Consider the following 53,414-nt stretch of genomic DNA (forward strand, 5'->3'; position numbering starts at 1 on the left):
TGTGATAAATATCGTGAATGCTCGATCATTCTTGAAAGTGAATGTGTCAAGAAATGATGAAAATTATGAATAATGATATGCTCATTGAATAAATGTCACAACTCACCTATACGGAGGTTTGAAAAAATATTTGATATAAATGGTCATTGTCAAGTACTTTAAGTACATCACAAATATTGTAGTATATTTTATTATGAAATACCAAAAGAACAAAAGGAAGAAATACTTCTTGCCAATAAGGTTGTGGGCATGTTTTACTTGAAATGATTTTGACCATAACAATGATGATATAAATCTCTCCTTGAAGAGATGTTCACCACATTAACAATATTATAAAATATGTGGTAGTATCCAAAGTTAATTGTGGGCTTTGGTGAGCTAATGTGCTACTACTCAAGAAAATAAAATTGTTCATGATATTGAAATTATAGTAAGTCTCGAAAGAAACGATTTAAGTTTCAAAGAAATTGTCTAAAAGAAAAAACAATTATTGAGACTATAAAATATGAGAAGATTTAAGATCTTCATATTACTACAATCAAAAGTGGGTTATAAATATTTATATGAAATTCATTTTTTATGTTGTCTGTAGTACATAAATATGGATATGATGATAAAATCACTTGCAAAAGTAAACTAGAAGTTTACTGAAATAAATATCAGTTGGCATGATCGGTTGACCGTCCTGATTCAAATATGATGCGAAAATAATTGAGAATTCATCTAGTTATATATATTGAAGAAATGACAAATTTTTTAAAGAATTCTCTAACGTTGTTTGTTCTCGTGGTAAAATTATAAGTGTACAAGCTAAGATTGAGACTGTATCCATTGAATTGTGAAATCTCTAAAAAGGTGAATATGTGCCCATTCACCTGCCATGTAGACCGCTTACTATTATATGATTTTAATAGATGCATCTATATCATGGTCACACGTGCTTTGTTATTAACTTGCAATTTAATTTTTGCAAGGTTGTTGCTCGCCTTATTAAATCAAGAGCACATTTTAAATTATAAATTATATTGACGATGTTGATTTATATCAAAGTGGATTTAAGTAAAAATTATATTTCTCAAATTATAGCTAAATCATTGATTATGAGAACAAAACTTCAAAAAAAATTGGTATGAGATATTAAAATGTAGTAACACTTGTATGTATCAAGCCAACAAGGTTCTCCTATCATAATTGGTTAAGGGTCAGGAATCAAATAATTCTTATCTAAAAAATAATAATTTACATATGCAATATAAGATTCAAATGATCCATCACTACGTAATGCCCAAATATGAGTCTCTAATTAAAGTAAGATGAATGTTAGGGGGAGATATAATAAGCAACTGGAAGATAAGTTATATATATGAAAAATTATTGTTATGATCCTCGTTCAAAAGATAATATAAGTCAATTGTGAGACGCATTTGCTGACCATATGTTATAATCCAGTTATAAATACTCCAATGAAAAGTCATTGAAGGACATAATTTATGGCACGCTTGAAGCGTGATATAAAAATCGATTCAAAAGATAAAACTTCTTGAAGAAGAAGAGGAGCAAATGATTAAGATGGTCATAATAATGAGGCAAGTGCTTTAATTAGAGCACCATGACATAACACTTTATAAACCTTGGCAAAGATTCAGATCTGAAAATGATGAAAAATAAAGAGAGCTCAACAAGTTATGTTATATCCGAATCGATATCAAATAACCATCGACAATATCTTTAATATAATATAGCGCTCAAACTTATAAATGATGATGAGGATCTTGAATTCAAATTTGTCAAATAGTATGGCCAAAGATAATACGCAATTCAAGTATATTATATTTCACTTGAAAAAGTGATGTTCTGGACCTATAGTCCATATACCAAGATATAATGTTAGTGGGGTACAAAGGGACGATTTTGAAAAAAAAAACTATATGAAAATCGTAAAATATAAAGTACGGCTTGTGCCTTGGGGCATAAAGATTTAATGCTAAAGTCCTGACATTATTGTATGGAGATGTGTTCTCCTATGGTGAATGCAATGAAATTTCTTTCAGTGACAATATATGAAAAACTTGAATACGTATAATAAATAATTATCATGTCTAGCTAGACAGCAAATATTATATGACAATCCTTGAAAGATTTAAAAGATTTTAAAGTGATTCTATTGAATATCCCAATAATTGTGAGATCAATTAACAGAAATAAATATCACTTTCGATCTTATTAAAAATAGTTAGAAAGTACATGACATATTGTAATTTGGTGCACTTTTATATTCTGCTATTGTTATTCATGGTATACTAATTTATTAATGTGCATGCAAATATAACACTACTCCTATTGATAGAGTTATCAAAGTGAATCAAATATTAATTTATAAATTCTTTATTCTAACCAATCATGTCAAGGTGTATTGGTTATGAACCTACAGAAAATCATTTGATTTATATGAAGTTTGATCTCAAGAAAGCTATCTGTTTATATGTGGAGATATTGTCATATCATATTATTCTACAAGACAAACATTTTTATTATCATAAAAGTCTCTGTCACTTGGCTATTGCTACAAATAAGTTGAATGAGCAATTTTTCTACCCCGACAAGGTCACAAACTAAGTGATTGTCAAGGATGTATTTGGCTGAACTAAACATATTCAAGAGACGAGAAAATAATATATCAGGATAAACTCAAGAATGCAACATTGTAATGACCCGTTTGGTCATTTTGAGAACGAGTCATCTCTCTTCCTTAAAACAATCTCTCCGTAAATTTAAATTAGAAATTTGGACTTTTCGGTAACTACAATTAATTAATTGACTGGTAATTTTTGATAATTAATTTAATTGATGGGCTAAACTGTTAACTTATTTAAATACCATTATGACTTAGCCTATATATTAAAATAGGTTAGTGGGAGTTTGTCATTTTTAATACTTAATTAAATTAGAAAAGTAGAGCAGCGACTTACCTTGTGGAGACGTGGGAGCCGACGAGACACATTGCAGGTGAGGGTTATCTCTAAGTTTTCATATTTCTGGTGTTAGGCTGTAATTCCTAGGATATAAGGTGAAATAGTGAGGTTAAGAGGATATGCTGTTGTAGTAATTCTTTTCTAGGAAATTGGGAAAACATATTTTAGGTTATAAATTGGGAGTAATGCTGATTTCAACATTGGCAATAGTGATAAACATTATGTAATTATTATTGGCTACTGCTGCTAAGGATTTCATAGTGCAACCAAATGAGATATTGATTGGATAATTGTTTGATGATGATGGAAAAATAATTGTATAACAATGGCAAGTCGATCAGATTTTTCCAAATCGCTTTTGCAAGTGTCGTCATCGGTTCAGTTAATTAGCTGGGTTGTTTTAATTTGTTAGCTATTATATATTATTCAAGTTTTGATATAATGAGATAGATAATTAAATATTAGGTGTATTATCTTATATGAATTCCACTAGATTTATGATATTTGAAAAATAAAAATTGAGACCTAACCCTAGATTTGGTATTTAGGACTTGACTATAGAATTTGGGAGAGTTAATTTTTGGTCTAAGCTAGACATACAATAATATGTGTGTTGTTCTTTTTGAAATCTTATTGTGGTTATTTATTTGATTAGATTATACTTATTTGGAAGCCCAACGAAAAGGGAAGGCTCAAGTCTCAGAGTGATTTCTTGATTAATTAAGGCAAGTGAATTTCTAAATCTCAGTTTAAGCTTATAGATGCTTGTATTTCCGTGTCATATATACTAGGAAGTAATGAGAATTGGACTGGATTATTGACTGTATGATTGACCTTAAAAAAATGGAGATGAGGGGTATAAAATGGTGATCTAATGACATGTATTGGTGGAATTGATATGTTGTGATTTTGGGCATGTGAAATGACTATGTTGATGTGAGATAGGAAATTTTATTGTTGTTGTCATGTTATTATCGTGAATTATATGAACATGAATTGATTGCATTGGTTCTGACATATTGTGTTGAGACTGAAAATGATATGAAACAAAAGGGGTCGGACCACACGCTCCGTGGCAGGCATATGAAACAAAGGGGTCGGGCCACACGCTCCGTGGCAAGTATTATGAAATAAAGGGGTCGGGCCACACGCTCCGTGGCAAGATATATATGTTGAGGGGACGGGCCACCCGTTCCGTGGCAGGTTACATGGACAGAAATGTCCCTCATGGGTTCCAGACTGTGATTCAGCGGATGTGTACCGATAGGACAGACATGCATCATTTCATTGCATTGCATTGCACCTTTCTGACATTTGTGAATTTGTGTTTACCCCTATATTGCACCGTGTATGTTGAACTTGACTTGGTATGATTCATTGATGAGAATTTGTGGACTGTATTACTGTTGTTATCGCACAAGTGTAGAGTTAGGCTGATTTTATGCAGGTTGTAGTTAAGGAGATTCGGTTGGGAGGACAGGAGTACTTGTATCTATTAAGCTTTGCTTAGTTTTAGTTATCCACTTGCTGAGTACCGTGTTGTTTGGTACTCACCCCTTGCTTTCACACTTGTGTAGGTTGTGAGGCCGGACTTGTTTGATCTCCTAGTGTTTCCACCACATCTGAGGCTATCATTTCGAGTGTTGAGGTAGCTGTTACATCCATCTAGCGGACACCTCTTACTCTTTTATTATGTTTTAGTCCTACTCTAGTGACAAAGACATTGTGACTGTATTTTCTTTCGTACTTCGGTAATTTATTAGTGGCTTGTATACGTGACAACCAGTCTTGGGGGATTTTGGAGATTATTTATTTGTTTTTGACTAATTTAAACCTTATTTTATCTCAATTACTTCCGCATTTACTTTTCGTTGAGTTTTAGGCTGACTTGTCTCGGTGGGTTGAGATGAGTGCCATCACACCCGAATTTGGGTCGTGACAAACATCTTCATGAATGTGATTTGGTCACAAAGACACAACCAATATCAACTTTTGAAAAGCTAAGTATATGATTGGGAGACATCCTTTACAAGAATTAAGTGATGTTTTCATCAGAGGGAGTAAATACGCACTGCACTCTTTTTTTCTCAACTAAGGTTTTATCCCATTGAATTTTCTTGGTAAGATTTTTAATAATGCAATTATCAAAGTGTATTACAAGATATGTGTACTCTTTTTCCTTCACTAGGACTTTTTTCCACAATGTTTTTCCTAGTAAGGTTTTATCTATTGATGGACTCCACTCAAGAAGGCAACTTGCAAGTAGCTCAAGCAAAGATGTTTCAAATAACTCAAGCAATGTGTATTACGAATAATTATGCATATTTTTTCTTTCACTAAATTTTTATACATGAACATTTAAAGGAGAATGTTGTAAATAATGTGTGGATGCCATGTAATAGCCCGTAGAAATTATACTATGCCTATAAATTAGGCATTTCAATTCATACTATGCCTATAAATTAGGCATTTCACAGATCCAATAATTGAGAAAAAAAAATGTTTTCCTCTTCCTCTTTCTTTGCTACTTTCTTGCTGTTTTCTTTCCTTTTTTTTTCTTTGATATTAATATTCTATCTTTATTTTATAACACTTTCAAAATATTGCTATAAAAACAATTATTCCTAACTTCTAGGAGCTCCGAAAGAAAAATAAAAGAAAAAAGAAGTAACTTGACAGATAATGTTGTTTAATTAACACTGTTAAAGTATTGTTCTGAAGAGTGATCATGATTAGCAAAAAATGTAATATTATTTTCTTTTGACTATTTGGCTCCCTAAAATATAGAAAGTTTGTGGCTACAATTATTCCTGGTCACTACTCACATAGACTTTTTTTTATGGATTTGGTGTTTGATACTTGTAGTTAGTTTGATTAATTTAAAATTGTGTTGCGTAGCTCTTCATTCGAGGAAATCATATTTCTTAAGCTTCTTAGAAGTTATTATATAGGCCGGATAATCTAAGACACTATCAAATAACCCTACGGAAGAGATAATGGCTTTTTACCAATTTTCTTTTTTATATTAAGAATTTAAAATTGATATTTTTTATTAAATAAAAATCTCATCTATTCCACCGTATCCTTTGGTGGTCACATAAATTGACATTGCATTACATAAAAGTCCTTTCTTTTGGGTCCATACAAATAAAATAAAGTTGATTGGAATTAAAGTTAGATGCCTTTTGTGTGAATGGAGGGCATGATTGCAGAAGAAACCGTTGTTAATTCTAAAATTTATGACTTATTTTAGATTAAAATTTTTTTTTTAAAATTTCTTATCAAATCAAATAACATTATATAAATTAAATTAAAATGGAGGAAATAGTAATATCAAAATGTTTGTTGAAGAGTAATATGAGATTAATGTCCAAGATAATTATATATAAAAAAAATTGGCAAAGAAATAAGGAAAGTTATTTTTCCTATTTGATAGGAAATGATATAATGAGTGGCAAGAAAATGTTGGATAACCTAAGTAATGGGGTGAATGGACAATTATGGAGAACAAAAGAGACAGAGGCCTTAAAGAAACCAAATTCGCCGGATTGTGGTAGAATAACAAGTATTTTTTTTTAATGGAAGGTTTCAAATTTTGATTCTAAATATTAAATCATCTATATTAGATAACGTTTTATTTTATCGCCTTTTAAAGTGGATCTCTTGAGCATAAATTCATAGTTAATCGAATTCTAATACGACTATGAGAAAACTAAGGTCAAAAGGTGACAATCTGACAATGAAGAAACGTGAAACAGATGGATTTTCTTTAACAATAATATCATCTGGAAAGAGAAGAAGTAAACCATCCTTTGTGTTTCTCCGAATTCATTTGGGTATGGGTGGTCATAATTAAATTAAATTATCTGCTGGGCCAGAGGTCGGTGATAATATGACGATAATAATATGAAGTGTATATTTAATGTCTTACAATATATATATATATATATATATATATATATATATATATATATATATATATATATATATATAATAAAATTAAATCTGTTGATAGACTGGCAGGGACTTAAACATAAAAAGAATAATTAGCGGTGAAATAAAAAGTTTGTTAACTTTTTTTTTTCCTAATTTATTTATAGTTCTATTAAAAAAGAGAGACTTTCCAGGCTCTAAATATGATGATAGATTGGGACTTGGGAGGCTAGATTTGCCACTAAACTTTTAGGCGTACCATCTCTATTATGTTTTGGATTAGTTGAAAAGATTAGGTGAATTTGGAAAACCACAAAATTATTATAAAAATTTATGGAAGAATTTTCACATATGATCACTCAAAAATATATTAATTATGCTCTATAGTTATAGTTTGTTAATTACAATTTGTAGCTATAGTTATAACAACGTTTGTATAATTCGCGTAGCGTTTGTATATGTTTGTATAATTCACTATACAATTCACAATTTTTGTATAGCGTTTGTATATTTCACTATACAATTCATGCATAATGTTTGTATAATTTGCTATACAGTTTCTAGTGTTTGTGTATTTCACTATACAATTCGATTCGTGCACAATGTTTGTATAAATTGCGTGAATTATACAAAATTCAAACTGTATTAACGCACAACGTTTGTATAGTCGCACACAACATCTGTATAATCGTGCGAATTATATAAAACTCAAACTGTAATTACATCTAGATGCTTGTCGCGAGCTGTAATTAATTCAAATTATAGCTATGTTAGCTAATTAACTAGTATATATTTGCTTATCTTCGTAATTTTTCTCAATTTATAACACTCAAAGAAAGAGAGAGTCAAATTAACATATACTTCCTCAATTTCAATTTGTTTGTTTGTTTTTTGATTTGATAGAAATTTTAAAAAGTAGAAAAAATAAATTAAATCTTGTGGTTTAAAACTAGAAATATATAAATTAATATAGTCTTTTAATCTTGCAGTTTTGAACATGCCGCGTAGAATATTGAAATTAAAAAGTTACAAAAAAAGAAGAAGCAACATTCTATTTAAAATGGAATAAAAAGAAAAACAAGAGAAACAAAGTGAGACAAATAAAATATTACTATCCAAAATTCCAAACCATAACAACGATTATTCAACTCTGTATTTTTGTCTCCCTTATTAATTGTATTGAATACGAAGATGTATATATTCTTGTCTTTTGTGATAATATATAGTTGAAATCGATCATTTTATCAATATTTTTTCGTTGCAGTTTGTTGAATACGAGTACCATTATTTTAATTAAGATCGAATAGCTTATTAGACCTTTATATTTATTTTGATTTATCATCCTGATCTTTATACACTATAAAATTTCATTCTGATGGAAAAATAATTTAATATCTTAAAAAAATATATTATATTTTACTATCTACAATTACTATTATAACATACTCTCTATTCTTCGTAATTACCTATCAATTTAATTTTAGTCTCTTTATGACCATTAACTCGATATAATCCATTAGGGCCACTTGTGCCCTTTTTTTTTTTTTCTGAAGTCAATTCATATCAAATTCTTGAAATGAATTGACTTAAATGCCTTTTATTGTCTGAGTGATTATATTGATCAAATATGATTATTGTCCACTTGGTTACATATATATTTTCCATTAAGTCAGTTCGATGAGGAATAGACACGCATCTCTATATATGTTATAAGTCCTTTTATTTGGTTGGTGAAAGTGTAGATATCAAAATAATTTCCTTCCTGTTAGGTTCTATTGGTGTGCTGAATTTTCTTCTTAACAAAATCTTTCTTAGTTTTTGAGCTCCTAATTTAACACTAAAAGATCCTTAGAGTTTCAATGTATTATTAATATAGTCAATTTACTTCTATTTAATTTATTTTTTTAGGTATGTATCAGGTCAACATAACCAAGCTAAGTAATATAAAATTAAAAAAGTTATATAATATGAGACTTTGTGGTACGTACAAATTTTAATTTAATGAAATATCAACGAAAATATCTAATATCACGTGAGGAAAAAAAGAAAGACTTTAAGCGCCGTAACCACCTATATCCGAAGAGTCTCACTTTTTCAATAATGTAGTATTTGGTATGTTTTAATATCATACCATATAATATAATTTTAAAATAAAATAAAACTTCAAGTGCACTCAAAAGGCACGAGCTATTTTACTTGACCTTTTTTTTTTTTGTATGTGTGTGTTGAGCGGCTACCCGTACGTTATTTGGTGGGGAAACAATTTTTTTTAATCTAAATCAGAAATTTAAAATCTCTACATTATACTTTTTTGTTACAATTTTTATAAATTTTCTATTCTTTTAAATTATTGTTTCTAATTATACATATATTTTATTTTTTGTTCCCTAGTTCTTTTTCTATTACTAAAATTCGCGTTTTAATTACGGTGAAATTTTCATGCTTTAGACTACACTCAAAACGCTTTATAAAAACATAAACAATATGCACGTGGTTTATTAAATATGAACGTTTTCAAAGGTAATGCAAGCCATGAGAATAAATATGGAGCTCTTTCACCAAAATGAAACTCTTTAATACAAATTCGAATCAGTCGATAAAATGAAGTTCTTCAATATAATTTTAGACTAGTCAAGCAAAAATCTGGCTGAGAAACAAAACAAAACAAAAAAAAAAAGAATGTAGTTTGTACTTTGTAGAATCAACACCAGTGCTACTTTGGCATTTTTTTTTTGGTTTTCCACCCGGTGTTCGGAGCCTATGGAATTTCAATTAAATTCGGATTGTGCATTGCAGGGCCCATTCGAGGGTGACGCTCCCAATAAATTTTTTTCTAAACTCAAGACTCAAATTCGAGACCTCTGATTAAGGATGGAGTAGTTTCATTACTACACCACCATCGTGCTACTTTGGCATTATGTATAGATTATTCTTGTTCTTATATATATATATATATATATATATATATATATATATATATTTGTTGCTTTGAATTATTCTTTTTCTGTCACGAGCCAAAGTTGGAAAACTAGTAGCAGCAGCAAAGTGGGACTTGTATTAAACTGAGATAATGACAACAACAACAAAAAAAAAAAGATTGTTGATGAGTTATTATTTCCCTTTTTTATGTGTCATAAATCTCAAAACTAGAGAAAAAAACAAAAAAAAAAGTACTCTGTATACAACACGCTGAACATAGATAAATGTATTACTACTACTACCATTTATACTTTCATGTAATTAACTTTTATACTATTAAATTAAACCACTTATAACATACTAGTAGTATTTTTCTTACAATTGATTAATTTACCGAATTAAGCTTTACTAAAAGTAAAATGGTTACAATTGTTAGCGCAAATCATCTTAACTTGATAATGAAAAAAATGGACAGATTCTGTGCATGATAGTTAAATTCAAATTCCTATAATATTAATTCGTAAACGTGTTTTTTTTTGTCATTTCTTAATCAGCTTCTTAATCAACAGTCTAACACTTCTAAAATACTTTGAATATTTTGTTAATATCGGTTGCTGATAAGTTCTTATTATCAAAATAAATTATATTAAGAGGCCCTTAATAAGCTCATTCAGAATTTACTTTTATACTATTAAATTAAACATCATATAACATATTATTACAATTTAATTTACTGGATTAAACTTATTAACATAGATACATCATACATGTGATCACATATCATCTTAACTCGATGATGAAAGAATTGTATATATTCAGTGAATTAAATTTAAATCATAAGTAATACCACGTTTAGTAATTGGTTAGAAAATTATTTAGGTTTATTTGACCATGTGAGATGAAATCATGATATGAAATTATATGAGACGAAATTGAAGTTAAAGTTTTGTTTAGATATGCAATTTGAATTTTTAAATTGTATTTTTTGCTCGTAAACATAAAAAACTCATAGGTTGTAAAAGCTTTCAAAATTACCTCAAAAGTCCATAACAAAAATGTAATACACTATCACACAAGTATTCCTAAAAAAAATTCATTTATTGATCGTACTTTAACTCAATTAAAAAGTAAAACTGAACTTGAGTTGTAGTATCCAACTCTTTAATAAAATTGAACATGGTTAATATCATCTAGTAACTATATCATCATATTCATATTCCGTGGATATTTTATCACACCTTTGATATTCTCGCAAAAAAATATGTCGATATAAAATAGTAATTTTTTTTTACAAAATATAAACTTGTGGGACAATTATTGTATTTGAAAAATGTTAAATCATGATATGAAATTTTCAAATCAATTTTTTTGAAGAATTTGAGATTTTATCTCATGATTGCAAATCACAAGATGAAATTGCATGTCTAAACGCCTATTTAGTGTCAATAGATTTTCCTTTTACCGATAATATTTATTGTCCCAAAAATATTTAGCAGTAGTTAAGTTAATGTTATTGCATTCAAAATTGCTATAAGTGTCCATATTTATTATTATCGCTAAACATAATATAACACCAATTATATTATTACCGATAAATAATTTTGGCAAAATCCTTTATTTGTTGATATTTTAACATCTTAAAAGCATACAAAAATAGATGATTTTTTCATATTTTAATATCTTATTATCTTTTTTGGTCCTTGTTTAATTAACTTGTTAATTAATAGCCTAATACATCCAAAAATACTTCTACTTTTTCGTTAATCCACTTCTTTGGAACACAATCTTGTCTGGTCCTACAACTATTGAGGTACACTATGTTTTTTTTATTAATTTCCAATGTCCACTTTACGTGAGATTAAGCTAACCTTAAATACTTTTCTGACAATATGGTATAAAATACTAGATTCGTTTTCCACTATGGAAATCAAAGGTGTCTATATATCCTGTTTCTTCCGTCCATTATTACGTATTCATGTTTTTTTTTTTTGACATATCCTTTGTAAAAATAATAATAATAATAATAATTTTATTATATTATTCTTATTAATTATAAATTATTTAAATATTTAGAAGTGAATAATAGTATTTAATAACAATAATAAAATAAATACAAAGAGCTCATTTGCTACGAGGGATAATGAAATAACTGATTCTGAAATTAATTTCAGAATGAACTTATTTTTTGTTTGATTGACATAAAATTAAGGGATAACTTATTTCAAAATTAATCATCTGATTATTTTTATTCCATATTGAAGATGAGATAACAATGTTTGGAAAAGACACTTGTGATCGAGTTCTTCCCCTCAAACCCTGTGCATAGCGGGAGCTTAAGTACATCAGACTGCTCCTTAATTGAAGATGAGATAATAATGATTGGAAAAAATAATTTCAAGACAATTTCTTCTCCAATCAAACGAATCTAAAAATACTAAATTATATAGATTTTTTGAATTAGACAAGTAAAATTATACAATTATTTTTAGCATAATGAATGTGAGGATGGACGGCGGGAGTAAAAAAAAATGGAAAAAAAGTTTGAACTTTCAAAAAATAAGATTTATCTCTAATCTTAAATCTAAAAAAAAATATTAAGACCACTAAATCGAACATTTATTGTTCAATCCGCGTAGAAAAAAAAGGTAAAAAATAAAAAAAAGAATGGAAATCCAATTCCAATTGACGTATATAGATGTAAAAAGTTAACTGTTGACAGAATCATCACCATTCACGTAATTCCCGCTATTTTCTCTGTTTCTGCACCCTTACATAATTACATTATATAAAAAAAAAAACTGGAAAGTTTAAAGATTAGTCTTTTTCTTGAAAGTGGGGTTTTGTATAGATTCATGTACAGTAATATATAGGAAAAAGAAGAAATTTTGAGAGGTGGGTAATGATGGAAGATCAAGAAAATGAAGGAGTTGGGGTGATGATAATGGAAGATGGGAAAGATTTAGAGAGGAATATTTCAACGGCTTCTGAGAGAGGTTTTAGAGAGCCATTGCTTAATTCCAAGAGTAGAGTGAATAATACCTCACAAATTGCAATTATTGGAGCCAATGTTTGCCCTATTGAGAGTCTTGATTATGAGTATGTGTAAATCTGATTTCTCTTTCTTTTATTTATCTTCTATATGGTTAATTTGTTTCCACTGTAAAAAAAAGTGATGGGGTTGCTTTTTTCTGTTTTTTCTTTGATTGTTGAATCTTCTTGCACATATTTTGTTGAATGTTGTTTTTGGTGAGTCAAAGGTAATTGCTTTGCATGGTGTTGATATCTTTATTGAATATCTGATCATCTGGTTCAAAATCATGGCTTTTTCATTCCCTCTCTCTTTTGCTATATAGTTCTCCCAAGTTTTGTTCTTTTTGTTTAGCTAGATGATTGAATCAACAGCAAAAACAACATACCGAGCATAATCGTGATTCGTGGGGTCTATAGGGAGGGTAGTGTGTACGTAGATCTTACCCGTACCTTGGAAGGTAGATAGGTTGTTTCCGATAGACCTTCGGCTCAAGGAAGAAAAATGATAATAAAATTCAAAGCAGGTCGAAAAAGAAGCTAGATGTGTGAATCAGATGATGATAAAAGAACAGTCCTTTTAGCTGGGTGATGGCAGAGAAGAAAAAAGGAAAAAAAAAAATCAAGAACCGTTAATGCCTAAATCTTATAGTCTCTATTGTTAATAGAAACTGGAGGGTCTGTATATAATTGGAATCATCCTCATTGACCTAACAACAAGGTAGTAGGTATTGGTCCCTGTCTGTGAATTTTGAGGGCTGAAATTCTCGGTGAAGTGTGGGTAATGGACATAATCTCTACGTTGCTTTAAAACTTTTGCGTTTAGTTCGGATTCTCAAATCTCAGACCTTCTGTTCTGGTCATTGTTTATCGGTCTACTTCATGGTATTATCCCTGTGATACTGATTATAGTTAAATAAGATGCTGATTTAGAGAAGTAAAACATCCACTTTGTAATAGCTCCATCCTTTTTAACTAGGAAAAATGAAATGCATGAAGCCTCATGCTAAGTACTGTCACTCAAATTGCTTGCTTCTGTTATTGGTCAAAGAAGATACAAAGTTTCCGGCTTTGATGTTTCATATATCATATATTTAATACTGCCCTAATATATTCTTTGCCCATATCTGGTGAACAGGTTTTAAGTAAATCTTTTCGTCTGTCCGGAATCACTGGAAATATCTATGGGTTGTCTGATTTGGCATTGCTAATTCATTTTTTGCAGCATTGTTGAAAATGACCTATTCAAGCAAGATTGGAGGTCAAGGAAAAAGGTCCAGATATATCAATATATCTTCCTAAAGTGGACACTTGTGCTTCTTATTGGATTGAGTACAGGACTTGTTGGTTTCTTTTTAAACATAGCGGTGGAAAATATTGCTGGCTTCAAGCTTCTGCTTGCTAGTGACTTAATGCTTGAGGATAAGTAAGTACAACTTCCATCCAGGATAATAGCTTCTCAATATATGTGGTAAATTTGAACTGGTTTATCTTGTATAAAGCGCCAAATACAAATGTGGAATTTAATGAATTTTCAAACTAGGAAAACTTGCAACTGACACTGTTCAAATTACTTCAAAATGGTGAAAGATGCAATTGAAGCTTTTTCAAGACTGAGTAGCAACTATTATGTGCTGTGATGCTGTCATAGTTAAGATGCCTTAGGAGTCTCGACCATCTTACAGGTTAATTGTTTCTGATGCATGACAGTTTTATAGCATGCAAACTTCACAACAGAATAGCAAAGCAGTTCTGCACACTTTTCTTACTACTCCCTCTGTCCCATTTTAAGTGGCACCCTTTCCTTTTTAGTCTGTCCCCAAAAAGAATGTCATCTTATTATATTAGAAATATTTTAACTTTTAAAAATGATTTACAACAACACAAACATCTAAGGATATTGTTTTAGACCACAAGTTTCAAAAGTCTTTTTTCTCTTAAACACCGTGCCAAGTCAAACGGTGCCACATAAAATGGGATGGAGGGAGTACTTTTAAAAAATAGTTGTTGTGCATTAGGAATAGGAATATGAGATAGATGAAAAAGCGTGCAAAGAAAGCAAACATAGTTACCAATTGTTCCAGGCTTCCAGCATATTTAAGTTTTCAAATTTTTCTTCATCTTACTTTTGGTTTGAATCTTTAGGTGTTTGGGAGTCTTTTAGACTGGTAGTTTATTTCTTAAAATTCGTGTCTGGATGGGAACTGGGGTAACTTTATCTCAGTTTTCCTTTTAAGTTAGAAGGAAAATTTGAGTTAATGTAGATATCAGGGATACTTTCTCATTGTTGCGTGGGTGGTGATAGTCCAAGCAATTTTTGATATCCTTTCTAGTTAGAAGGATAGTCACTGGTTTGTTCCCTGTACTTCTTCAAGTAGCTTTTGTTTGATCGCTAACTTCTTTGAAGTAACTATAAAGTGATTTTATTTCCACTGCAGGTATTTCCGTGCATTTGCTGCTTTTGCAGGTTGCAATTTGATTCTTGCAACTTGTGCTGCGATCCTTTGTGCATTTATTGCACCTGCAGCTGCAGGGTCAGGAATTCCTGAAGTTAAAGCATATCTGAATGGTGTGGATGCTCATTCCATTTTAGCTCCAAGTACATTATTTGTGAAGGTGGGTCTTTCTCTCTCCCGTCATGTTCCCATATTTGGATGCCCACATGGGTGAAAGGGCATTCTTATCAAACTGATGTAGGGATTTTGACCTTACTTGTCACAGTTCAAATATCAATGCTTAGTTTTCCAGGCATGAAAGATGAAGATGTAACACAATTAAAATTGGATGTTTGAAATGGAGGATGCTGCAGATTATTATGCGATATACGATATCTCACCGAGGAAAAACATGTTCGGTAGAATGGTTCCAAAACGAAAACCTTTCCTAGCTATGAGACTCAGAATCAGGGCCTTCAATTAGTTGTTTATTCATCATCAATAGAAGTATATGTTTAAGGATTATATTTTAATACTCTATAAACATGCATGTTTCATATGTTACACTCCAGTCTAGTCTGTGTTGTTTTTTTCCTTACCACAACACTAGATAAGTAATAATAGAATGAACTTCCGAAGAGGAAATTGATTGACTCAGTTATATGACTTGTTTTATATTCATTAATCAAACTGTTCCGTTGAATCGATAATTCGTCCATGCTTGCGTTTCATTTTTCATCCTTTTGTTTGATTTCTCTGTCTGCAGTATTATATTGAACTATCAAAATTTAGATGTGGATGCTTTAATACCTTTGCTGTATATAAATCCAACTGTCATTTCTCTAGCAGACTCAAATGATACTTCTGCTTGTGGTTCTGTGGTTGGGAAGTCTTTGAACCTGTAATGCTTTATTTTAGCATTTGATATTCTCATTTGCTGAAAGCCATTCATGGAAACACTAATTCATATGTATTTTAAACTGACAGATAATTGGTTCTGTTTTGGGTGTTTCTGCTGGATTTGTTGTTGGTAAGGAAGGACCCATGGTCCACACTGGCGCTTGTATAGCGAACCTACTTGGGCAGGGAGGCTCCCGCAAATATCATCTGACGTGGAAGTGGCTGAAGTATTTCAAAAATGACCGTGACCGCAGAGACTTGATCACTTGTGGTGCTGCAGGTGGTGTTGCAGCCGCTTTCCGAGCCCCAGTTGGTGGTGTTCTTTTTGCACTTGAAGAAGTAGCCTCATGGTCTGTCTCCCTCCCTTCCTCCACCCCCACCCTCTTTCTCTCTCTCTCTCTCTCTGTATTTGATTTCTTAATGAGGCTAAAGTGAAAAAATCTTCGTACTAGTTCCTTGTTGTATTAAATGGATGATCTATGAATTGGTAAATTGGGTAGGAAGAACATCTGAGTAGTTCTATGGGCTGATATGTGAAGGGTATTCCTAACACGTGTTTTGATGAATAAATGCTCACTTGCAGTGTGACTGTAAATCAGAACCTTTTTCAGTTTTCAATTCTGCATATTAATTAGACGATTGATTGCCTTCTGTGTAGTGCTGTGGACTGATATGTGAATGTTATTCCTAACACGTGTTTTGGTGAATGCATGCTCAATTGCATTTTGACTGTAAATTACAACTTTTTTCAGTTTTTCATCTCTGCATATTAATTCAGACGATTGATGCCATTCAATGAACAATGCTGGAGAAGAACTTCTCTCCGTCTCCTGTGGTTTCAGGAGGGAATTTGACATGTTAGAGATTTTGAACTATTAAGTCTGAATAGAAGGGGTTTCTCTGTGAATAATCTAAATTTATTGTCTCTCAACCCACTCATGGAGAGTGGGAGTTACTGCATCGATAAGCTGTGAACTTAAGGTTTGCAGGTATAGTTTGTCTCCACCCCATTCCCAAAGATACTGTCTTTGTTTGATTTAGATGAGAAAACTTAGATTGATGGATGTTAGATGTGCTGTGTCCACAAGGTTGTCAAAGATTCAACATCATGTGGTTCTGTGGCTTTCGTGAACCTTCTAAGGAAAACATACCAATAATCCATTTGAAGATGCTATCCTTTTCCAGTTCTTTTCTTGTTGATTACTGGCTTATAATCATCATAAGAAGGCTGCAGTCTTAAATATCAACTACTCTATTTATTGTTTTAGGTGGCGAAGTGCTCTACTTTGGAGGACTTTCTTCACAACTGCTGTAGTAGCTATGGTGCTTAGATCTTGCATTCAATTCTGTCGGAGTGGGAAATGTGGACTATTTGGTCAAGGAGGTTTAATAATGTTTGATGTGAATTCAGGAGCTCCTAATTATAACACCGTAGATGTACTGGCAGTATTGTCAATTGGGATTCTTGGAGGCCTTTTGGGAAGCCTTTATAATTATCTTGTGGACAAGGTCCTGCGGACTTACAGCATCATTAATGAGTAAGTCTCTTAGTTCAGCTGGCGCAATGTGTTTAGTTACCTCACTTATCAGTGTGCATGTCCTAACCTTAGGAAATTAACTGCAATTTAAAGAAGTATGCAAAGTTTTACTTAAGCATGTCTTGCGCTTCTTGTTTTATGATGCTGTGTTTTTATCCCTTTGTGCCTTTCTTTTTGAGATGGGATTTGGAGTAGATAAATACAATTGTTCCATAATGCGGGTTATGGTGTGTACAAAGGCGGATCAAGGATTTTAACTATATGAGTTTTTCGGAATTCTACCAGTCCATTTTATATAATGGGTTCCAAATCTATTTTTTGTATTACTTTAGTCGATATTTTAACACATACAGGGTCTGAGCCACTTGACTGGTTGGAGAGGAGCGGCTGTGAAACGGCGATTCCCCCCTTTCCATTGAAGTAGGGAGGGCCTCCTTCCCCACAAAGCTACTGGGTTTGGTAGAACCCCGTCGCTAAAGCACTAGGTCCGCTTGGGTGGGTAAAAGCATAATTTGTGAGGATATATTATCAAATCTCACTAACATTAGATGTCCTTCCTTTCCCAAGTTATTTGATGCTTGTCAAATATTATCCTTTATTTGTGTCTTACCTTTATATTTTATATATGGTATTACTTTTACCACTGGTTATCACATCACGTGTGCTTTTCATTTTCCCATAAGGAATTTAAGAATTTGAATATTCTTTGTGCTTGAGCTTTGACTGCTGCTTTTGATTTTTCCATTTAGCTGATATTTTGCAATGGATTGCAGGAGAGGTCCTGCTTTCAAAGTCATGCTCGTAATGACCATTTCAATCCTGACTTCTCTTTGCTCGTATGGTCTTCCATGGTTTGCAAGTTGCACACCGTGCCCTGTAGGCTTGGAGGAAAAATGCCCTACTGTTGGTCGCTCTGGAAACTATAAGAATTTCCAGTGTCCAGCTGGGCATTATAATGATCTGGCCTCCCTGTTTATGAATACCAATGATGACGCCATCCGCAATTTGTTTAGTGCAGAAAATTCAAGCGAATTCCACCTTTCTACACTTTTTGTCTTCTTCGCTGGGGTATATTGCCTTGGCATTATTACCTATGGAATTGCTATTCCCTCTGGGCTGTTCATTCCTGTCATACTTGCTGGAGCCTCATATGGACGTTTTGTTGGGACTGTCTTGGGTTCGGTCTCTAATCTTAATAATGGCCTGTTTGCTCTCCTTGGGGCTGCCTCCTTCCTTGGTGGTACTATGAGGATGACAGTATCACTCTGTGTCATATTACTTGAGCTCACCAATAGTCTGCTTATGCTTCCATTGGTGATGCTTGTTCTCCTTATATCAAAAACTGTGGCCGATAGTTTTAACAATGGTGTCTACGACCAGATTGTGAAAATGAAAGGCTTGCCCTACTTGGAAGCACATGCCGAGCCTTACATGAGGCAATTGGCTGCAGCAGACGTTTGTTCTGGGCCTTTAGTAACATTTTCAGGTGTTGAGAAGGTAGGGAACATAATACACGCTTTGAAGTTTACTAGGCACAATGGGTTTCCTGTGATTGATGCACCGCCATTCTCAGATGCGCCAGAGTTTTGTGGACTTGTTTTAAGGTCACATTTAGTTGTTTTGCTCAAAGGGAAGACATTCACGAAACAAAGTGTACTGAGTGGCTCCAGTATTTTGAAGAGGTTTCATGCATTTGATTTCGCAAAACCAGGATCAGGGAAGGGGCTTAAGTTTGAGGATTTGTCCTTCTCCGCTGAGGAGATGGAAATGTATGTTGATCTCCATCCTATCACAAATACATCTCCATACACAGTAGTGGAAACCATGTCTCTGGCGAAAGCTGCAATCCTTTTCCGACAACTCGGTCTCAGACACTTGTGTGTCGTCCCAAAGACTACCAACGTAAGTCTATCTTCGCCCTTCTCATCCCCGGCTCCCTCTAGGATAATTACACATAAGACAAGTTACCTGATTCAACTGGTTAAAATACACAGATAGTTTAAAATGAGATACTTGCATGACATAACAAAATCACCATATGAATGTCTTGACATATAATTTGATCTTTCTGATGTTTGTTTCTGCATCCAACTCTACAATACTATCGGAAACAACCTCTCTACCTCTCAAGGTAGAGGTAAGGTTTGCATATACTTTACCCTCCCCAGACCTCACTTGTGGAATCGCACTATGACTATTTCTCAAGATTTGTTTCTTTTAAATTTGCAGAGGAATCCAATTGTAGGAATCTTGACAAGGCATGACTTCATGGCAGAGCATATAAAGGGACTGTATCCACATTTAGTCCATCACAAGTAAACTAACTCTTTCAACAGGCAATTGGTCAACCATTATTTAGAGAAGTGTTATGCACACTCCACCATTGAGCTCTCTTTGTACAATCTTACTAAATTTTCATTTCATTGTTAAATAAATAGAAGAAAGATGATCTTAACAGCACATGAATCAATTACAATTTTTATTTTATTTTTTGAATTGGTAATTAACAAAAAAATGTGTTTAACTAGATGCATCATTATTAGTTTCATAAAATTCGTCAGATAATAAAATTGGGAAAATTGTGTTGGAAATGATCAAAGAATAATCCGCCGAGTTATCTGGTATGTTTTGTGGGCAATATAACATCTCCTTTTGTAATTTTTGATGTAAAAGAACAAAGGGGCTCAAATTATTTGTTGTGATATCTAAAAATAGTTGTGTCCAATTATTTGTCATTTTATAAAAATCAAGAAAAGGCTAATTGTGTTTTTTCATTTATCGTTGTAGTAATAGTCAAAAGAATTTTTAATCTTTTCTTAAAGAGCGTGTAATATATAAACATTGAGAGAGCACAATTTTATTTGAAATATTAATCTCATCAATAGAAATGATTGGATCTATTATCTAGTGTACATCACAAATAAAAACAAAATTCAATAAAATTAAACTATATATAAAGAAAATAAGCGGTATTACGTAATTTTTAAAAAATTCATTTCAATGATCTTCTACGTGATAACACCATAAGAAAATGAGCATATTAATAAAATAAAAAGTACATATTTTACAAAATACATAGGATAATTGGATGATGTTCATCTATAATTAACGAATTTCTGTGGAAAAATACTGAAGCTACTAAATTTAAATATATTATATTTAAACTTCAAAAAAAGGTATATTAACCTCTAAGTCTAAATATAAAGTAAAACGAGCATAGATTTTACAAAATAAATTTATAAAATTTCACAAATACAATCATTAAAAAATACGCATGCGTATTAGTTGAAGATATTTAATTTAAGGGACTAAAAATGTAAATTTCCCCTGATTTAATATATCAAAGAAAATATTAATTTGCAGGTGGTGTCCCCTGTCACGTACAGGCGCATATTAGTCGGTTCAGATATACTAATTTGTAGTAACTGCCGAGATGACAGTCCAACGATCAAAATTCTAAGGATTTATTTTTTTATCTTTCACAGAAAATAATAAAAACCTAATACCAAATCAGAAAAAGCATTTCCATTATCGCCATTTTCGGTATCTGTTAAATCTCCAACAACTGTCTATCCCTTCTTCGCCGTGAAGCTCCATTTTTCGCAATTTGCAACTGCATTGTTCCCTGCAATTTCAGTGAAGGTTATAGAATGCATGTAATGTATGAGTGATCTGATTGTGGTATTTTATTGTGCGGGCTGGAGATTGTTTGATTTGGTGGTGAAGCGGATCAATGGAGGCGATCGAGGAATTGGAGCAGCTCGGCGACGCGATGAGGCAAGCCGCTGCGTTGTTAGCCGACGAGGATGGCAATGAAGCTGCCGCATCGACTAAACGGCCTTCAACGTTTCTCAATGTAGTGGCGCTTGGAAATACTGTAAGTTTCCTGTGCCATTACTACATGATTTGTGTATTGTTTCGGTATATTCTCTGATCTGTCTGTGTTAGTGTTGAGTTATCTTCCATAGATGCAATGCCGCATTGTGTGTGAATTTTGGAAGTATAACGTACCTATTTTTCTACAAATGAATATTTGTTAACTTGATGCAAATATGCGCTTATAGTATATGCAATCAGCAGTTGCATAGTTAGCCGACAAGAACAAGCATATGATTGTCGAATAATCAAGTTAATTCTTCATTCACTCCTTGTTACTGTGTGGTTAATATATATATATATATATATCTAATCTTTAACAATATCTCAGGGTGCTGGTAAATCAGCTGTATTGAACAGTCTTTTAGGACATCCTGCTTTGGTTAGTTTCTTCTACTTAAAATTTCATTTAAATTGATAATTTCTACAGATAGATTCATATGATAATATATTGCTGCAACTCTCTGTTCATGCTTCTATATATTGTTTTACCTTGATTTGGACAGCCAACTGGTGAAGGAGGTGCTACTCGTGCTCCTATATGCATTGAACTTAAAAAGGATAGTTCCTTAAGCAGCAAGTCAATTATTTTGCAAATCGACAGTAAATCCCAACAAGTCTCTGCAAGTGAGGCCTACTTCCAAGCTGCAATATCCTATATACATATTATAGTACAGTTCTCTATGAATCTGTTTTCACTAAAGGCTTATAAATAGGTCATACTCTGATCATACTTGTTCACTCTTTGGCCCAACAAAAGGTGCTCTTCGCCATTCTTTACAGGATAGACTAAGCAAGATCTCATACAAGAGCCGAGATGAGATATATTTGAAGCTTCGAACTAGTACAGGTGTGTCTACTTTAGAAGTGGTATCGTTGTTTTCGCTTTGTTTTTTGCCTTGTTAATCTGGTAGTAGTATTCTACACTTATAAGGGTACTTACTCCATTATTGGTTGACGTTATTTTTCTTATTAGAGTTTTCAATCCTAGGATTCTTCTGCTGATACTTGTTATTTGCTTTAGTTGAACTTCGGTAGTACATGGTCCATAAACTAGTTTTGTGGTGCACCTTAATTGTAATGGATTTTTTTTTGTTTTTCCTGTGTTGTTTATTTAGTTGATGTTGGATCTCATAAATTTGGATCGTCTTCTACTGATGTCTCTCTGTCCAAATTGCATGAGCAGATAGTTTTCTACTTATCTTTGTTGTTTTGTGGCAAAATTTTGTGTTAAATGCCTTTTGTTTTACCTTGCTGTACAGCTCCTCCATTGAAGTTGGTTGATCTACCTGGAGTGGATAAGGGACATATTGACGATGCATTGGTTAGTGCGAGATTGCGCATCATGGATTCTATTTAAAATTCACTTTCTTATAGGAGTTTAAAGGCTGTTCTTTTTTCCTTACAGAGTACATATGTTGCACGCAGTGATGCCATATTACTAGTTGTTATTCCGGCTGTTCTAGCACCGGAAATTTCCTCGTATAAAGCACTTCGACTTGTGAAGGAGCATGATGGAGAATGTGAGTTGTACTATCAATGTTTCAATTATTAGTTTCAAGGAAATAAAATTTTCCAAATAAATATGTATTTCACAAAAAAAATTCATCACTTCTCCATATCTTATAATCGCTGAGAGAATATTTTGCTAATGCTTCAGGTACAAGAACTATAGGTATTATTAGCAAGGTAGATCAAGCAGCTTCAGATCCAAAAGTTCTTGCAGCTATCCATGCGCTTTTGCTAAACCAGGGACCACCAAGCACATCCGATATCCCATGGGTTGCTTTGATCGGTCAATCTGTTTCTATAGCCTCAGCCCAGTCAGGAAATGTAGGCAATGATAATTCACTAGAAACAGCATGGTGTGCTGAGAGTGAAAGTCTTAAATCAATATTAACAAAGGCCCCTCAGAACAAGCTTGGCAGGGTAGCATTAGTGGAGGCCCTTGCTCAACAGATCCGTAATCGAATGAAAGTCAGACTTCCAAATCTCCTCTCAGGGTGATGGCCTATCCCATTGCTTTAATTTCACTTTCTTGATTTATATTTGGTAAAATTAGTTTCAGAAACAATTTTTTCAGTTTTTCTCAATTTAGTTTGCAAAGCAACATGTATTGGTAATTTCTTTTTCCCGTTCTTTGGGCAACACAAATTATGTAAAAGTTGCAACAGGTTGTTCAGTGTCATATGACATATTTTAGTTTCTAGTCTTAGTCTTCCTTTTATCTTTTTTTTTTCATTGGCTTCTTGTAAGGACACACGATTTAATCCTTGCTTTATAACTCCTGCAGACTGCAGGGAAAATCTCAATCAATAAAGGATGAACTGGTAAAGTTTGGCGATCAAATGATTAATAGTGCTGAAGGTACAAAAGCTTTAGCCCTTGAGCTTTGTCGTGAATTCGAGGATAAGTTTCTGGAACATCTTACTACTGGAGAGGTGAGTCTTGAAGTTGGAAAAAGAAGAAAGCGTAATGACTCTTTTAAAGTTTATAGTCATGATATTGCTAACATGTTGCTAGAAGTTTCTGTCAAAACAATTAGTCCAATTTAAAAGTTAATTCAGAATTGTCCTTTGAAAAATCAAGTGCTACTGGAAATGAGTGCTACCTTTATTAGTTTTTACCTTTTTGTTGGTATATGTTTATTGACAAGCAGGTGGGAAACCTTTTTTTTTTTTGCAACAAGTCAAAAATATTTTTTGATGGCACACTAAGAGGGTGTCAAAATATGTCTGTTTTGAGTGTGTGGTGCATCCACATCAATCTATCAAGTTTTCTCAACTACCTATACAAAAGAGAATACATCTGTCAAGTCTCCTTTTCAGTTTTTTGTTTATTATGTTAACCTTGAGGCCCCTCTGGCAATTAGGATCTATGATTGGTATACAGAACCATGTTCTATGTTAGTTATTTTCTTGGTTTAGAAGTGTAATCTCTTTGGGTATATACTTACTGCATGTAAGCTAATTCTGTAGGGTGGTGGTTGGAAAGTAATTGCAAGTTTTGAAGGCAAATTCCCTGATAGGATTAAGCAGCTTCCTATGGATAGACACTTTGAGTTAAAAAATGTGAAGAGGGTATACTTCTTACTCCATCATGGCTTCAGTCAATTGCATCTTTATTGAATGATTCCTTATTCTTCATTTTCTCAAGTGACTCTTCCATGTTGATTGAAGGTTGTGCTAGAAGCAGATGGCTACCAACCTTACCTTATTTCTCCCGAGAAAGGGTTAAGGTCTTTAATAAAGGGTGTATTGGAGCTGGCGAAAGAACCTTCAACACTTTGTGTCGAAGAGGTGATCCCTATCCGATATTATTCTGCTTTATCAAGGCAGTTTTTAGTTTTTGCTTGACATATTCAGTAGTTTTAATTGTATCTCACTATCCCCTCTTCCCTAACTAGTTTCTGATTGAGGCATAATAGTTGTCACTTCCCCTGTTCTTGACAACCACCAAAAGGGAAAAGATGTAGAGAATCTTTTTGCAACTTTTATATCTTTTTCCTGGCCTCATGCCACCACCTCATATCCTTTCCCCTTCCCCTTACGATCTTTTAGATTCTTTGCTCACAAATTTCAATTATTTGGTTAACTAGAAAAAATGAAAAATTCTAATATGATGATGGAATTGTAGCTCCTATAAACATGATTCTATCAAGACAACGGTTGTGGTTAGTAGGACTTGTGACAGTCTCTGCCTCCAGCCTTTTGATACCCTTCAATTGTTTCATTAAGTGATTTCCTTGGGTAGTACTAATTTACTCTTATCATCTATGTTAATCATAAATTATGCAATTTTGGCAGTATATAATTGTCTTGCAGAAGCATTTTGTTTTTGTTCTTCTCCTTTCAATACCTTGGCTGGCCTTTGGCAATACTCTCATGAAAAATGAACCCAAGTTAATCAGAAATTTTGCATTTTTGGCACTATACAATTGTCTAGCAGAAGTATTTGGTTTTGTTCTTCAACTTTCAATAGCTTGGATGGCCTTTGGAAATACTCTCATGCAAATTGAATCCATGTTGATTGCAACTTTATCTGTGCCTGAGACAGTTAATGAGAAATTGTGCTTCCTTGAACATTTGTCCAAGGACCTGTGCAAGTTACTTCTGTATGTTCCTCTTTCTACATTCTAAATCGCTTTAGAAATTTTGGTAGGTACACCGAGTACTTGTCGATATTGTCTCAAAAGCTGCTAATTCAACACCAGGTCTGGGAAAGTATCCTCCTTTTAAGCAAGAGGTGACCATCATGCAAATTTGTAATTTTACAAGTTGAATCTTGTGATATTCATGGCTTCTTATGGAAATAATTCATCTTAGGTAATTGCAATTGCGACTACTGCTCTGGATGGTTTTAGAACTGAAGCAAAGAATATGGTTATTTCCCTTGTTGACATGGAGCGGGTTTATGTCCCCCCGCAACACTTTATCCGTTTGGTGCAAAGGCGGTATGCTCATAATCTGGCTCCTTCCGTTGGTCTCTTTCCAATATTGTTATCATATTTTTGCATTCATTTAACTCTGTTACCTCAATAGGTAACATTTTTCCAGAAATAATCAGTTTTATGTCAAAATGTCTAATAATCATATTTTCAATATTATTACAATGTGAGACAAATCAAGCATAGACTCATCTATGGGTTTTACTAGTTGTAACCTGTTATTGTCTGTCGATTTTGTTCTAGTGTATTTGTAAAGTAAGTGGACTTTGAGTCTAACTCAACCTTAAAAGGAGGAACTGAAATTCTCTTGGAAGCTGAAATTCAATTGTGCTTCCAAGAGAATTTAATCTCAAGATGCAGTTGAACTTTTTGTTTTTATTATCATCATCAAGGTACCGTAACTTTTACCTGATAAAAAAGAAAATCATCATCAAGGGGTGTTTCACATTGATGTTATCTCATCTATAAAAGTTGATTTGAGACACAAACTGAATATGGGAGAAAAAAAGAGTAAGAACCCTCATATTTCCACTCGGAGCTCCCAGTTAATAACCAAAAGAAGAACAAAAAAGAGATATCAAGAACTACTCTTTTGGAAAATACTGGGAGTGAGATGTATGTACTTTTATGGTGCATTTTCATGTTTCTTTCCTTAATGTTATTGCTCCCAATTATCTGTTGTTTAGTGAACGCTAAATCCTTGGTTTCTCCAGGATGGATAGGCAGCGGCGTGACGACGGCCTGAAGAACCAATCCTCCAAGAAGGCAGCAGAGGCAGAGCAATCCATGTTGAATAGGGTAGGCCAGTCTTTCCAATGAGTACTGATTGCTTGAGTTCTTTACCTTCTGCTGTCCTGAAGGTTTGGAACTACTTGAATTTTCTCTTCTTTTGTTTTATGAAGTAAGTAGTATTATAAATGACATCAAGAAGATGCATATAGCAAAATAGTTACAAAAGAGTGAGATTGTTAGGTCTGTTACAAAGAGTCATATACTAAGGATAAAGAGCTAAAGTCCAACAACTTCAAATGAGAATCTGGAGATAGACTATCCCAGCTACACAAATCTAAAAGAGATCTAGCCTTAAGTGATTGGTTTAGAGTTGATATACCATCAAAACATCTTCGATTCCTCTCATTCCGAACACGCCAAAAAATACAGGCAGAAATCATTTTCCAGACTTGTCTGATGGATTTATCAACTTTCCATGAAATCCAACTAATGTAGACCTCCTTGATACTGTCAGGCATGACCCATCTTAAGCCAAAAATTGTAATGAACATGTTCCAAATATCAGCAGCCACTGTGCAATGTAGTAGGAGATGTCTGTTGATTTCACAGTTCTGTTGATCATTTTCCTTCTACTGAGATTGTCTCATTTCTTTTTCTTATTCCTTCCATGGTTATTATGAGTAGAAAAATCTCTCCTAATTGAAACTAATTTTCATATAGGCAACCAGCTCACAGACTGGAGGTGAACAAACTAGTGGAAGCTCAAAGTCAGGGAAGGATAAATCAGCTCAGCAAGATAAGGATTCACAAGAAGGACCAGTCTTGAAGACTGCAGGACCCGATGGGGAGATAACAGCAGGTTTAAATTACTGCGCTTAACTCCAATAATTGTTGATCTAGCACTAGATAAATTCTTGGTTCTCTCCTTTTGAATCCAATAGGTATATGAGCATGATTGATAAACAATTAAACACATAAAAGACATGATAAGTATTTTGTTGACCTTGATACAAAATGTCATTTAGCTTTTTTATTTTGCCTGTTTTAGGGGATGCTTCTTTATCCTTCTGAACACTGTAGCCTGAAGTGAAGGAATTTTTATATTGATTTATCTATTTTGTTTAGTCTTGTCGGAGTATGTTGTGCAAGTGTTTCTCATAGTTTGTTGCATTTGACAAGTGTTTGCGCTGCCAGAAGAGCGTAAGATAAGTTCTTCTTAGTCTTTCAGAGTCGGGTAAACCAATAGTAATCATGGTTTACGTAAAGTTTTCAGTAATATATATATCAGTCTTACTTGCTACTTATAAATGTAGCCTTTAGTTGGTCCTCTAGTACTAGCACCGGGCCTTATGCCAATGTTAGGTGAACAAAGAAACAAGAAAAGCAAAGTTAGTATTCTTAATAATGTCTGTAGTTGGTGTAAGATTTTCGATAGAATTATTTTTAACTTTTTCCATAGATATTCTCTACATTTGTAATGCAAAATCACTTTTATCATGGCCAGAGAGCTGAAAATGAGATGAAGTAGAGAATGAGTGACCATTGTGGAAACACTTAGAGGTTACCCATCTTATATAAAATAAAACTTGATATTACATTGTAGAAAATGAAGTTTTAACAAAACCCCATTTACAAGCATACTTGCATTTCCATATTCACTATAGATCATTATTGGAGTCACCAAGAATGCTGTATTGTTCTTGTTTTGTGATTTTGAATATGCTCCTTGTGAAGCGAGGCTCCTTTATAGGAACCTTGAACTACATGAGTTAAGACAAGTATTCTAATTTATGGAATTCATAGTAATTATAATTTACACTATTCTTAATGATTCTCTTGGCTTTCAGCATAATAATTATAAACAATTCATGCAAATATTTTAACACCTCTCCTTATATTCAATGTGTCTTCTCAAACTCAAGGTGGTGAAACAACTTGACTTTGCTTATCTAGAAATCAAGAAATACTAAATCTTTAGGATAATAGTAAATAGTTGCCTATTAAGTGTCGCCAATTAGTGAATAATCACTAAAAGAAAGTTGTGTTGGAATTCTTTCACTTGGAAAGTTACTGATAATCACACAGCTAAAGTGCTTCTTGCCATACATTCAAAAATGAACATTTTCTCAGTTACCAGGAAGTATGGTGACACAAATATCTAAGATATCCCTGGCATAGTTTGAATTGGCGTTTGAATAATAAATGAAAGAGTCATTGGAATGGTGACGGAAAAAAGTTGCTGGATAGTGGTTGGAAGAATAGCAGAGTAGTGGCTGGAAGAGAGGTTGCCACAAGAATGGCCATAAAAAAGAGGTATGGAACCGCTAGAACAATCCCAGGAAGACAGTTGTAAAACATGGAAGAAAACAAACTTTGGCTTCACGGGTTGCCTTATGCAGAAGTTACCTAAGTCTCTACCAAGATCGTAAAGGCTTTGATATCGCGTGAAAAGAAAATGAAGAGTGAAAACCCCTTTTGGTACTGACTGAAACTAATTTAGTGCACCACTCTTTACCGAAATAAAAATCTTATTTTGAAGTACATGAAATAAGAAAACTTTCCTAATTCCTGAAATTCCTAATAAATAAGTCATTAATAATATCTGCATGGCATTCCTAATAATTCTTTTGACTTTCTACAATAGCATTTTCATTAAGAATATTTGACACTAATTTCTAATGATTCTTGATCTTAAACACGCATTAAAATGTATCAAATAACTGCAAAACTTTAAGAAAATACTTGGGTGGTATTTCTAAGGATTTTATATCTTGGATTAGCCAAACTTATAATCACATACATTCCTCCAAGCTAATGTAATTATCTGGAGCCTTTGAACTTTAACATTGTTCCCAGATTCCTTGTTTGAATTTTTTACTGCACCAAAGTGCTAAAGTTGTTGTTCTTAACATAGCTTACGTCTGCATGCAGGGTTTCTTCTGAAGAAAAGTGATAAAAAAAGTGGCTGGAGCAAGCGATGGTTTGTTTTAAATGACAAGACTGGAAAGGTTAGTATTGTAGCGTTTTAAGCCATTCTAATATTAGCTGGTGAAAACCCATTGCTTTACTGGACCTAATTATATGTATGTGGTCCTTTTATAGCATTTCCTGTTGGAGTAATTAATTGTAGGAACTTACCATTTAGTTTGAGATTAATAATGAAGTCAACAGCTCATGGTAGAAAGGAGGAAAATTAGAACTACACTTCCAAGTTTACTGAAAGTTCATATCTTATTTGTAGTTGCATAATTCATATTAAGCAGTGAAAAGATGTTAGTACTTGTATTTTCGACCAAATGATAAGACGTTTCCGTATTTTGATACTGTTAAATCAAATCCCAAATTAGTTTCTCTTCAGCTGTATTTGGGCCTATTTAAAAGGGATGTCTACTCTTTTTAAGTTTTTCTTTTCTCTTTATTCATCTTTCCAATTTTTCTAAAATTCATAAACTGTTCTGTTCAAAATCTTAGAAGAAATATATATATGTCCAAACCCAAGCTTCAATTGGAAGAGTTTGGAAGATGAACCATCCCCATTCCCCAAGTAAGGTATTATATGTGCAATAAGAGTGCGAACAGAGAAAACTAGGAAGACTTGGACCCTCTCGTTGGGCGATAATATACCTGTGTACTACAAGGAATAGATCTTCCAATATATGATGACTTAATGTTGTTCTCCTTGTGGGTCACCTTTATATATTTCTTGTACATGAAATTTGTCCCCATAAAGAGAAAAAGCTAAAATTGAGCCCTCACTAGTAGTATATAATGTATCAATTCTAGCAAAATTATGAGATATTATACTAGTTAGTTTGTGCACTGTTTCATAGCTTTTAGTTATGCTTTTGCAGCTTGGATATACCAAGAAGCAAGAAGAACGGCATTTCCATGGTGTAATTACTTTGGAGGTACTAAAAAGCCATTTGTTGTTTTTGAGATCTAGTTCTTTGATATTTACTTTTTAATTTTTGATAAGTACTTTGTACTCGTTATATATTTATAGATTTATTAGGAAAGCCTTCTGTGAGTTCATTTTGTTTATTCCAATTGTTACTCTGTTGAGATTGCTGGGTAAGCTTTGACAATTTTGTGGTTCTCTTGATTGGAGGTATTTTCAGTTCCAAAAGTGTTTTTCAGCTGTTTTGACTCGTGTGCTGCTTCTTTATCATTTGATAAGTTTTCTGGCTTCAGTTTGTTTCATCTAGATTGTTCTTTCCATGTTAAGGTTATATGCAACAAACTACCAATACATATTACACAGCTCTTGATCAAAACTTTTGGGGCATGTTATGTTTCATGGTTGTGTACATCACTGAAGGATTTTTTAATTAATTTCATGTTCTCTTATCCCACAGAAAAGACTGTCTTTAAGTTGTCAGAAAAAAGTAGGGAAAAAGGAAAAAATAACTTTATGAAGGATTTTGTGCGTCGGATGTAGGGTTATGTTAGATGTAGGAACCACATCATGTGCAAATCAAATATTGCAAGAGTCATCTGGCATATCAAAGTCCAGAAAATGAGATAAGCCACCTCTAGCCTATAGGAGTAACATTTAGGGTTTCCACCCTCTTAGCATCAAGTTCTATGAGCACATTGTTTCTTTGAAGAGTTGATGGAGATATTGGTTAAAAATAATGCACATTTAGCTTAGAAGCTGCAAAAAGATGGACTTGGTCATAGAGTCTAGATATCTCTTTAAAGTTAGATTTTTGAAAATTCAAGGGCTAAACATTGAACTTCACTATTCTCAAGCTTATGAATCAAAATCTTCTGACCTATTAGTCTAATGATGCTGCACTTATCATAATTCTATATACGTCTCTGTGCTTTTCTTTATGGAAATTGTATATATTATTTACTCTAATCTCTATATTTCAAGATTGAATATTTTTGTCGTATCATTGTCCGTGTTCATCATGTGCAAGAGAATCGAGAAATATTGTATTGAAAATGATGACCCCTGGTGTTAGAGTTATCAAGTGATCCCCACTCAAAGGAAGAATCTGAAGAGAACATTGATAGTCTTTTGCTTTTCGTGTATAGATTCTGGGGAATGCGTACAATTTTTTTGTTGTTGACTTGGTTTATTGTAGTCTTTTAGCTTGCTGATATACGGATAATAACCCCATCTTAATAATTGATTTGGTGCTGGTTATCCCTGGGTTTTGTATGTGCAATTTTGCTTAGTTTGTATGGATTCTCAACTTAGTTAATTCAGTATCAGCAAGACACAAATCAGTCTATCTAGAACGAAAGTCCCCTAGGTGATTCAAGAGCAAAAAGATTTGAGCAGATATCTCGCCACTCAAGGTGGAATTATCAAGTCTTGAAAGATTATAGCTAAAAGTGTGATTGATTTGTTTTCCTTTTTTCCCATATATTTTAGTTGGAGAGATGGGTGGGGTGGTAAAGGAATAATAATAAAGGTCAAATGCAAGAGAGTTATTTATGTGTATGGCCACCTAAAAGCTTAACTTGTTCAAGAGTGTACACTTCTATTTATTTTTCCTCTACATCATGCTCTTCACACGTGGATCCAAATCTTTTTCTTGGTATAAGCATGTGAAAATATTTTGTTGACGGTGGTGATTTTTGAACTAGGACCTCTCCTACTTTGGTATTCTATTGAAGTATACAACCACCTCTTGTAAAAGTTAGAACTATTACTGAAGGAACACTTCTATTACTTTACTTTAGATATTCGACAAGGGCAAAAAGAGAATTCATGTGCCATTTGTAGAAGTCATTAAAGTATATCCATACATGACATGGGAGTGTATATGCTATGTAGTCATTGCTTACACTATGTTCTTTGATGGTCTCCTACAAATGTAGTTTCATGTATGTCTATGTCATATGTTTGTTGATTTCTAGGTTACCAATAGTTGAATGCACTTTCTATTTGATTACCTGCCATAGTCATGCACCAATTTTCTAAACAAACTGCTTCTAGTGTATAGTTAATGGAGAAAATACTCAATTAACATATCAATATTCTTTTGATTTTTCGATTCTTTAGGATACTAGAAATTACTTAAAATTCAGTTCTAGTTGAGAAGGAAATTTCAGAGTGATTCATGTATCCATCGAGAAATTCTGAACATGACGCACTGATCACCACTTTTTGTGACCTTTCACTCCTGGACGTGGGGAGCAGAAAGGAGATGTTTTCATTGTTCATAAAGAGGTTATATTAAATAAGCAATTACGCTCTATTTCCAGAAGAACTGAAAATATGATTTTGATACTTATAGAAGATGTACTTATAAAAAGTATGCCCTTTACTGCTGTGCTTGAAAACTATTGGAGAAGACCACGATTTGACCCAAATCAGTATATTCCTTCATACTAGATATTGCATTCTGTCTATTGTTGTTTCTTAAAAACTTACAGTGAATGGCTGCATTTCTACGTGGGTTTTGGGTCAACTGGAGAAGTTGTAGCTGTATTTGGCTTCGGTTCTGATTGTTGTTGTCAAAATCTATGAAGAAATGTAAATTATTGGCTATTGAGTTTTTAGAGATTAAGTAACATCAATTAATCAACCTCTATATTCATTTCAGCACTCTATACACTCATTTTATTCCAAAACTAAATAACTTGTCTTTTGATGAAAATTAGAAGTTCTCTAAATCTCATACTCATCCTCATTTACATTAACTAAACCTTCATTTCATCTAGATGATATCACTTATATGGATCTTTTGCTTCCATTTATCTGTTTGTAGCTAAATCCATTTTGAGAGACTGTAGATCTTTTGAAAAAATTTCCCTCAATGTGATTGTGGGTATACCCCATCCCTATTTACACCTTGCACCTATATACCAACTCATACGGAGATTTATGTGGGATATGGCCAAAAAATTTATCTTCTGTATGTGCTTCTTGCTTCCTTCAGTTGAATATGATCATTTGTAATCTTGTACGACTGACTGGCTGCACATCCACTTTAATAACTGCATTTCTATAACATTCATCTTCTGGATATGTTGGCCCTTTATCTTATCGTGTAACATGCTGTGTGTAACTTTCAGGAATGTAATCTTGAAGAGGCTTCTGAAGAAGGCGAAGGACCATCAAAAAGTTCAAAAGATAAAAAGGCAACTGGGCCTGATGGAGGAAAGGGACCTAGTCTCGTGTTTAAATTAACAAATAGGGTTCAATACAAGACTATTCTTAAAGGTGGTGCATATTCCTGAATTTCTTTTTGCAAGGGGATTATATGGTTTGTTCTTTCATATTTTACAACCAATTTTTTTACATTGCAGCCCAAAGTACTGTTATTTTGAAGGCAGAAACTTTGGCTGAGAAGACTGAGTGGTTAAACAAATTAAAAAATGTTATAAGTTCTAAAGGAGGTCAAGTTATTGCTGATTCTAGTACACCTATGAGGCAAAGTTCATCAGAGGGGACACTTGTAAGTAGCAAAATGCAGTTCGTTAAAAACTCAGATTAATTTATTTGCAGGTTCTTCCTATAAATGTTCCTTCAGTTTATTCATCATAAGCAGTTTCTTTAGTTTACTTTACCAGATTACTGCCATTGTCTATAAATATTTTACTGCTCAAAGCTTTTTAGTGCCAGGAGTATTCTTCTTGTCTTACCTGTAAAGAATCTCTTCATATTTTGGCTTCTCGATAAGATCATTTAATTTGTGCACCAGCATTTTATGGAATATTCTCTTTCCGCAATCTCTATTGTCAAATATCTTACATGGAAAATACTTGGATTATTTTTTTATTTAGGACACGATGACTAGGAAACCTGCAGATCCAGAAGAAGAACTTCGATGGATGGCTCAAGAAGTACGTGGTTATGTTGAAGCTGTTCTCAACAGCCTTGCTGCTAATGTACCGAAGGTCAGTTTAGTGTAATCGTTATTCCCTGCACTTTTGTTCTTCGTACCCTGTTTAACTTGGGATAACTGGTTTTCAGGCAGTTGTTCTTTGCCAAGTAGAGAAGGCCAGAGAAGATATGCTTAATAAATTGTACAGTTCTGTCAGGTTAGCAGCAGCTGTATTTCCTTTCAGGAATCATGGTTACTAGGCGCTCTGATTTTGACCACCATATGTTTGCCGAGGATCTTTTTTATATAAGAAATCAATCTCACGAACTTTACTTTATGTGAAGCTGATCAACCCATAATATCTATGGCATATGAAAGTGTTTTGCATACAGCCTTGTTTGTCTTAACAAAACTCTCTTTATTGTTTGTTATCTTTGCTTCTTTCTAACTATCTTTTGACTGTTCTGTGTATCAAAATGTGGACTGTAGTGCACAAAGTAGATCAAAGATCGAAGAACTACTCCTGGAAGACCATAATGTGAAGCGTAGGAGAGAGCACTTTCAGAAACAATCCTCTCTTCTTGCTAAGGTCACTCAGCAGCTTAGTGTTCATGATAATCGAGCAGCTGCTGTGTCTAGCTACTCAGATAGTGATGGAGCTGGTATTTGGCAAAACCTTTGATAGCTTTTACTTGAAGCCTTAACCTTCAATTCTTTGATTGCTTTTTAGCATTTTAATATGTTCCCATCTTAAATTATCAAAACGAACTCCTGTGGCATAATATACTGCCTCCACAAAAATAAAAATGAAAATGAGTTTCTCTAATGTGTAATTCACCATTACCTAACATATGTATCCTCATATGAGTTGAATGACTGCCGTCTGGTGAGCTATGTTGGATTTCCATGCCTAGAACATGAGTTAGGGTGTATTTACCTAGTAGGAGATTTGCATAAGTTGGCCGATTTAAAGTGGTTGACACTTGCCCTTACAAACTTCAGTGAGCAATGATAAAATTAAGTATATGATTAAGATATCCCCTAAAAAGATGTTAGTTTAGTTCCACAGGACCACAATTCAGTAAAAGATAGGTCTAGTGACCCTGGGACACAAACCTTAGTCTAATACCGCAAGCTGACGTAGCAGACTTCTAATCTCGTGGGCTTTTAAATAACAAATGCGGTTGATGCCGAGAAGTATTAAGATTTTAGACTCTTTATGGTATGAAAGATAACATAGTTGAAACGTCATTCCACACCATTGCACTTAATGTGCAAACTTATCAATGAATTAACAGCATAAGAGAAAAGCTGAAACACCACTTAGAAAGCTTGGAACTTATTGTTTCGGAACCTTGTATTAATCAATGCTGCAAACTGTAAGTTGTCGACCACTGTACTTCAATTTCCAATTCATCCCCTTTCTCTTATTTGTGTATACTAAGGGCTTTTCTACAAACTCAGTTTATCACCAATGTTTTTTTTAACCCTTGATGCCTTGTGCTTCTTTTAAAGCTATAATTGGGAATTATATTGGCATCTGCAGAAAGCGCCTCAAGATCTGGAGGACAGTCATCAGGTGATGACTGGAGATCTGCATTTGATGGTTCTTCAAATGCCGCTCAAAATGGTGATGCAGGGTCTAGAAGTCGTCGTACACCTAGCCGGATGCCACCTGCACCTCCTGGTTCTGGATTTAAATCCTAGACATTTGATTCATATTCTTTGTAGCTGAGGAGGTTTTGGTTCCTGCTCTCTTCTTGGGCTCTTGATGTCGTCGGATTTTGTCACGAGATCTTTGTATTCATAGATTCCACATTTTAGGTAACATTTTAGCTATTGGTCCAGTGGTCTCCATTTACCAACGAATAAGTTTTCCCGTTGCTGCTCGATCCTCTAACCCTGATGCTACTTATTGATTTCAAAGTAAGGAGTTTCAGGACAATCTACATATATAATTTTGTGAGGCGTGGACGTCCGCCTCTATTGTTGGTTGAGCTTTAACTGATAAGGTTGCTTAGTGAAGTTGGTGAAACACTTCAAACGTAGATCATTCTTTGATTCATAATCTAATTTGATGCTTCAAGATTGCATCTTGCATCCTTAGGTTTGACGCTTAGCTTAAACTTTCCACACCTTTCTCCAGCAATGTTGATCTAACTTCAGGGAAAAAGTTTTTAAGTGATTTTTTTTTGTCACGGTTCTATAATTGAATCATTAATATTCTTCTCCTCTCGTAATTCTTTTTAAATCATTTGCCCGAGTTTCGAGCAGTTGCAACTTGTTACTTCTTGTGCTGGATCATTTTTAATCTCTTGGTCTCGAGTCACAGGTTGTGGCAGGGATGGAAGATAGCAGTAGATGTTTCCTTTAACGTAAACTATAGTCTAAAATATATTGTAACACGACGAAGTGTTAAATATATGAAAACTTGACACTTTGCGGTGCTTTAAAATTGGTGATGCTGAAGCACAAGTTACCTGTAAAGAAAACTCAAAAAAGTTAAAAGACGCTTGAGGAGATGAAATTAACCTCAAACGCGCTGTCATCTCTAATATTCATCGTGTATGTACCTAGACAAGATAGTAACTGATCATCGGAGCTTATGATCAGTGTATGACTAAAGTCTAATTACAATATTGTGAACCCGTTTTGAAGAAAATGATTCTATACAGGATGAGCATTGAACCTTCTTCTGTACATAGCTAATATTCTTACTGCATTCTGGTTGGATATTAACAATTTCTCAAAGTTTGGCTGCAGCAACCCGTTTTAAATCATTAACTTGTTTCTTCTTGTAGCTGCAGCCCTTAAGCTTGTTACTAATGCTTTAACCAGAAGATCAAATGCCAATTTCCCCAGTAAACATGGATGGGTGCTTCTAAAATGATCTGCTTACCACAGACAACAAAAGATGTCACTCTGATTGGTGAATTAGAAGAAGCTTCAACAGGGAATAGCTGGCCATTTATAAACGCGGATGTAAACACCTTATCAATTCCATACATTCTCCTTGAAGGGACCAGAATCCTGTAATAAATTCATAACAAGTTTAACCTGTAGGAAAATACAAGAAGATAGTGATCAGTTAAAGCTCCTCAAAGCTAGAGTGTCCATATAAATGTGGTTCCATCATCAGAAATTTGGAGATAATCTAGCAAAAGCAACTTAACGTCTTTATTTTCATCAACCACATAAAGATATTACTTAACAGATTTAGAGATTTTTGTATAGCAATCTAAACTAAGCTACAGCTGAAGTATTTTGGAGGGGAACAAACACAACAAAAACAAACCAGTTCAGACCGATGGGAAGAGACCATTAAAGAAAGCCCATAGAGGCCTGTTATCAGACTCTTTCATTTGATTTATTTCCAGGCGTTGTATGACTAAGGTAAGAGAATAATTAACTATTTGTCCCAGAGAAAAGCATATTGATCATCACATTGTTACCCATCAACCTCAATAAAGTAGTATTTAATAATTGATTTCTAGACTCATATCCCAATGGAGAGTTTTCACTGCCTTGGGATTGTCAGCAGACGGCTTTTTATGTAGTCCCCAAGATGGTCACTTAGCATCCATAATATGAGGTTACAGACTGATCAGAATTCTGGAACCTATTGGCTTTAAGGACAGGAAATTACAGCGACAATGTGCCTTACAAGCTTTCTGGTATTCGATTAGGTAAAGAAGTGTTCAAGATAACCTTGTGACCTCGTCGTTTATGTGCTTCTGCTCATAAAATGTGTCCTTTACCTATTATGGGAATATAAATTTTTTATTTTCTAGATTTCCTTTGAGGAAAGAAACATTCAAGAAAAAGGCAACAGTCATCCAAAAGGCTGTTCATTGGGAAGAATAATCACCTGAGCTGTTTCTCGTACCAAGAAATCATTAATGATTCTCTTAAAATCCTCATCTAGAACATAGTGACAGCTGTAAGTAGTTACTGGCATATATCCCCTTTGAATTTTGTGTTCACCCTGAGCACCAGCCTCTACTGTGCTAAGATTGAGTTCAATCGCCGCGTCTATGGCCTGAAAAATAGATCAAGGGTACTAAAATATGAAATTTCAAGCAGGAAAACATTAAAGACTCAAGAGGAGCCTGATTAACTTCTGAACCACTTAGAGGCTAATTCTTGAAACCATACAAATCCACACCATGAAAAACACAAGTAGCTATCCTACACTGTTGTCATAAGTCAAAAAACCTGCACGCTGCATGGCACATTCTTTTCTTACTTTTAATTGATGGTTTAAAATACCTGGTAATAGCATGCTTCAAAATGCAAATTCGCATAGTAGACTCCTGGGAGGCATCCCCATAGTCGTCCATACAAGGTATCTCCTCCAATAAGATTAAGGGCTGCAGCTACAAGCTCATCACTTTCTTCCGCAACAACAAGCAGTACATTGTCACCCATCTTTGCACCCATAAGATGAAAAAAGTCTCTCGTTAAATAAGCAGTACCCCACCTAAAGAGAGAACACAGATTAGATAATGCAGGTACTGAAATACAACTGTAAAGTACACCAAGTAGAATATATAGCTGATTAAAGTTTAGTTAAGATAGTTTCGTAAAGAGAAAAAGTTAGTGGTCCAAAGAAAAGAACTCCTACTTGTTATCGGTTGTATTTCTGTAGAACTTGTAAAATGTATCCCAATGGCTGGCCTGTCAATACCAATAGACAAGCATGAAAAGAAAATTTACAATCTTATTCAAGGACATAATAATAGTTGCATGTGACTCGGGGTTTATGTGCCTTAAACAAGAAATCAACCGTTCAACCTTAGACCCCTCGTTCCCCATAGCCTTTTTCTGGCCTGGTCTACGTCCAGACCGTAAGGTGTTTCAAGATTCACAACATCTCTAGATTCATTGTTTTTAAATAACTGAACATTGTAGCCTATTTTATATGATATTCTAGGATATCATCTACTTAATTAGGAGAATAATTTACTTACCTTGTTATTAGTAAAGAATAATTCACATTATTCTACTAGATTAAGACGCTGCATTAGAAGTAAACAGTAAACCTAATAGCAGGGCCAAAATAGCCCCAAGATGCATCTTTGAATTTGATTTAGTGCTAACATAACAGGCTAGATAGAATGATCATAGCACCGAAACTGTGTCAGCTCAGCTCCATTACTATATCTGTCAAAGTTTGAAGCTAAAGTAACACATAATCTTGAATCTTTCACTCTTTCACGGCCATTACATGTCAAAGATAGAAATTTAATTCCACTCTCATTGGTCAAATTGCTAATTTAAAAGATATTCTGAATCTACAACACTCAGTTTAACCTGAGAGGGAAACATACAGAAAATATTTAAATATCCAGTTTGAAAAATGAAACATTAAGATAAATCTAGTTCTTCAGTGAACAACAAATATCCCTCTCGATCGGCTCCATTCTTAGAATTTTTGTTTGGTCCAACATGGTCATTATTGTGGGTAGCCCAAGTCTACTCTTTCGAAAAGGAAGCAATACAGGAAGAAGTCTTTCTTATCCGCTGGAGATCTCGAGAAAATACGCTCGCTGATAGTAAAGGATAGAGAACCAAAACCAATAATGATAGGCGAAGCTCTCTCATTATCATCTCATGTCAAAACCATAGATTCAAAGAAAAGGGATCAAAATACAACCAAGGGATCATATCTACTAATTCTTTTAATCCATTTAGTAATAGGGATCTTGAACTAAGACAAGACGCTAAAAGCTAAAACATCACCCAGTAATCAAAGTTAATGGAAAGGACTCAAGGAATAGATCCATATAAAGGATAATATGGTCCCTTGATCAGTCCCTATGATATCACATAGTTCTCAAGCAGGGAATACAGAGCTGCATCAGTATGTATGAACCAAATAGAACAAGTGGCAATACATCACAATAAATGCTGATGCAGTGATCAAATGAACATGCAGCAATACATCACAATACATAAACTGCTGTTACTACCCTTGAGTCAAATATACCCTGTCCCAAAAAAGTCACCTATGCTCAAGTAACTAATCAAATGGAAAGTCAAAAGCTGCTAAAACACACCTTGATTTCAGATCCTCTTAAGCGTTTCATGGTCACATTTTGGGAAGATATCTGAAATAAGATAAGATCTTATGAGTGTGTGTGTTTTTGGTAAGTTGAGTCTTATTAAGAAACAGTACCAAGAAAGCACAGAAGCAAATACAAAAGGCAGGACTTGTTTTACATTAGATATTCAGGGATTCTAACAACTCCAGCATGTGCAAATTCAAAACTAGCTTCCCTTTCATCCAGAAGTACAAATTCTGCATACATCTATACTTAGCAACAGATATCATCTCCTTTTATCTGTAAAAAAACACCTCCTATTTCTTTCAATCCATATAGTCTATGCAATGCACAGAGGAATAGTCATCCATATCTTCTTCTGAAATTTGCCAGTATAATATTTCTTCCAACAGAATAACAAACTTTTACAGATCTTATGAGTAATTGCATATTTGAAGACATTGAGAAGAGAGGTAAAAGCTGTATTTAGCTGATTATGAAACTAAAAGGAAACAATATACTCCTCTAAGAAGAATCTTCATGCGATAGAAATATGTAAGAACACGGGATAAATAAAAGATGGTACTGCAGCAATATGCAACATGTCAATAGCCATACATCCATGCCAATATAGTGACGCTGCAGATGTGGCAAAACTCAATAAACAATAATAAAGCGTTGTTTATACAACAAAAATAAATTTCGTTTTTAATTGTAAGATAGTAAATATAAACACGTTCCCAGCAGGATTGGATATAATTTAGATGTAAGACCAAAGTCCTCTAGTGATTAGGTTTTCTGAAGCAGGGAACTTTCTATGTTCTGTGTACTGGAAACGTGTTCTTTGTCATGTGATATATTCTAATGAACTGCTCTATGATACAAGTTTCGGTACGGGCATGCGCAACCAAAAGGGCATGTCTAATTATTATTATACACCATGTTCATTTTTAACTTTCTCCAAGCTTAGACTACTGATAAAACCAGTAATGGGGCCTACCAAATGCCCCAACCCCTCATCCAAGAGAATACTCGCGTGGTGAACTTTCTAAAATTATTACTGACAAAAAAAAAACACAAACATGTTTCCAGTAGGATCAAATATAATCTTGATGTAGGACCAAGTCCTCTTGTCATTTGGTTTGCAGGGAACTTCTAATGTTCTGCATATTACAGACTTGTTCTCTTTCGCATGATATATTTTAAAGAACTGTTTTATGATAAAGAGTCTCGGCATGGACATGTGTGACCAAAGGCATGCTTAGATTTCCTTTAAGATACAAATACTTCTCTTTATACAGCCTTTTTTGAAAACCTTCTAGAGCTATTTACTGACCAAGCAATTTTTAAGGAAACAGCACACTACTTCTACAAACCTTCTTGCGTTCTTGGCGAATGTTTTTCCTCTTACTTTGCTTCATGTCCATCAAAAACTCATCAAAGCTGAACATAAAAGAACAAACTTATAACAATCAAAAAGAAACAAAAACTCATTTACATGATGTAGTGGTAAATCAGAACACATAGAAGTGTGGAAAAAATGTAGAGGTCTATATAATGCTCATCAGATAAAGCAATCTCAATTCCTTTGTTGGCTTTTTCTTTTTTGGAGATTAATTGCGGTGTCCTCTCCAGCTTGTGCACACCTCAATTAATTACCTTTTACCTCCCATCAACACAGGAACAAGGTCACTATGTCTATCAAGGTCTAGAGAGATGAAAACAAATCAAGTATTGTGACTTGTGCAAGATTTGAACCTTAGTTCCCAAGGTTACTCCAACTCTATCACAGCGAGGCAACCCCCTTCCATGGATTTTGTGATAGAAGCAGTACCAGTTCTAGAAGAAACCCATTTAACTAGATTACAAATAAGGTCTATCATAAGCATCAAGCCCCTTCATCAATCATCAACCAGGAGATGAGCCATTCGGAATCTATAGTACGATAGTATGTAATATGACCAAATGAAATAAGATCACCTACTAAGAAGAAAAAGAACAAACTACAAGCTACTATGTGAAATTTGTTCTTCAAATTTCAGAGCAACTATCTCAAATATGAAGTAGATCTACATACTCACTTTTTATAATTACGATTTTTCCAATGATACTGCATTCCAATCCTTTGCAGAAAACCTTTCTTCTCCAACTTGTGCCACTCATTTGCAGTGGGAAAAGTAATATGTAGAGATGAAACGTTAAACTGTCAAGGTAGAATGTCATAAGAATACAGAAAAATGGAGCATTGTTAGGCATATGAAATTAATCAATGCATCCCTAACTATGATTATCGACTGAACTTAATAAGAGTTCTGGAACAGTTATTTACTAATAAAGGACAGTTATTTACTAATAAAGGTATGGGCCACATGGCAAAATATGAAATAATGTACTAGATTCTCCAGCTAATCACTTAGCACGAATTACTTAATGTATCGTTAAACTATGTAACTCAACAGTAGTACAATTCAAGAAGCCAAAAGAAGGAAATATTTGAACAAAAGAAACAGAGAGGAGCTAATTCATAAGCTTTGTTGCTCAAGAAGTAACTTCAACCAAATGAGAATTTTGGAGATTTTAATGGCCCTATCAGAAATCTTTTTCCAAATTGACCGGGATGGTACTGGTCATTTTACAAGAATGATGCCCCAACAACACATTTAGCATGTCTTATGCCATGTGCCTCGACCTTTGTCAGCCATACACACATGTTCCTTTGATCACACAAATAATGTGGGTTTTCCTTCTTAGGGTGTTTGATTATCAAATTCGTAATCATAATTCTCAACCAAGTTATTTGACATGCTCTGTCTTATAGGATGCACATACTGAACCGGTAGAATTGCAAATTCCTCAATTGCCTTCTGAGTTTTTCTACCAAGCTTTCACAATTAAAGGTAGCATTGACATCACTAGAAAGTGTCATAGACTTTAGAGATCTCCTCCACAGAACAGATTTATCTTCACGCTTCTTATAACTTAGAAAGACATGACACCTTCCGTTAAATAAGGATAACAGAAATATTGGCTTGAATATGCAGGATCTTCCATAAACAATGAGCAACAATTAATAAAAATAAAAAGAATCAGACTTACAACTGGACGAGTTTAAAAAGTATTTATGAAATCCAAAGTATTATTAAGTTTGTTTGGACATGAAGAAAAGAATACCTTGACTGCCAAATCCTTTATTGCAGAGACCAGGATGTCAAAAACTTGATCTCTATGTGACGTGTTACGGACCAAGATCCTCGGGCCAGTAACTGGAGTGAAAGGCACCGAGCATTGCAGCTTTGGATAATAGCTCAAACCATAATTGTAATAGGCATTTGCCCAAGAATGATCGAATACATATTCACCATAAGAATGGCTGCAAATTTGGATCAGAAGGAATTAGCTTCAATGCATATCCATTTCAATACAGTCCTGTATCCAGTTGAAGAAACAAGTGAAAAGCATAGTCCACATATAGCATGGCAGATGTTAAACCTTTTGAGATAAAGAGGAACAACACCTAAAATATTATTACTTTCATCCTCAGCAATGATGTGCTGTGGTATCCAGCCAGTTCCCTGAGAGAAGACATAAGCTTTTCTTCCATCAAAATGTGGTCATAACAAGGGCAGAGGCAGCATAAATTGAAGATTCTGAATATAGAAGATAGATGAGATACATGATTAGATGCCTAGGTCTCTCATGAGTTGATTGAATGAGAGTAGGCTCACAGCTATTCCAACAATGATAGGAAGATATAGAGAGAACATAACTAAGAAATGGTTGAGAATAAACCAGTATAAATAAGCAAAAGACAGAATATTAGCCACAACTGATATTATTGAAATACGCATGCAAAAGCAACTGTTTACTTATATAAAACACCAGTTAACACAAAAAGAAGACACAGAGAGAAAAAAGAAACAATGGCAAGCGTGCTTCTCTTAACCATGCAACAAATAACTATTAAGCATAGCATTTTCAAGTAAAAGTCGTCAAGGTGATGATTGATAACCTCAACGGCCGAGCCAGACTCCTCTAAGCTCGAAAGAAAACCGTGTGAGAGGAAGGGATTAAACTGCTGAGGACCGATGGCATCAAGACTGCACGAATCCCACTTATCTGGTGAAACGTCTGAGATTGAGGAAACCACAGAAACGGATATCTTTTCAGAAGTTCCTGTATCCCCCTAAAACAAAAGAGAAAATCTATTAACATTTGAAGTAAACCACCACTATAACTACCATAACTTTCAAAAGGAACAAAAGGGCGGGGGGGGGGGGGGGGGGAGGGGGGGGGCGAAACCCAAGAAATACCAGTGTGTCTGCCCCTGATAAAGTGAATTCCCCAAGTGAAAGAACCTTGTCAGCAGGCTTCACTCTTCTTCTTGAACCCCAAAACAGTGCTTTTACTTTGAAAATACAAAGTGAATTGTGGGTAAAGTGCGCAGATGAGGATTTTCCCTACAATACAAAACAGAAAACAGAAAACAAAAAAACTATTAACCCTTGTTGTTGATGCACCCTCAAACTAAGAATCGGACTTGGAATTCCTTTATAATTTAATGAAAGCAAAGCTATTCTGAATGAACTCAACCTATTTAAGCGAGCTTTGCAAAGTAAGAACCGACAATATTATTATTAAGCTAATCGATTGATTGAATGAAACACTTTCAAAGTCAATTTTCTAAAGAGAAAAATAGTTGTGTGAGATAAGAGAGAGAGAGAGAGAAGAATGAACAAGTACAAGGTGGAAAGGAACATGGCCTAGAAATGGTGAAGAAGGAGCTGCCCCTGCAATGGCCATGGCTTCCCACCACCAAGTAGATAATTGATTTAAAACTATCTATTTATTGCGTCAATTCGTAGCCACCAAAAACTTACAGCCTTGTTCTCCCCGGAACTCGAGATTATAATAGTCAAACAATTGAAATACAGGCTTGTTCCATTGGTTAAAGCTTTTAGTGTTCTCAAAAAGAAAAAATTGTGATGAAAAATGTAATATTTAGTCTGATTTCGTTCTATTTTAGAAAATATTTGTCCATATAATTTGATAGAGGTAATGTTGGCCTTAGTAAAGCTTATCATTGCCTTCTTACTTTTGATATCTCACATATAGTTATATTTCTTACTTTTGATATCTCACATCATTAGTTGTTTATTGCATTTCAATGTTGCTATATTTTCTGCCTTAGTGAAGCTTATCATTGCCTTCTTAATTTTGATATCTTACATATAACTATATTTTTTGCTTTTGATATCTCACATCATTAGTTGTTTATTGCATTTCGATGTTGCTATGTTTTCTGCCCTATTTTTCTTCTTTGTACTTGAATTTGCTGCATTTGAATTAAGTGTCTTTAAGAAACAACCTCTTTACTTCCACAAAGTAATGATAAAATCTGCGGACACTCTATCATTTCCAAACTACACTTGTGGATTTCACTGAGTACGTTGTTATTGTTGTTGATCCCTGTAGTTACTGCTGCTCATTCGAGAAAGTCTTCACTACGGTTTGCCTTTTGTTTGTTTGGACCAAATGGTTTGGCTCTTTTTTCAATTAGTTGTATGGACGAAATATAAAGGAAGAAAATGCCATTTACTTGGGTGAGGATAACCAGCCGATACATTAGCAACTTTATCAAACAAATACACAAAAAAATTACATAAGCCTAAACTCCCTTCGACTCCCTCATAGTAGCTCAAAACCTTACAACTGTTTCAAATCTCCTACACTCACAAAAACATAAGACGACTCTGGGGAGAAAAATGATATCATACTCAATGGAGTCAAAAACTTGGTGGTTTCCATCATTCTGCTGCCTGCTAAAGCTAGTATGTCACTTAACTGCTTAAACTTACACCGAAAGAGATGCCCCATTATCAGCCATGGTTAAATTTAGTATCATATTAGCTGCCTTTGGAGCCCTGACAAGGTAGAAGGATTTTAAACATAAGCAAACTTCTAGAGTATGAAATTCATCTTGAAGCAAATGCAACAACTTCAAGCTTGAAACCCCAAGTGTAGCATTCCAAGACAACCCCAAATACCAATTGAATTAAGAAAATAAAATTCCATTCAAACAGCAAAAGCAATTGTATATAAGTAGTTCTTAGTTCTTGAAAAGTTTGAGGAGAGGAGGGCGAAGTGGAAGGTATTAAGTACCATGACTCAGGTGTCTGGTAGAGGGATGCTGAATTGCCAAAGCACGACTGAAGCATATCCGTGTAAATGACACCAGGATTAAGTGCAACAGCTGCCATTCCAGGGGGCAACTCCTTTGCAACTGACGCTGTCAAACCTTCAATTGCCCATTTTGAAGCACAATAAGGTGCCACCTGTGAAGATTTAATAACCAGGTCTCAACATCAGTGATATAAGCTAGTAATAATAATCTAAATAATAGGCTTTCTCATCATCAATTTGCATCTGGTAATCCTACATACACTAAGTTTCTTCCTCATTAACGTCCAAATTTTGAAGTGCCAGTTTAAACGTTCACATCTAAGACCCAAAAACAAATGCAACTTAGGTTCTTAAATACTTAAAGGATCATGTTTGAGTTCCATGGTCACCACAAGTCATCTAGTGCAAATGTTCTCAAATGTCACCCAGATTAACCCATCAAAATTAAGTTCATCAACTCTTTACATACTTTGAAATCCCTCAGTTGTTAGGGACATAAAATATGAGATCTGATGCACAGCTGGCTACAAGAACCATCATTTTGGTAAATCATCAGCAATATGATTAACAGACTAGAGTAGAACTCTGAGAACTTATGCAGTTTTGGTGATTTCAGTAGAAACTGAGTTTTACCTGTGCCGCGCCAGATCTTCCCCATCCAGAAGACATATTTATGATCACTCCTTGCTTCTTCTCAAGCATTAGGGGAATAAAGTGACGCAGAACATTTGCAGTTCCTTTCAGGTTAGTATCAATGACAGAATCAAACTCTTCAGCTGGCACTTCCCAAAGTTTGTTGTTCCTATTAATAGTTCCCGCACAGTTCACTGAATGAGGTTCATATTTTAGGTTCGTTTGAATGAGAGATAACAAAGACCAGTATAAACAGTTGATTGTCAATTTAAAACCATAAAAGTGTAACCTGTCAATTCAGCAAACTTCAACAGGTTGGGTGAGTGACATAATTATAAGGGTTAAATTTGGTTAACTCAAATTAACACATCGAGAAGACTGGGTCAACATAGGCTAGTTACCGACCCATATAAACCTGGAGCTTTGTCACATCACACTGTCTCCAAAAAAAAAAAGAGGACAAACAAATGGCTTTGATGAAATATATAATTTTATTTTATTGCACAATGAAGCACTTTTAAGCAACTCAACTTTACAGCTATAAGCTAGAAAAACATAAGCAAATAGAACAGTAGTGTTGAGTTAGGTGGTTTGAACTATAAGCCGCTAGTCAACCCATCTTGATCTAACTCATTTCGACCTAAACAGACTTAGAAGAAATAGAGTCATTGACCCATTCATTGATTCAACCAATTTTTCTACCTATATCAACCTAACATTTATATTTCAACACTCCTAGTTAAGAGTAAATATACATCTAAACTTCCTACCTTTATTTTATAGCTAGAAACTTACCGTCAATGAATCAATCAACCATATATCCATCAGAACCTAGAAAATGAACCTCAGTCATTTATAAGTTTGTTTTCAATTTATTATAAGACACAAATTATATCCCCAGTCCCAGCAACTCGACTTGAGACACATAAATTTTTAAAGCATGTGTCAACAGGCTCATCAACTAAAGGTGCATGCATATACAGCTAGAAGCTGCAGCATTTAACTTCAAGTGCATGAATGTTCACTGCCAAAACTAAAAAAATGCACTAAATGCTTAATAACGGCAAAAGAATGAAGGCACAATATGGCATAATACATACTGATGAACAGCACAGAGCCTATGGCTACACTGGGCAGTCTTGAAACAGCTCAAGAAATACAAATAGAGAATATAAGCCACTTCAACAATGAGAAGTCGGAAGCACTTGTTTTACCCTGTTCTCTAAGTAGAAACCAGAACCAATATGCTCCCTGATGCTAAGAAATTTGATTATCATCTTCAGAATAATTTTGTTATTCTTAAAGTAAAGATATCATCAGGTAGTGAGTGATGCATAATCAAAGCGCAAAACGTCAGAACTCCAGTACCTAAATTAGTATGTATGTGAAGATTAGCTTCAGATCCTCAAGAACAAATATACTTTTTTCGTTTTTCTTTCTGCAAAAAGTATATTTGTACTTGAGGATCTGAAATTTTCAGACAAATATGTTCTCATCTATCAGTGAGAAGTAACATCCTTAAATAGGATCAACTTTCTCCAATTTTTAGTTGGTCCACCGCAGAGTGCTTTCACCGACAAGATATTCTTTCTTTAAATTAAAAGAACTCCCAGAATTTCAGAAAATCTCGTCTGAAATATTAAATAGTAAAAAAAATTGATTCAGCGTTGTTGATAGAGTGACAGGAATACGATTGCACTTAAATATTTGTAATGATATTAAGATCATTATGTCCTTCGATTGATATTTTTTAAAAAAAACTGTACAGCAGCAGCAAGGTTGTAAACCAAGTACCAATGATATCAGGAACACCCTTTTTCTCCATAACAGCACGTGCAAACTCTTCAACACTGCTATCTAGACTCTGAAATTCCAAGGAAAAAACACAAACTATGTTAATAGATGCATGTAGGCTGATAAGTGATTTTGTCAAACAAATTAACGAAATTATATAATTATACGCACGAACACACACATATATTCATTCTTGCAGTCAACCAATATGTTTATTCGCCATAATAACATTCAACTATGACAAACACCTAAGCTTTAGATTAGAGCAACATGGAGAGCAAGTACTCAGGAATATAAACAGGGTACAAAGTATTGATTGAGGAGGTGCTTAAAAACTTGTAAAGTTGTACTCAACTTCAAACATGTCCTCCCTCTCTCCTTAACCAACAAGGGCTTTTACTATTAGTACTAGTGTCTTTTCTTTCTCCACTCATTGGGCATCCTACCACTTCTGAATACACCATTGAACAGCTTGGTAAGTCATCCTACACCACCTGTCCAAGACACTTCCAAAATTCAAACCTCTATAAGGATACCATTTGGACCACAAGCCCTTCTAAGTGTTATTCATGGCATCCTTTACCTCAGCCAACCTAATTCTACGACTGCATCTATTTTTCTATTTTTTTTATAAAAAAAAAGGGGGGGGGGGAGGACTGGCGTATCTTCATTATATATTTGGGTCATTTAAAGTTATCATTTGAGTTCTTGTCCCACGTCATGTTGCCCAATCCTAGGTTATAGTCCTGAACTCAATCAATTTGGGACTCAGCTTATTCTCCATGAACTTCTCACCAATTAAATAAGTAAAGAATACACTATTCGCCCGACAGAAATAACCTTTACATTTTCTTTGTCTTCCATTCAACTCATCCTATCAGTCTTCCACTCAATTCATCATCATTGTTTATAAACTAACCATACCCAGAACAGCCAAAACCCCACTTCAACTAAAATAGTTGATATTTGTAGGGTGTCCTCCCCCTTTAGTCTACAGACCTTATTTTCAGCCTATCCACTTGTGCATATTTGCAACTTGGATTTGTCAACTATATGCCCCACGATGTCTTATTCAGCTAAAGAAGTAAAAATAATGCATTGAAGCTATTAGTATCCGGTTCAAAGAAAATGAGCTTCTTCTCTGTTCCCAATCTTCTATCCGTGCCTCTTTATTGCTTAAACTAAAACTAAATGCAAGAAATATAAACCGTACACCGGATGGATATATAATCCTTATTTCTGCAACTACTGCTGAGTTTCTAATACATAATTGAAGCAATATCTCAAAAAAACCACAACAATTTTCCAAGGAAGCGACCTCCATACCACAGTAAATACAATGAAATAAGCATCAAAACCGACAACATTACAGACAAATGCTGATCCAGAGACAATGACCAACTCGAGTAAACTATTTAACTGAATTATTTAACCAATTTTCCTGAGTAACTAAACAGAAACCAAAAGAGAAAAAACAACATGAGGTATAGATTTGAAATGCAACTTCGACGGATGCAAATACAGCTCACACGTAACCGTATACAACGAAGAGGACGGGGCGAAGAGAGAATGTGAAATAGAGGATTACCACATCGACGCTCATGAGGAGGTGTTTGTTCTCTGAAGGAGGATTAGTAGATGAAGCGAGCTCAGTTTGAAAGGCATTGAGCTTGTCCTGAGATCGACCGCAGCCGATGATGCAGTGGCCTCTCTTTGCCACTTCTAGGGCTAGGGCTTTGCCTAACCCTCGGCTCACGCCCGTGATTAACAACGTCCGTATCGATCCTCCGGCTGATCGCATACTGGAATTTACTGCCGGAGTTGGCATTGGTGGTAGTGTCATGTTTTAAAAATAAAAAATAAACACAAGAAGTCCGGTTCTTATACAGAATCGCTGCTCTTCTTCTTCTTTTTTTTTCCCCACGGATAAATGCTCCTTTACTCGTTCTATTTTTGTTTGGTCAATTTTTCTGTCAAATATGTATTTAAGGAAAATATTTTAAAACTATAAAAAAAATCCATTTTGGTAACTAATTTTTTTTCTTAAAAGAAAATCTTCACAGCTAAATTCCCACCGCCACATATTAATTGTATGTTATTATCTCAAATTATTTGTTAATTTATAAAATTAAAAGATAATTATTTTTTTATTTTATTTTTATAATTAATTCTTTGTTTAAAAATATAAACAAGTTTGTAAAGTTTTAAAAAAATAAAAAACGGATAAATTGATAAAATTGTTCTTCTAATTCATGATTTTTTGATGAACGTAAAAGGGAAAAGTGGATAACTAATATGGAATTTAGGGAGTAATAATATTCATCGATTGTTGTAATTGTTATTTCCACTATAATTGTAACTAGTTGAGTAATTTGTTCTAGTAGTATTTCTCTTAAAGATGGATATATTCATATCTAGAATCAGAGTCAGACTTTACAAATATGTGATAATTATTTTGATTTACTTTTATTTTTTGTTTTGAATTAAAAAGATAACGTTTGAACTAGAAATGAGAGATGATTCATTATGAGCAGTCTTACGAAATTAGACTGAATTAGCATGCAAAATTAGACTAGATTTCAATTAATGTGTATGTCTCGTTCGTCCCTATACAAAATTAGATCATTTTTTTCTTTGTTCAGTCTTGTGTAAAAATTTCTTAACACTACACATGCAATTATAATTGCTTTGTGTACTCACATGCAAAATAGTCAATTCCTCCCACGATCCTTTCATCTCTGACAAAAAATTAACTCCCATTGAAGGTACCTCGTATAATTCTTTTTTTTTCTTCGGAATTTGCATTCTATTTCACTAAAAACAATTGAAACTAATGGTATTTCTAAATTATCTATGGATGCATGTATAAAGCGGACATCACGCACAAACCATTGATATTGAATTATTCATCTATCCGACTAAATTATTACGTAGTTATTTTGATTAGATAGATCACCAACTTTGATTGCCATTGAAAATCAATAAGACTAGTCAAAAAAAAATAATCTAAAATCAAAATGAAAATAATTTGAATTGAGACTGAAAATAAAATGAAGAACTTATATAAAATACATTTTCAATTATTAATAAAATTTTAAGCTAACCTTACTCTAATACCATATTGAGAAGTGTCACTATTCGTATTGAGAGTCACCACATACTCAATCTCAGACATTAACAATGATGACTCAACATGAGTCCTCTTGGATATAAACAGTGATGCAAATGATGTAATTCACCAACTAATCAATACTCATTCTAATTGCTCTCTGATATTTGCTGAATGCATGTACCTCCTGGCCATGATGCATGATCCGCTAGTAGTTCATGTGTGCAGGGAGCAGAACTTAGTTGCCGATCAACTCGCCCATTTTGGTAAAGAATTGACAGGCAATGACATTCGAATTTTTAAGTAACCTCCTATTTTTGTTAAAGATCCCGTCAAAACAGATCAAGAGGATGCATTGCAACTATGAGCCATTAACCAAGCTACAATGTCAAGCAAAGGAACTTTTTTTTTTTTGTATTCTTAAGTCTTGTAAAAGCTCAACAAAAGCTAATAATAATAGCAGTGGTACTAACAATAGGTTAAATAGTACTCTCAACAGTAGTCGTAAAATTATACTAATTACTTAAATTAAATTAATATAAATTAATAGTTGTGCAATGTTGGAACATCTTTTAGTTCTCCTATACAAATTACTTAAATTAATATAATATTATCTTTTCTGAAAGAAAAAAAAACAAGAGTCCTTTTGGAGAACCATTAATCATGCAGTTCATTTTCAAAAAAGAAAGAAAAGATTCTTCTTCTTCTTATATAATTCTTATGTATATGAATGTGAATCCACTTTCGTCTTTGGTGTCCCATTTTGATCTATATCATATCTAATAAAATCTAATCAGATTTCTCATGGATCTATCCCAGTTTTAGGGTTAACCAAAAGAAAAATAGGTTAATTACATGAGTTTCAAACTTAAATTTGGGAAACCCCCCCCCCCTCTTTCTTAGAATTCAACATTTATGATATGTTTTGCATCTTGTTCGCCCACTCTTCATTCAGGGTGATTCGAACCAGGGGAGGATCTTCCACCTTTAAGGTCATAGCACCAGTACTTGAACGGTTACTCTTACTGCTCTTCTCAGGTTTACCTCTTTTGGATGTCCTGAGGTTTGAAGTCATTTGTTTATCACAG

The 53,414-nt window shown here is 33.9% G+C and overlaps 4 protein-coding genes across 4 annotated transcripts; 2 read left to right on the plus strand and 2 right to left on the minus strand.

Annotated features, from left to right (window-relative positions):
* The first annotated feature begins 12,539 nt into the window (after positions 1-12,539).
* Positions 12,540-20,181, plus strand: LOC129885938 (chloride channel protein CLC-c-like). The gene is made up of 7 exons (XM_055960428.1): positions 12,540-12,920; positions 14,077-14,277; positions 15,290-15,467; positions 16,274-16,536; positions 17,455-17,724; positions 18,498-19,626; positions 19,954-20,181. The coding sequence occupies exons 1-7, from the start codon at positions 12,724-12,726 to the stop codon at positions 20,041-20,043; spliced, it is 2,328 nt and encodes a 775-aa protein (XP_055816403.1). The 5' UTR covers positions 12,540-12,723; the 3' UTR covers positions 20,044-20,181.
* A 965-nt stretch (positions 20,182-21,146) lies between these two features.
* LOC129885939 (dynamin-2A) lies at positions 21,147-36,727 on the plus strand. Its single transcript, XM_055960429.1, has 22 exons — positions 21,147-21,601; positions 21,932-21,982; positions 22,107-22,227; positions 22,361-22,450; positions 22,863-22,924; positions 23,009-23,123; positions 23,261-23,603; positions 23,894-24,041; positions 24,579-24,680; positions 24,780-24,899; positions 25,762-25,845; positions 25,926-26,053; positions 26,761-26,845; positions 27,500-27,638; positions 29,711-29,787; positions 30,631-30,687; positions 33,815-33,962; positions 34,049-34,197; positions 34,526-34,639; positions 34,716-34,783; positions 35,056-35,228; positions 36,113-36,727. Exons 1-22 carry the CDS (start codon positions 21,458-21,460, stop codon positions 36,271-36,273), a joined length of 2,679 nt encoding a protein of 892 aa, XP_055816404.1. The 5' UTR covers positions 21,147-21,457; the 3' UTR covers positions 36,274-36,727.
* A 341-nt stretch (positions 36,728-37,068) lies between these two features.
* LOC129885940 (uncharacterized) lies at positions 37,069-45,518 on the minus strand. Its single transcript, XM_055960430.1, has 12 exons — positions 45,351-45,518; positions 44,921-45,067; positions 44,620-44,793; positions 44,100-44,182; positions 43,782-43,980; positions 42,692-42,813; positions 41,987-42,053; positions 40,626-40,676; positions 39,191-39,243; positions 38,836-39,046; positions 38,435-38,605; positions 37,069-37,623 (listed from the first exon to the last, which is right to left on the minus strand). Exons 1-12 carry the CDS (start codon positions 45,408-45,410, stop codon positions 37,561-37,563), a joined length of 1,401 nt encoding a protein of 466 aa, XP_055816405.1. The 5' UTR covers positions 45,411-45,518; the 3' UTR covers positions 37,069-37,560.
* Positions 45,519-46,188: 670 nt separating this feature from the next.
* LOC129885941 (NADPH-dependent pterin aldehyde reductase) lies at positions 46,189-51,162 on the minus strand. Its single transcript, XM_055960431.1, has 5 exons — positions 50,806-51,162; positions 49,218-49,287; positions 47,424-47,617; positions 46,770-46,942; positions 46,189-46,531 (listed from the first exon to the last, which is right to left on the minus strand). Exons 1-5 carry the CDS (start codon positions 51,058-51,060, stop codon positions 46,462-46,464), a joined length of 762 nt encoding a protein of 253 aa, XP_055816406.1. The 5' UTR covers positions 51,061-51,162; the 3' UTR covers positions 46,189-46,461.
* Positions 51,163-53,414: the final 2,252 nt, after the last annotated feature.

The sequence above is a fragment of the Solanum dulcamara genome, chromosome 4 (genome assembly GCF_947179165.1).
Source record: "Solanum dulcamara chromosome 4, daSolDulc1.2, whole genome shotgun sequence".
In the NCBI taxonomy this organism is placed as follows: Eukaryota; Viridiplantae; Streptophyta; class Magnoliopsida; order Solanales; family Solanaceae; genus Solanum; species Solanum dulcamara.

What these genes read in the sequence shown, in the direction of transcription:
- LOC129885938 (XM_055960428.1), top strand. Translation starts at nt 12,724, where the DNA reads ATGATGGAAGATCAAGAAAATGAAGGAGTTGGGGTGATGATAATGGAA. An exon ending in GACTTAATGCTTGAGGATAA is followed by an intron (nt 14,278 to 15,289) that starts GTAAGTACAACT and finishes TTTCCACTGCAG; the next exon opens with GTATTTCCGTGCATTTGCTG. An exon ending in CAAGTACATTATTTGTGAAG is followed by an intron (nt 15,468 to 16,273) that starts GTGGGTCTTTCT and finishes TTAAACTGACAG; the next exon opens with ATAATTGGTTCTGTTTTGGG.
- LOC129885939 (XM_055960429.1), top strand. Translation starts at nt 21,458, where the DNA reads ATGGAGGCGATCGAGGAATTGGAGCAGCTCGGCGACGCGATGAGGCAA. An exon ending in GAAGCTTCGAACTAGTACAG is followed by an intron (nt 22,451 to 22,862) that starts GTGTGTCTACTT and finishes CTTGCTGTACAG; the next exon opens with CTCCTCCATTGAAGTTGGTT. An exon ending in GTTCATCAGAGGGGACACTT is followed by an intron (nt 34,198 to 34,525) that starts GTAAGTAGCAAA and finishes TTTTTTATTTAG; the next exon opens with GACACGATGACTAGGAAACC.
- LOC129885940 (XM_055960430.1), bottom strand. Translation starts at nt 45,410, where the DNA reads ATGGCCATTGCAGGGGCAGCTCCTTCTTCACCATTTCTAGGCCATGTT. An exon ending in AGTCTGGCTCGGCCGTTGAG is followed by an intron (nt 44,183 to 44,619) that starts GTTATCAATCAT and finishes GTCTTCTCTCAG; the next exon opens with GGAACTGGCTGGATACCACA. An exon ending in AAAAATCGTAATTATAAAAA is followed by an intron (nt 42,054 to 42,691) that starts GTGAGTATGTAG and finishes TTTTATGTTCAG; the next exon opens with CTTTGATGAGTTTTTGATGG.
- LOC129885941 (XM_055960431.1), bottom strand. Translation starts at nt 51,060, where the DNA reads ATGACACTACCACCAATGCCAACTCCGGCAGTAAATTCCAGTATGCGA. An exon ending in TCCTCATGAGCGTCGATGTG is followed by an intron (nt 49,288 to 50,805) that starts GTAATCCTCTAT and finishes TTGGAATTTCAG; the next exon opens with AGTCTAGATAGCAGTGTTGA. An exon ending in GGGTGTTCCTGATATCATTG is followed by an intron (nt 47,618 to 49,217) that starts GTACTTGGTTTA and finishes AACCTCATTCAG; the next exon opens with TGAACTGTGCGGGAACTATT.